Source organism: Saccostrea cucullata, unplaced genomic scaffold, assembly GCF_032062105.1.
Source record: "Saccostrea cucullata isolate Sc308-1 unplaced genomic scaffold, CSIRO_AGI_Scuc_v1 ctg3936, whole genome shotgun sequence".
Taxonomy (NCBI): Eukaryota; Metazoa; Mollusca; class Bivalvia; order Ostreida; family Ostreidae; genus Saccostrea; species Saccostrea cuccullata.
The window spans coordinates 70,773-142,861 of record NW_026919176.1 but is presented as its reverse complement, the minus strand read 5'-3'; the positions used below and the strand labels follow the sequence as shown (position 1 = coordinate 142,861).

Genomic DNA, 72,089 nt, shown 5'->3' with positions numbered 1-72,089 from the left:
GTCAATAAATTATTCATTTGAAAGCTTTGTTAAAGACCCGGCCTTTCCTGTCTGAAAATTAATTATAGCCAACCTCATTTTCCGGTACCATTATTATGTGTTAACAGCATAAAAGGTTTAAAAAACATATTTTTGAAAAATTCAGTTTCATTATTATTTCATTTAATAAGACGGTAGAGGAATTTTTCTTTGAAGTTTGCTCTTCTGCACGGGACTACAGTGGGCGGAGCTACTTTCCGTTCTGTATTAGTCTTCTATACTGTTGTATGTGTATACATCTAATAAAACTGAAATATTAAGACCCCTGAAATAAATTAGGATCAATCTCCATCTACAGCAAGGTTAGACCGTCCCCCTTATCAGTTAAGACTGACTTAAATTCAATTGCGTCTACCCGTTGTCAAAACTAATCTGACTGAAACTTACGTTGTCCGTGGAAATATATATACTGCGAATGCATGGTCCCCGTCGAGGCCTCATCTAAGAACTCTAGCGGAAGTTTAGATGCTGCACAGCTAAAAAGTGGGATTTTTTTTCTTATTTTCTCTAAATAATATTTATATTATCTTTGCTTAAATTATCAGGCAGAGTGTATTTTGTCTTTACAGTACGTTTTCTTTTGTGTTTCCTTTTCCTCTAATCTTTAATTAAAAGAAATATGAAAGTAATGTTACTTATGTATTGTTTGAGCATTTAAGTGCCTTTTTAATTGTTGGAGTTGAAAAGCTTACATCAGTATGAATTTACTATTAGCATATGAAGTTTGAAAAAATATAATTAATGTTTTTTTTTAAATTTACATAAACACATATTTTAAAAAGTGAGTTCAAGGTCAAAGAAAAATTCAAGGTCAAAAATAAGTTGATGCATTAATAGCTCTCAGCAGTATGTATCAGCATATGAAGTTTGATAAATATATCTTGAATTATTTATTCATAACTGATCTAGACATTAATTTTAGAAAAGTGAGGTCAAGGTCACAGGAAAGGTCAAGGTAAAAAAAATGAAGCACTGTAAAGCTTACATCAGTATGAATCATCTTGTGCAGTTTCATTACACAACTTGAATGGTTTCTTTAAAATAAAGCTAAACACGAATTTAAAGAAAAGTTAAGTGAACGTAAAAGGAAAAGTCAACGTCAAAAAATATCGCAGTTGGATATTTACATCAGTATGCATCAACATATGAACTTTGATAAAAATATCTAGAAAGTTTTTTTGAACCCTATGAAAAAACAGATGAAAGGGTGGAGGACGGACATGACAAAAACTATACATGTATTCCTAATCAAGATGTGGCATAAAAAACTTGAATCTACATTATATGAAGATGTTTTCATATATTAAGATTATACAAGCAAATTCAAAGAATTTCTGTGTTTTAGTGAATGGGATGCCATAATTTATGGCAGATTGTGTGTCAAATATGCACCCCTATCATATCAATTTTTGAAAATTAGGTCAAAGGGGAAAAAATCATACCAGTGCTCGGAAACATTTTGTTGCAGGTAATGTACATGTCAAATGTGAAAGTCCTATCTCTTTTGAATTAAAAGTTTTATATATATATATATATATATATATATATATATATATATATATATATATATATATATATATATATATATATATATATATATATATATATATATATATATATATAATACATACTTTTGAAAAGTAGGTTAAACTTCTAGGTCAAGGTCACAGAGTCACAAATCATGATATATTTAGAAAAGTCTTTTCACATGTAATATGCATGTATACTTTGAATGTCCTATCTTTTGTCTTTCAAAATGATCAATTGAAATGTTATTGTTTGGAAAGTAGGTAAAACTTGAAGGTTAAGGTCTCACTTGGGTTAAAAAATCATAGTATATATAGAAAGTTTTGTGGTAATGTACATGTGAAATATGAAAGCCCTATCTCTCATTTTTCAAAAATCATGACCAAGGTTGAATTTTTTGTGACAAATGCACATACTGTCAATAAGATGGACAGACTGACAGACAAATGAGATTTAATGTCCCCTCCCTTTTCCAAAAACGGGGGACAATAATGCCCTTGCTGTTCTTGAAAAGAAGATTTATGATGGAAAACATCCCCTGCATATTTCTTAACGCAAATCAATATTGTGTTTTATGTCATTTGTTTGTTTGTTGTTAAACATCTAGGAATTTTTCACTCAAATGGAGACACCACCACTTTAAAAATAATGAGGACAAGTCAGATTTGAGGTGAGAACATTAATTCCATTTTAGAGAGTTTTCAACCATGTCAGACGTAAAGAAATTTTAACTATGTTAATAGCCTATATACAAATCACCCTTTCTCAGATTTTCATTCCTTATTCTGTAGGTTGATTTGTCATTTATTTTATTTAATGCAGTCGTATTGTGAACATTTCCAGATTCATCATTAGGAGAGTGGGAATGACCTCCAGGGGTTCATAACCTTTATACCATTAAATTTACATAACATAATAACACAAGAAACAAAATTATGTATAGTGAAATGGAAAAAGTTTCCTACTATTTAGGAGTTTGTCATTACAGGGACAGGAGATTGCCCCCCCCCCCCCCCCCCCCCGAATTTGTAGGACTATAATATATACTGAAGCAAATAAAATTGACTTTGGATGCCCTGAGTGTCCCTCCACCCTAGAAAAAAGACCCAACCATTACTTCTTCTTTTTTTGCTTCTCAGGAAATTCTGGTCTGGAAGTCCCCCCCTCCCTCTCAAAAAAAAATTCTGTATTTTGTAACTGAATGTAACGTGGATAACGGGCGATAACTCTTTAGAATGTGAAATTCGTCTGTTGTAGCATTTGATGACCTTTGATCCTTTAAACTTTAGCCTAACCATTTGCATTTCAGACTATTTTACCCAAATCTATACCAAAACGTGTACTTACCAACTGTCATAGGTCCTGTCAACTTCATGAAATATAATCTAATTAAAACTCAAAATGAAATAATTCCTACTGACATACATGCAATATGATGTGTACACCACACTGCACGTGCAGTGCAATCTAAAATGATAATGGTAAAACTAGCACTTAAGTTGGGTACATGACGCAAGCCCAATGTGATGCAGGTGTTCAGATACATGTATGGTACAAGAACAAATTGAAGTTTATTATTTACAAAAGATGTTTTATCTACTTTGCCATCTAGGCCTATTTCCAAAAACAGGTAAATAGGATGTGTTTGTGTGTGTGTGTGTATGTTGATGGGAGAGGGGTGAGGGGTTGACTAAATTAATTAGGTATAAATAGTATATGGCAGCTTTTCAAGAAGTTTCTGCCTAATCAAATAAAAAAAAAGGTTTTGCACATTTGAAAAATTTATCAAAAACGCTTTACACTAATTTGAATAATATTTGATCTATATGAGAAAATAGATTTGAAAAAGTTCCAATTATGGGCCAAAAATTTATATCCCCCCCCCCCCCCCAACATTTTAGAATGGCCTGCTATATATAAAGTAAAATTAAGATATTCATTTTAAGGGGCCAATTGAGACACTAATTTACATCATTAATTGAATTCTGTTGTTTAATTTCAGACTGGTAATGAATTTATGAATATGAAATACCTATAAGATCGAGGCCCATGGTGACGGGTCACATGGTCACCTGAGCATATCATGCTCAATTTGATGAAAACATGTATTTTGTAAATTATTAAAATTTTGACTTTTCCCTTGGTAAAGCCCAATTTTAAGGAGTGTGCATTTATTGGCAAACACATTAGTGCATGTATTACTGTCTCATGACAGCATCTAGTTTATTTTGGAAATTCTTCACTATTATTTAATAACGTCTCATATGAGTGAAATTAATTCAAAAGGGGCATCTTGAACCAATGCGTTCACTTTCTTTGTTCAGTGACATTGTCTTTATTTATGAAATGAATTTGTAGTCATAAAACCTTTTAAACAATTATGAAACCCCTTTGGAATAAATTCAAATTAAGGTTAGGTAGAGAAGTTCAAAGGTGCAAATATAGTTGGTACAGGAAATGACGCCGTTCGGCGTACTATGACAAATACTTAAAATAAATATAGTTTTAACATTTTAAAAAGAAAATTTTTTACATATATATATATTTATGTAAACTAATTTTAATGTAAGAAGTGTAAAACAATTTAAGTTTGTAATTTACAAAACTTACCAAAATAAACAGGCTAAGACTATTCCTACAAATTTTTCCTTCCTATATCCCAAAGTGTTAAAATTGACAACTTCATATCAGTTCTCAAAATGATATTGGCATTTCTCAATGTCAAGACAAATGTTTCAAATTTAATGTGGTGATTACATGAGTCGAGTTTAGAAATAAAAATATTCAGAATTCTTGACAGCCACTTTAGGTAGAAAACTCAGAGAATGAAAAATCGGGTTAACTACTGGTCGATTTAAAAACATGAAGTAAAAGAGCTTCCTGAATTTATACTTCCTTATTCTGCATGAATTTTAATGTTATTTCTGAACGCTTTGTTCATACACTAAGCACACATGAAAACGTCTAATTGAAAGGTAACGTTGTCGCAAGTAAGCTTTGACATCAAGATTGAATCATAATGTTTACATTCATTTGATAAATTGGGCGTGAGGTTTATGTTCCTTTCTTTTATCGTTTAAAAATATATAGACATGATAGGCATTAAATGAGTGAAATGTGTTATTTTTACATGTTCCCTATTATGAGAATTATTCTAAGCCGTATCATCGGATAAGACCGTATTAGGCGATGGCTCGTGTCCCAGTAGGTGCTTTGCATTGAAATAGAAGTAGCATATTGGATTGAAAGATGTTTTTGATTAATCAACTCCTTTTATGTTGAGCACATGGACTTAGCTACCATTGGTCACTTAAAACTCCTGCCTAAACACTTATTTTTTTCAAGAAAAAAATTAAATCATATTTTAATGTTACATTAAAGTTCTGAAATTTAAGAAGTTCAAAAGTCATTTATAATTTAATTAGGACTCTTGATTTGTGTGTGTGTGTCTAGGGGGTTGGGGGTTTTGGGTAACAAGAAAAAAAAATGACAATTTAACCTGAGAAAAAAATTTGTTAAGAAAAAAAAAATCGACAACACCTTTCATTTGATATAAAAATGCTACAAATTAAGGGCTAGGGGGCAACCAGTATCTCAAGGAATTTAGGGGAAACAAAAAAAAAAAAGAAAAAAAAAGAAAAAAAGACGAAAGATGTTTTGATTTCATAAACAGCTCAACCCATTTTTTAAACTCACATGGTTTTTCGCACAAATGAAGGTCACATTTGTGTTATAAAAATTACCATTTTCTAACTTCAGTACGATGAAACAGCCCTGCGTTGTATTTCATTTATAAATTCAAGGACAGAAGTCCTTTAGAGTCATTATCTTAAGTTTCTAAAGTGCATGTATAAAAAATGGGAATTAATCAATAAATGGTACGATGTTTCTACTATAGGATTCTACCATAGGTTTTTACAAATTAAATAAAACGAGCTTTTATTGATACAATGTAGTTGAAAATTATTAATTTTCTTCTTAAAGGTGATTATTTTTCAAAATTTTTTGCTTATTTACAATACTCCTCTTGGTTTTGTTGAAAAGTAGCGCCGAAAAGTGATAACAATGCAGAAAGAAACCACACTTAAGGGTTTGATAATGAAGTATTGTTTAATTTTTTTAAAGTAAATTCTTTCCAAGAAAAGGAAAATTCTATTGCATTTACGGTTTGAAACGTTAAAATTTTGCATTGAGATTAATCTTTCATGATTCTAGATTTTAGAAGGTAACTCTGAAAAATACCAGCTTATTAACATACAAAGCAGTCAAACAGATGAAAAATACTATTATCATCCCGCGCTAAAGAGTCAGAATATACAGAAAATACAAGTTACACAAGGTGTACTGTGCCGTTTCTGCAAAGAGATACTGCTTTCAAAAGAACGGAGAAAAAGACAGCTACGATTGGCAAGAAACAACAAAAAATCAAATGGGAATAGTTGTTATTTTTCAGCCATGAATATATCAATATTCTATTAACTGATCTGTGTAAATTATGTTGATGTAAATGAAATAAAACTAAAATAATGTAAACAAGTGCTTTTAAAATACATTTTGTTGTCTCTCTACACAATATTACATATATGGCAATGTGACCTGAATTTGTGCGAAAAACCATGGAGCTTAAAAAGTTCGTTGAGCTGTAATTGCCAGATCTAAATTTGTCTGTGATTGTTTTTGAAAGCTATTTTTCCTCCTTGTTCTAAATTTGATAACGCTAGAAGAATAGGAAAAACTCTCCTAACTAAAGACCATTTGTAAATATTTTGTTAAAAAAAAGATGGAATACACTTTCTTAAAAAGTTTTTCTTCATGTTAAAGAGATCAGAATTTTGTTTTCCACAGATCCAGAATCAGTTTTCCAGGGGTCTCAAAATAGTGAAATTCAAAACACGATGGAATGCACTTTTTCTTTTAGTTTTTCTTCATGTTGAAGAGATCAGAGTTATGTTTTCCACAGATCCAGAATCAGTTTCCCAGGGGTCTCAAAAAAGTGAAATTCAACTGTGAAAAACCTATATGGTGGTGGGGGAGTTGGGGGAAGGGAAGAATCGTTGACTTTTAATGCTAATATACATAAGACTTTTCATACCAACTTAACACAGATTTGCATTTTCCAGAGGATCTGCATTTTCAAGGGGAGGGTCCAAGGTAACTTGTATGTACATTTAATATCTCTGCAGATACCAAGGGGGCCAAGACCCCTTCACTTGCTCTAGATCCGTGCATGCTTACAAGTAACAAATAAGATGTATCTGATAAGGAGTTAATCATTTTTACGCCCCGTAAACGAAGTTTTGGGGGTGTATAGTTTTTGTCGTGTCCGTCCGTCCGTCTCTCTGTCTGTCTATCTGTTTGTTTGTCCGCAAAAACTTTAAACTTGCCAATAACTTTTGATTTAGTGGAGCTATGACGTCATATTTCACATGTGTATTTCTTGTGAAAAGACCTTTCTTTGGGTACCCACCAAATTTTTACCTTTTGACCTTGACCTTGGAGTTGACCCACTTACAAAAATTCCAAACTTTTCCTTGGGCCATGTCTTTTGAACAGTAAATACCAGGACATTTATACTTCCCAAATGTATTTTTTGTTGAAAGACCTTTCATAGGATACCAACAACCATGACCTTTTGATTTTGACCTTGGAGATATTCCGTCCTTTAACCTTGGCCGTAACTTTTGAACAGTAAGGGGTAGGGCTTTCATACTTCATATATTTAATTTCTGTGAGAAGATTTATTCATTGGATACCAAGAACTTTGACTTTGACCTTGGAGTTTGGCCCACTTTTAAAAAGCAAACCTTGACTATAACTTTAAAAGGGTTAGGGCTAATGCATTCGTACTGTAAATATTTCAACCTTGTGACAAGACCTTTCTCTGGGTACCACTAAATCTGACTCTTTTACCTTGACCTTGGAGTTTGACCTACATTTCAAAATTGGTAACATTGACCATAACTTCTGAAGGGTTAGTACCAGGGCTTCCATATTTCACAATGTATTTTTTGTGGCAGAACCTTTCATTAGATACCAATGACCTTGACCTTTTGACATTGACCTTGGAGATATCAAGAAATACCAATATATTAAATTTGCATATAAGAAAAGTTTTACCTTTGCTATGTTGCCATACGGGGGCATCATTGTTTCACACACACACATCTTGTTTTTTCTCATTTTGTTTGGGTTCCAGTATAGATGTACGTATTCCTAGCTTTTAGTGGTGCATTACACTCATACAATATTTACACATGATATTCAGCTACTTGTATCAATACATCGATGCTAAAAGGCCAACTTACACCACAGAGTGATTAACACCTAGCTTCAGTACCAACCAAGGCACAAAAAGGAGAAACAATTTAGCTTACAATTTCAGATGGATGAAATTGTACATTATTGGAACGTCATCACAGCCGCAAAATTATTCATCAAAAATCTTGAAGGAACAGATGCCCCTAATGAGCTAATCACAGTATCATGACAAGTCTTTGTCTCTGAAGTACAAATGCTGACACATTTTCCTCAAATGGAAGCTCAAATGCGGATATGTTGGCAAGATGATCAAAACTTTAAACAACATAGACAACAATCAATTATTTAAAAAGAAAAATCTCCATGCAAATATAATAAACATTTTATGGTTACAAATGTTATGAAAAGTGAGAGAACCTTGCACAGCAGCCATAAACATCGATAATGATGAAAATGCTTACCTTGAGCGATCAACAAGGTCATTCAAGAAATTTAGGTAAATGATTTTATCAATCAAAAAAAAAATTATACCTAGTCAATTTATGATCCCTCTCCATTGCTAAATAATAAGAAGTAAAAAAAAATCAAAAATTAAACTAGCTCGTATTTACATCGTTAAAACATCTCAGCTAGCAAGGCTCGCCCAAAGTTCGATTCTGATTGATTGATTGATTGAATATTGTGTAACGTCACTATCGAGAATTTTTAACTCATATGGAGTCGTCACCGTATGCCAGTGAAGGGCTTCAAATTTAGACCTATACTCGGCACTCAGAGCCATTGAGCAGTGAGGGCTCTTTATCGTGCCAACACCTACCGTGACACGGGACCTACGTTTTTAGGGTAACATCCGAAAGACCCTTGACTTTCACCTCTAGTGCCGAGTGCTTGGCGAAGGAACGGTCACTACCTATGTTTACGTCTTAGGTATGACGCGGCGCCGCATACGAGAATCCAACTCGATCCTCCCGATCACGGAGCGAACGCTCTACCACTAGGCAACCGTAACCGGTAAATTCGTTCCTGGGTTAAGCGGTTAATATATGTTTCCCTTGTGTTGAAATGAACAATCCACACCGCCCTCTGCAAATTAACACATGTTCTAAGACTGTACCAGTAGATAGGATAGACCTATACAGAGCAAGACCCTTATAAGTTTGGAAAGCACTTTGAAACTAGAGATACAGTGAGCAATGAGCTCACTAAATGACAACCCCCTCCTCCCATAATGTCTATGTGTTGCTTTATATTGTTTACGGTAATGTGCAAAGAGGAATAACTCGTCCTATCAAATGTTATCCAGAAGCTTGTATATGTGACGTCATAGGTAAACATATAATGACAATGTCCATGTTTTGCTATGGGAAACCTAAAATACGAGTCGAATAAAAAAGTAAAATAGGAGATGCACAATGGCAATATGTAACAGAGACTCCATGAAAGTTTCATCAATCAGTGGTATAAGAGGAGTTGTGGATAAGAGTTAAAGCGTAACAGATGGACGGACGGACGGACAGACGTACAGACGGACGGACTGAAATCCCGATTACTATGTATCTTCCCACTTTTCAAGCGGGGGGTATAATAAACATATCCAAAATCGTGTTGGATTCCAAACAAAATTATATTTTAAAGGTACTTGGACACAGATTTGAAGTTAATATTTTCTCCATAATATCACGAATTATATATTCTAATAGCATTTCACACAAAAATTAATTAAAAATCTTATTTCATTTAAAAGTTATTAAAACTTCAATTTTTTTGGCGGGTTTGATTGACTCATCCTGGCAATTTCACATATTTAACTTTATTCTTAATCCTTTAGAAAAGTGGCAATCTTGTTGTGTATTAATGAGAAATATTAAAACTTTAATCCAGAAAAATAATTTTATTCAGAATAGAAATGTTAGAAAACAAAATACCTTCACAAGTATCGTCATTCCGAGCTAAGTCGTGTGTGCAAATCGATCACACTCGTGTTATGTACACAGTTTTTGTAAACAAGGCACGAGCTCTGTTTTTATTTATGTTTAGATTTCACCGGGTGCGTTCTGAATCGTCACAGTCTGCTTACCAAAACTGCACGGACTGAGAATATAGTGTGTGTTTGTTTTGCTTTCGAACATGTCTACTCTGAATTTTCTGAATTATAGTATCAATATTTTGCATTCATACACAACAAGATTGCCACTTTTCCTAAGTATTAAGAGTAAAATTAAAATTTGTGAAAGTGTAAGGATGTGTCAATCAAAACCGCAAAAAAAATTTAAGTTTTTAATAACTTTAAAATGAAATAAGAATTTTAAGTAATTTTTGTGTGAAATGCTATTAAAATATATACTTCGTAATATTATAGAGAGAAAAAAAACAGAAAATATTAACTTCAAATCTGTGTCCAAGTATCTTTAAAATCAATGATGACCAAACATTGAAGAGTTTACTAGGTTAACAAATGCATATTGAAAATTCTCCGTTTTCTTTTTTGATTGCATCTCATGTTTTTTTTTATGTCCCTAATTTAAAGAAAGGAAAATATAATGCTATCCATGCCTTATCTATAAATATACATAACATTCCTTGAGATAATTAGATCTTGAAGTTTAGTTTCATACAGATCAATATATTTTGCTCTTATACATGTACATGTTCTATTTTAGCGAAGATGCCACTATCAGTAATTTGTCTACAAAAAGCCTTCTGTACTTCTTGTATATACACCGTTTAGTCTAACATACTGTTTCCACTTGATAAAAAAATGATTTGATCCCTTTCTCATTCAAGGTCATAGAAGGTCTTTATCTATTGCTGGCTGATACCTCTGTGTGGTGCCGTTACAATACCACACATTTATATTTTGACATTGATACAGGTCATTTTATTAACTACTGTATGATTATGAAGCTATATAATTGCATTTTGAATGTGAAAAAAATATATAATTCACTATCCTTACTGGGTTTATACAAATGATCACAATGCATCTTATGAAATAAATAACTTTATTATAGATAGGATATAACATATTATTGATTAACTTCGATATAGCATATTAATCAAAAAGGGCAATGAATAATGTTAAATAATGATAATATTTTTAATGTGTATAAACATAATTTAAATAAAAAATAATCTTATCCGTCTGGGTTGTGCAGGACAGTGTTTAACTGCTGCATCTTATGAAGCATGCACACTGTATGACTTAGGTAGAACAAAACAGGTCAGTGTTTAAAACTGCTGTTTAACAGGTCAGTGTTTAACTGCTGTATAACAATCGTGATCAAACAGGTCAGTGTTTAACTGCTGTATAACAATCTTGATCAAACAAGTCAGTGTTAAACTGCTGTATAACAGGTCAGTGTTTAACTGCTGTATAACAATATTGATCTAACAGGTCAGTGTTTAACTGCTGTATAACAATCCTAATCAAACAGGTGAGTGTTTAACTGCTGTATAATGACAAAAATTATTTATGAATCATTACCCCTCCGAGTTTAGCAGGTCAGTGTTTAACTGCTGAATTTCATGAAGTACATTATATGACATAGATAGGTTATAGCAGACAAGTGTTTAGCTGGTGTTTCAATCCAAGTTTCAGGTTAGGTTTCCTCTCAGAAGTATAACGCATAACTATATGCGTTGTTTCACTATATAAACTGGGTTACATGTCCATCACTTCTTGCTTTTATTTGTAATTTTTCTACAGTGGTGAGTTTTACCCATCGATAAATTTAGTGTGCGTTGCAGAGAATATTTATTTCATTGTAAGACTTTTGAAATTTCTGTTCTTGCTTAGCTAGGAAAAATATCTAAAATATCTCATAGCAGAACCTAAATACTGCCAATTTCTGTTACCTGGAGTACCTACATTTTAACAACAAAACCTTTTATACCTCTTAATAAATAAGACCCAATCAAATTTTCGTCAGCTGTATCGTGATTTCAAGATATCTATTCGGACTACAAATATGCAAACATGATGTCTATACCATAATTGCATCAAGTAGTACTACAAAATGTATCGACAAAACTGTAATCTTCAATTTACACGTGTTTTTGACTTTTTATCAATTTCCACACGTGACGTCAAACATTTTATGGTTAGGTCATTTGAACATTTTTGAGAGCATATTAAGCAAGACACACCACTGACAATCTTTTCTTTTTTTATTTTCGGACAAACAGTCAAAATATTCCGCACATTATATTATCATGGGTTACATTTTCCATTTACCGGTAATATATAATTGTCCTCCTTTGTATAACAAATACTGTCGCATCAAATATGGTTCGGGTTACTTTCTGGCATTCTACTGTTACCTTGGTGGAAACAGAATTCCTAGCAGATATACATGTAAATATTCCACCCATTTCAGAGTGCATTTCCAAAATTACAACATACTTTAATATACAATAATATTGAATATACAAATTTGATTAAATATGCATTTTATGTCTACCATATCCTTGAATGATTAGTCTAAAAGATCAACTACGCTTGAATGATATGATGTCAGAGACTACACCTAATACATGTAGATATTATGTCCTACACAATGAATACTGATCTCAAACTTAACATTGGTTTCTTAAAAGCAAAGCAAAACATGAAGCTTATTTGGATCTCAATGATTTAAGGTTAAAAGATTCTGATTTGCATGAAAAGAGATATTTCAAAAATGTCGGAAAGAAAAAACAAAATATCGCAAATCAAAAAGTGGAATATTTTGTTTCTTAAAATTCAAGATATGAAATGCAGACATTATGTTGTACTTGATAAAATGATGGTAGAGCATAAGTTTTTGTTGTCAGCTGGAAAGTCCTTAAATCCGTTTAAATACATTCAAAAAATGATACAAGCTTAAGTTTCTCATTAACACCGCAAAATAGCTTGAGAATATGAAAAACATAAGATTCTATCATAAACACCTTGTGAAAATCAAAGAGCACGGTAAACCTTGTACATGTACCACTGCCTTGTTACTTTATGAGGTTACAAAAAAGTTATTTAATTAAACTAGTAAAGAAGGTAAATTGGCAAACATGTTGGAAAAGTACATGCATTTGTCAATCGGGATTCACCCAGGTCAGTTTGCAAAGTAACACCTTCCCCCTCAATTTTACATATATATATATATATATATATATATATATATATATATATATATATATATATATATATATATATATATATATATATATATATATATATATATATATATATATATATATATATATATATATATATATATATATATATATATATATATATATATGCCACGAGTTTTCCGCAAAAAACACGGGGCCCCGTGGACTGCAAGTCCACGCTTTAGCGTGGACCTCGAACCTTGTCAGCGTCTTTGAAGTCAGCGTTTCTGTCCACCGTGTAACACGGTGTGTCACAGTTCTGATGATAAATATTTTAAACATTTTCCTTGCCCTTAATTAATAAAATTAAATCAACTTTCTTTTGAAATATTTGTTGTACTTTTCCATAAATTAATATTGGTTATTTATCGCATACAGATGTTTAAACTTATAAGATGCCTTAAATTTAATAACAACGTACTCGTGTCAAGCAAAAAAAATGTATAATCACGTTTTAAGTTAAATCCTAGTTATATTAGTCATAAAAAGTTCAATAGACTATTATTATTATTATTATATTTCACTAAGAGGAAACACACTTTCATAAATGAATTACTTGATTGTCTCTTCTTTCGATTTTGATTTTAACCGTGTTCAATTAAATTGTTGATACAAGATCGTTTTTACCTACGTAAGCATTCATACAAAGTACATATCAGATGCGTGATTATACTAAGTGAATTAGTATTTTGTAAGAATTTAAAAAAAAAATAATAATTATATATGTACTTTGTTTAGAATAATTAAAAAAAAATACGTATCAGACTCGCACATTATTTCAGGCTACTATTTAATACCGGTACCGATACGCGGCGAATCATTGGACAGGTTTAGATAAGGATTATTGCCGTGACTAACACTGAAAATCTGTAATTATGTAAAATATGGAGATAAATATTAAATGGGGTAAACTCGAAAATCTACTGAACAGGCAGAGATGATAATCTGATAAATTTCTATAATTAAAATAGTTATTAACTTATACGCTGAATACAGAATACACCAGCCGAATTTTTGGCAAATGAAATGTACTAACTTCGGTACGAATATTACTTCATTCTGAAATACGAGTATATAGTTTGAAAAATGAAACGAAAAAAAATCAGTTTGAGAAAACATATAGCGACTTTTAAAAATGGTCCCCCCCTCCCCCCTTTCTAGAAAGCGGCTGGTTAAAACTTTATCAGAAGTCTGCAAATTTATGTTATGTTTTTTAAAATTTTAATCTACGAGATACATGCTTATTTGTGTCTGAAATAGGATAAATAAATTAACAAAGTACATGTAAGTTTATAATCGTTGTTGTACTGAAACCTGGAAAATGAATTTCACATGATATCGGTTGAGTGTGTTATACACTTCCTGTGGTCAGAGCGAAAGAATTTGAAAGGTGTGATAAACATACGGCGCCCCTGGCTCACCGGCAGAGACCCAATATATTTTTTAAACAGGTGTGAACTCGGAACTGACCATAAGATCGTTTCAAATCACAAGTGAAATTCTTTCCGCGTAAACAGACTTTCAAGGTCACCTAGCGTCATGGGACAGGTGATGCACGAGGATTTTGTGCGTACAGCATATACAGAGAACGAATTTGATTGCAGTAGGCCCTAAATGGGTTTGATATGAAAAAAAAGTTGTGTCAATTATAAATAGAATTATAGAATGATGAATTGTATATAACCTCCGTTACTTAAATAAAACGAAGGATCCAAAAAAAAAAATACAGACTATTTTAGAAGGGGGTTGTATGAGTCTCACTCTCTCTCTCACTCACTCTCTCTCTCTCTCTCTCTCTCTCTCTCTCTCTCTCTCTCTCTGGTACTGCTTTTTATACACTTTACAAGAAAAGAAAAACTTATTTGAATAAAGAAAATCTTTTTTAAATAATAACTTACACTGAAAGGATTTTAAAAACATAACGTGGTAGTGAACACTACACTATGAAAATAATATTTGCTGTTACGAGAAATACGCTTTGAAATTATTGCATTAATTTCGTGTTTCTGCTGACGATTTTCGCATCCACATTCAGAATAATTCAAGATGAAAAAAAAATACATGTATTTTAATAAGGAATATACATAATAATGCTTGGATCGTACACAAGTGCTGTACATGTTAAAACCATGAACATAAATACAGCTCGGATTTAATACAATACTACAGAATGTGTGACACGAATGCAGCTCGACGCCATTTCGTCTTCCTTTGTTACATGAATTAATGAGATTAAATTATTCATTTCAAATAAAATTCATAATTTTGATTTTGTAACGTGAATGAATAATTTCATTTAATAAAAATTTCTAGACACACAGTTAATTCAAATGAAAATCATTTAATTTTTTTTTTGTTTACCGATATCTAATCTCAATACCATGCGTGCCATTCAGAGTCCAATACCTGGCTGAATAAAAACGATTATTATATATACATAAACCAAAGTTATAAATAGTCATCAAAATTTATTAAATTTTTATCAGAAACAAACGATTTTGTTTGTAGTACTATTTACACGGTGCAGCTTGGAGGAAAATTTTCTGGACACTCGGTGTAACACGGAGGGAAATTTACTGGACACGGTGCGACACGGAGGACATTACCTGAGATTTTTCTAGACACGGTGCGGCACGGTGTGCCTACCTGTATATTTCAAATCAACACACACCGTGCTACACCGTGTACACGGTGTAAACACGGTGTAACACAGAGCGTTTCACACGGTGTTTTTTCCACCGAGCGATGCGGAAAACTCGTGGCCTGTACTGTGTATATATATATATATATATATATATATATATATATATATATATATATATATATATATATATATATATATATATACTTGTATATGTATCATAACAAAAATTGCAGTAAATATAAAAATGAAACATATTTTATGAGTTTGCACTATTTGGCTTAAAGAGATAGCAGATGCGAGATCTGAAGTTAAAAATAAATCATTAGAATCAATAAAATTTACTTGTGTATCTAAAGATCCACAAGTATGTGGTTGGAAGTAATTACAGATGCTTACCAATAGAAATTAAGATTTTATCACGGACGGTCCCACGAAATATATCATGGGAATGCAAATGTGTCTTTCTTGTTTAGGAAGATGTATTTGGTTAAAAGTAATTAAAAATGCTGACCACTATAAGTTTAACTTTTTACTCAGATAAGTCCAAGGAATAAATCATTGGGAAAGTAGTTATAAATTTGTTGGTGAAAAGAGGGATTTGGTTAGGATTAATTAAAGACGATGACTACTGGGAATTGAGCTTTGAAACCTGGACGGTTAATCTGGTATAAAATGAGCGGATGACGGACATACGCCAGACAAGAGCTGGATTGTGTCTGTCTCTGTTTCATTTTATACAGGTAAGATTATTTTGTAGACTTGCGCGTTTTTGTAAAGTTATTAAGTTTTCAGATGGTTTACTTTTAATTATCTACTAGAGTTATTTACATATTAAGATAGTTTTATTGTAACACAGTAATCTTTATTATAAGTTTTAGTATTGTGTGTAAAATTATTTATGTCATGTAATCGGATTTTTATTTAATAAAAGACAAGAGCTGGATTGTGTCTGTCTCTGTTTCATTTTATACAGGTTGTGAGCCGCTCTGGTCCAGAAAGGTCCTCTGGTAGAAAGGAACGGGATATTGAAGATAAAATAAAATAAAATACAAAATACAGAAAAAAAAACTGAATTGAGTCGGTCCGTCCCAGCTCAAGGATTAATTGAAGTATTTCACTTGGCGTCTCCTCTCACAGAAATAGCCAAGATCCCGGGTGTAAATGAACAAACTTATAATCGGCCCAACGTCATTCGGGACTCTGCCTCCTCAAACTTTGTTGGTTGAGGTTTAGCAAAAAAGCTTCATATAGGCCGGAGTCCAGGATGGGGTTGACCTGGTTATAATAAGTGGTAGAGAATCCGATTTCTTATACAAATATATGGAAAATTTGCCAGCACCAAAGACTGAAACACCATTGCAGCGTTTGAGGCGGGCAGTTTCGCGAGTGCCTTTGTTTCCCCGGAAGAAATTTGTGCAACCGGATTTAGATGACAGGGAAATACTGTTTAACCCGGATACGTATCATCCTAGTCTAATTTCTCCCGGATCAATATCTAAAACACATCCCGACGGGTCTACACTTAAAGGGGAAGATCGAGATCTCAAGGATTTGGAAACTGATTTAAGTTTAGAAGACGAGTTTTATATTCTCGACATTGGTGACATATCACCGCCGCAGTTACATAGCGACAATTCCTTTAATAACTTTGGGATAATTCCAGACGTTAACCGTAACTTCTCTACGTCGCCCCCCAGTGAAGGATTACCCAGCGATCCAACTGGTATTTGGGACGAGAGACGAAACGAGGACCAAAGACGAAACAAAGACCAGAGACCAGACGAGGACCAGAGCCGTCAAACCAACGACGAGGCTAAGAGACCAGACACTCCCTGGGAAGAACCAATACAAGTAAATAAACTAGGACTCACAAATTTTGATAACTTGGTGAGAATTCCAAGTCCAGTACAGCAGCCTACTACAAATTCAGTGCCGCAGCCCATTACAAGTCCAGTACAGCAGCCTACTACAAATTCAGTGCAGCAGCCCATTACAAGTCCAGTTCAGCAGCCTATCGCAAGTCCAGTGCACCCGCCTAAAAGACCAAAAACCTCTCGGGCTAACCGAACTTTCCCGACTACTACCACCCCATCCGTTAGTGGCCAGGGAAACGAACACTTGGATATTTCCGATAACGACAATAGTTTTGTGCCGGACCCCCTGCTTCAGGATCCCACTGCCGATTTCTCGTTCGACGAACAAAGACATTCTTTTTATAATATTTTAGGACATCCTGGCAACGAACAAAGTTTGGACGAAAACAGATTTAAGGTTTATTCGGATAGGACGAAGTCAGGTAGGACACAAAAGTTTTTAAAAATGTCTTCCACCATTAAGTTAGAAAAATTTAAAGGGGATGGTACTCAAAATGTGATTGCATGGTTGACTAATTTTTTTCAATGGGCAAAGTTTCATGATTTGCCAGATAACAAGATTGTAGATGCGTTTCCTTTTTATTTGGAGGGACACGCGAAGGTTTGGTATGATGCCTTACCCGTGCAACAAAAATCAAATCCTAGTACAATTCAAAATTTGTTTCAAGAACGGTTTCAAGAACTTGACAATTTTTTGGATTTATCTGTTTTGCAAATGAAACAAAATGTAACAGAGTCGGTAAGCGACTATTTGACGAGAATAGTCAAAACAGCGTCAATCAAAAATGTGCCGGAAAATGTTTTGTTATCAGTCGCTATGAATGGGTTAAGAAACGATCTTTAAATTTTTGTTGTTACTCAAAACCCCAAGACAATGGAGAGATTAAGACAAATCGCTTTATTAGCAGAGAAATCCCAACCATCGCAAATAAGTGCTTTAGAAACTTATGAAAATTTATTATCGGAAATAAGAAACATAAAAGAGGAAATTTTGAAACCCGAAATCAATGCTGTTGGTCAAGGGTTCCCACAGCAAGGTTACTCCCCACCCTATTATGCACAACAACAACAATTCGTGCCTATATTGCCACCACCAAGACCGCAATATTACACAATGCAACAGCAGCGTCCTCGGTACAATAAACAATATACACCACAATTTCAGCAACAGAGATATCGTGCCCCGAGACGCTATAGGGCTACTAATCTGCAAACTAAAACTGCTTACAACCCTACTAACACATTCCATCCCCGCATGAGTTTCCCCACATGTTATTTCTGCTTGGGAAGGTGTTCGGATAGAAATAGGTGTCCAGCAAGAGGTGCTGTGTAAATTTATATCATTTGCTTAACATTCAATTTTACTGATCACTTGTATATATTGGAGTCCTTGTGCATGTAATACAAGGAGTAAGAATTCCAAAGACCATGACAGCATCTCTACCAATTTATCAGGCCTCCTAAATCCTGGATCAAGGCTTTTACTTTCAGAAATGAAAAAAAGAAAAAAGTGTGGTAAGTTTAAAAAAACTAATGTTTTTTTTTTTGAGTCAGAATTAGTTGAATGATAGATAGCGTCTATATGCTCCATCTAGTTTAGGGAAACCTCTTTCTAACTGCCACTTTCACACAAGAAGGCACTGGAACTCTCCTTCCTGTTTCAAGAAGACCATGCTGCCACAAAACAAAATCACATTTTATGTATAGGATAATAATCCATTATACTTCCTGCGTACTTGTGTTTTATTTGAATGGACAGCAAGGATTTTTTGCAATTGGTACATGTACAACCTCTTCTCTTGCATGGCAGGTTTAACATTTGCCTTTTTTCACAGGGAAAGTACAATTAAATGTTAAATTTCATAATGCATGTGCTTTATTTCTCATAGGATCTTTTTACTTTTAAAATTTATATATAGTACTTTTATTTTCATTAATATATTACATTTTTAATAACTTTCAATTTGTCAACACCATTGAAATATATATGTATATATGTATTCCTTGTTTAAATTTTGGTAACATATGAAAAATCTTATGTTTTCAATGGCTTGGAATTATTTATACATGTATATGTATATGAAATCAATTTGTAAACAAATGTGCATGAAAATTTTATTTTGTTTCTGTTTTCAACTTTTGGAATTGAATTGTGAATAATTTTTATGAACCGACAGTATCACAATTTAGTTAATTTTAGTGGACAATTTTCAATTTTTGTTAGTTACATGTACCTAACACTTTAATAATAATCTATTTACAATTTACATGGAATTGTTTATGTATCGATAAAAAAAATTGCTTTGAAACATTGTGAGCATCATTTATGGCTGAGAATATTTTTCATCGCCAAACAAGACACATTGTTTGATTCTTTGATACTTTTCTACTTCTGTAAAAAAGATAGAGAGAAAAGAAAAGAATGAATAAAATACATTTTATTCATTAAGTTGTTTTTTTAATTACTGGAATAAAACTATATTCTAACATTCAGGAAAAATTCCTATGAAGACTTGACTCATCAAAGATCTTTAGGAGCAGGGTTAATTGCACATATAATTTTCCAAACTACCTACTGAATATGTGCAAATAATTACTTTTCCTTTCAAAATGGTAATTCTTCCTAAACAGTCATAACTTCTATGAATGAGGCATATGTGTGATAAAAAATTAAGAAATGTTATCATTTGTTTTTGGTTCTTAGCACACCTGTAAATTCCAGAGTTGAAATAAAGAAAGGAATAGTTATAGTATCAAAATTATTAATTGAAAAAATATTAAACCTTTGTAAAATCATTTAAATGGCTGCATTTTTAGCCATCAATGAGAATGTAAACCCCTAAATACCCCCCCCCCCCTTTTCAGGTCTACAGGCCTAACCCCTTTATGTTTTAACTGTTCATATGCAATCCAGGAATGCTTTTTTAAATATGGGGAATTCTACCTCGTTTCCTTGTGAAGTTTATTTGCAAGTACGTTTTTCATGCAAATATTGGATTTCTTCTTTCATTTTACAAATAATTATTGCTCCCCGATCAATGCTTTGAAACGCTTGACTGTAAACAAACGTTTCATTGACCTAGAGTTTGCATGCATGACCATGCGGTGTCGGTCACGTTCGGAAGTGAGCACTCTTATTTGTTGTGCTTGTGTGTTTTGTGTATATATTTACTGCAACTCTCTTATATTGGATGCTATAATGATGTGTTCTGGTCTTTTTGCAACTTTACTTATTGCAAAATTCGTGATAGGTTTGTTACCGCTATTTACAGTCAGCGGCACTTCGAGGTACACGGTGTACTTGGTCACTGGACAAATGCATTGGCGCGTGACAATGATTTGGGTGTATACATAGCTAGAAAGTAACAATAGAACACGAACTAATATGGCGTCTATCGATGAAATATGGCGGCTATTTGTTTACACTCTCGGCTATTTTATGATGTCAGTAGAGCTTTAAGTAAACAAAAATTCCGATTTGCAGGCAATGGCGGTATACATGACGATTGTATATGTAATAAACGGAATTTTATATTCTGTAAAAGTACTTACATGTTTTTCCACGGGGTCATACAAAATTTCTATTCAATCTGCGAGTATGAGATTACGCGGATATCTTGCATTGTCATTATATGTCCTTAATGAATCTTAAGTACGCTGTGCCAAATTTCTTTGAAAAAACTGTGTTTGCATACATAGAGTAGGCCTTAAACTAATTTTTCAAGTTGCGCGTATGGTAAAAACATTGCATATATAGATTCATAGGTACATGAAATTATCAAAAAAGATAATAACTTATGCGTACATTTAATTACATCATTAAAAAGTTTAATAATTTATAACTGACTTTTCCGATATTGTGTTTTAAGGATAGGCAACTCAGGTGTGAAAAATGACCAACTTAGTGCCGATTTATGAGTTATCGTTTATAGGAATGACATATAGGCTGCTTCAGAATTGGTATTGTTATGTACACAAAAGGGTTCCTTACATTGTTTCGTACACAAAAGTGTTGACCATGAAAAAGAGAATGCCTTCACTCTACCTGAAATAACAGAGTCAAATGAATGGGTAACAGACTATATTCAATATTTTTAACTCTCTTTGACGATTATTATGAAGAAGGAAATTTAATGTCATGTTTTTTGTGTGCACGCTTTTTCGCTTCCTATATAAAATATATATATTTTTACAAGTAAATGCAGTAATTGATCATCTTACTTATTTTACTAAGCACGAAGGGGAACGACCGAGTATAAAAAATTAAGTAGATTAGAACTAAGAAGGAGGGTAGATTTCACTTTTTATTTTAATTAAAACTTTTAATTATATGTAGCGAAAAGGTGTCCGCAACTATACAGTAAATATGTTTAACATTGGTGCTAAATTTTAAAACCACTGGATTCTACTGAGAGCAAATAACCACTTGGGAAATGCTAAAAACTGCCTTGCGTGTAAACAATCATCGTCGGAAACCCACGGTCGGTCTCGCTTCTCTTACCTATCCTCTTTTACTAATTGTTTAATATCATCTGTTTTTTTTGAATGATACATTTCAATATGATCAATCAATTTAACATTTTCTTTAAACATAATTCTAAACATAGTGTACAATTTACTACAAGTTCTGATAGAAGGGCAAAAATCAGATACCTGTCACAGAGCTCTCTTTTTTCTTTTAACATCAGAATTAGAAAGAAGAATGTATTCTCTAGTGGAGTGTTGTATTTTACACACTGTAAAAATAATTTAATATTGTTCCTGTCTGGGTTCTCTATAATTTCTAAACAGTCTGTCATACAAAATTTTCTCTGTAAGGCTTTCCTGGCAGCTGAATTTGCTGTGGCAGTCATCAAAATTACAGGACATTCCACAAGGCTTCGCAATTCCCCTAATCGACCATACCAACGTCTGAAAGGGTCTTCCTCGCTCGCAGACTCTCCCCTAAAAATGAGAGGAATAATTAAAACCCTGTTTGAATTGCTCAAATTTTGATAGATTGTAACAATCATTGCATCATTTTCCCCCTTCAGAAAAAAAAAATTACCAATGTAACACTGTGTGGGCTTCATCTACAGCTATTAATCTAATGGTTGAATTGTTTGTCACCCAATCTCTCCACTTTCCATTTAGCACACTTTCAGGTGAGGTGAAAATGAATTGCATTTCATTTCTTAATATGGAATCGTCGCTTTCACCACCTTTATCACGAAGGAATAGTTAAATTAATAATATACTAATACATTACATTGGAAAATGTTTGTTTTGATATTATTTAATTTTAATAATTAAAAATGTCAGAAAAAAAAACAACGTTGACATGTTTCCTGTCATATGAAAATCAGTATTGAGTAACCAAAAACAGTTTTTGTTTATCATCTAATGACGAGAAATTATTTTACTTTTAATTGATTGAAAAATTCCTTTTCTTTAATATATCTTTTTTACATGTTATCATAAAAAGAGTTTCATCATCTACACTGCATATATAGTTTATGTAGATAAATAGGTCATACAGGAGAGGTCTGCTTACCAATAAATGCTGAAAGAAATCCTAAACTATTCAATGAATTGCACTGTTCATGCATAATGGAAAGGTGAGGTGTGACGACCAAAACTGAGATCGGATTGTTGTCGTCAAAACTAGCGTTATATGCCGTGTGAAAGCCCTGGTAGCAAATACTTTTCCCACCTCCGGTTTTGATAGACAGAAAAACGTCTCTTTTCTTCAACAGCGCTGCCAAAGACTCTCTTTGAAAGTCTTTTAGATCGTTTATTTGAAAAACTTCTTTCACTTTCGCCTCGAACGTCTCCATATTGTTTGCAAATCCTTCCCGACATACGGGTTGCAACAATGATTTTGATTGGGTAATTAAAGCTACACATCGCAATACAGTTTCGTATTGCGACCAATGAAAATGCGTTATTGAGACACACCTCCAAGCGAAATTTTCGGCCTAGTGTCCCACGGGAGGTAAGAGAAGCGAGACCGACCGTGGGTTTCCGACGATGGTAAACAATTAGATATCCCGAGTCTGCTCTCAACATGTTTCAGCAGTGAGTTATCGTCATAAAACCGACCACTAGCGGCAGTTGAAAGGCATACATAGAGAAAATTAATCACACGCGGAAAAAGTAAATCTACAGTAAGTTAAAAATATAAGATAGCCCTATTATCAGGTTACTTTTCTGTTGCACAAAATGTCATGTCTGAAGATACCAAAGGAACGTACAGAATAATTGGACAATGTATTCAAGATCACATAAATATAGCCAGAGAAACAATGATTAGTTTTACTATGATTTTAAAATAGTGATATTATTTTCATGTACCTAACAGAGATATGAGTCAGCTTCCACTGTAATATATGGTCAAACGACGGAAACCTTTAATTACTGGGATATGCAAATGCCTGAAAATCATTTTCAATTTATTTGGTCGAAATAATGAAGGCTTTGATATACTTTGAATGATTTTCTACCTGTAATTGAGATACACAATTTACAGTCAGTATTTGCACAAGAGATCTAGATTTACGCATCTACTTTTAGGTTTACCTTAAAGTACTTGTATTAAAGTGAAAATAAATTATATTTTTTATATTTCCTGCTTAGTTTTGATTTCAATTCACAAGCCTCTAACTAAATATATAATGTCTAGGTGATATTATTTCCAATAATGACATTAAACGTCATAACAAAAGAATCCCCAACATATCTAAACGTAATTTGTTTTATGTTTTGGATAATGAATCGTGTTTTTTCCTTCTTTTCCGGAGAATACGACTCGTAGATGGTTTTACAGTTCAAAAATTCTTTAATAATAATTAGTAGGAGACCGCTAACAACTACTATGTTCGCCCCCCCCCCCGACATAAAATTGGGGATTAGACTTTAGGTTAATCACCTCCTTCCATAAAAACAACTGATTACGGAAACCGTTACAACAATTTGTACCACTGAAGGAAGGGCAAACGCGACATTCGAGATTCCGGATGAGGATTACCTTCATTGGGAATTCGAGAGAATGACGGCAATTAGGAAAAGCCGAGAGGACCCTAACGGCCTGAAAGGAACGTAGATGCCATCCATAACAAGACCTAAAAACAACACCAAGATCAGATGTTGAAATTAAGAACAATGTTCCAGATTGAAAAAACGGCGAAAATTGTCAGAGAATTTAACAGATATAAGTTGGAAATAATGGGACTGAGCGAAGTGAGATGAACAGGTTTTGGTGAACTTAAGACAACCTCCGGAGAGACTATCTTGTACTCCTAAGCTGAAGAGCATCATAGAGAAGTAGGACTTATACTTAACAGGAAAAGCCGAAAAAGCTTGAGCAAATGTAATCCTGTTAATGACAGAATCATCAGCGCACGCTTTTTCTCCCGCTTTGCTAAGCTAACAATAATACAATTATGCAGCCCAACAAACGATAATAATAATAATAATAATAATAATACTTTATTTATAGCAGGTAACCCGATTAGTGCAAGCACTAGCTTCCTCGGATAACACATATACAATGTATATACATAATAAATACAAATCACAATAAGGAGACAATGCAGACGAATCGGATAAAGACACCTTCTATGAACACCTTCAAAGAGAGATTGCAAAAGTGGCAAAACATGACATACTGATGGTAATAGGTGATGCAAATGCAAAAGTGGGAAAGTCGAATGATGGATGAAAAAGAGTCATGGGACAAAAGGGCATTGAGACTATGAATGAAAACGGCATGAGGTTCGCAGAAATGTGCGCTCTTAGTAACTTAATCATCTGTGGAACACTCTTTAAGCACCTCAACATACATGGGAGTCACCTAATGGAAGAGATAGGAATCAAATTGACCACGTAATGGTGAACGGCAGATACAAGAAGTCTGTATGTGATGTAAAAGTTCTGCGTGGTGCAGATGTCAATTCAGTTCACCATCTAGTACTGGCTAAAGTAAAGATGAAGCTCTGCAGAAACCTAAAACCAAAGGAAAGCAACAGGAAGATGTATGGTGTCAACAAATTGAAAGATCCAAAAATAAGCAAAGGATTCCAAATTGAACCAAGGAATAGGTTTCAGCAACTGGTCGATGACGAAAACACAATTAATGAAAAATGGACTCTTGTAAAAGAATCTTATAATGAAACAACAGACAGAAAAGATCCTGGGCCAGAAAAAAAGGAAGCACAAAGACTGGCTAACTGCAGAAACTTACAGAGCCATAGATATAAGGAGAAAACTAAAGGAAGAAATAGAAGATCAAATTTGGAGAGAGTAAAGGAAATTAAGAGAGAAGAATATAAGACCAAAGACAAAGCAGTGAAAAGAAGCGCAAGAGGTGATAAAAGGAAAAATTTGGAAGATGTAGCTAACCAAGCAGAGAATGCAGCAAATACAAACCGTTTGAATAAAGTTTACCAACTGACCAAGCAGCTTTGTGGGAGAAGAAGAAACAGGACAAGTGGCATAAGGTCCAAGAATGGTGATCTAATCTTTGAGGATGGAAAAATATTGGAGAGATGGAAAGAGCATTTTGGAGAGGTCCCAAACGTCCCAACAGAAACAATGGATTTACGCGAAGGATGCATCATCCACGAGAATGAAATTAAAGAAATTGACACAACACCAATTAGAGAGGAGGAGGTTGAAAAAGCAATCCAAAAAGTGAAGAGGGGAAAGAGTCCTGGCATAGATAACATCAATGCGGAGCTATTAAAGGAGAGCGTATCATATTCAACAGCAGAGCTAACATAGTTGTTCAACAGAATCATCAGTGAGCAAGAAATACCAACAGACTAGAAGAGATCGCTCATTGTCAAAATACCTAAGAAGGGAGATCTAACAATATGTGACAACTATAGAGAAATATCACTACTATCAGTGCCATCAAAAGTATTTTGCAGAATAGTGATTGGTAGAATTAGAGATGGATTAGAGGACAGACTGAGACCAGATCAGGCTGCATATAGAAGAGGAAGAGGAACATCAGAACAGATTTACATTTTCTAAGAAATATTTTAGAACAATCTATACAGTGGCAAGCATTACAGTGACTGTACAAAAGTTTAATAGATTTTTTAAAAGCCTTTGACAGCATAATTAGAGAGAAACTGTGGACCATACTAAGGCAGTATGGAATTCCGGGCGCGTGCGTGGATATCATCAAAAAAATATACGATGGAAGCACTAGTTGTGTCATAGAGAATGGAAAACAACAGACTGGTTCAAAGTACAGACAGGAGTGAAACAAGGTTATGCTATGTCTGGGTTCCTGTTCATCATTGTGGTAGACTGGATAATGAGAAATACCAACAATAAGAAGAGAGACATACGTTGGAAATTTATGTCCACTTTAGAAGACCTGGACTATGCAGACGACCTTGCACTTATTTCCAGCAAACACAGCGACATGCAAGAGAAGACCAGGAGATTACATGCTGTCCTGGATTATACAGGCATAAAAATTAATGTCGAAAAAACAAAAAGCATGAAAATAAATGGGAAGGAGAAGGATGCAATCATGTTGAATGATAAAGAAATAGAAGAGGTCGAAACATTTCTCAACCTGGGTGCCACAATGGACAAGACTAGAGGAACTGAGGCAGATATTGGGAGAAGGCTAGGCTTAGCCAGGACCGCCTTTGCATTCCTTGCCCAGGTATGGAAGTCAGCATAATACAGCGCAAAGACCAAACTTAAGATTTTCAACACGAACGTTCTACCTGTGTTGCTGTATTGTGCTGAACTATGGAGAACAACAAAAAACGAAGCCGAAAAGCTTGATACTTTCCACCGAAAATGCCTTAGGAGGATCCTCAAAATACACTGGCCTGGAAAGATAAATAACCAACAACTATATGAAAGAACAAGATTCATACCTCAATCAAGCACCATCAAAAGAAAAAGATGGAGATGGATAGGCCACATCCTCCAAAGGGAAGAGAACTTACACGTTACAACAGCTCTCACATGGGCGCCTGTGGGAAAGAGACGAAGAGGACGGCCAAAGAACACCTAGCGAGGCTCTGTTGAGAGAGGAAGGGAAGATCTGGGTTAGAAGGAGGTGCAAGTTGTTGCCAGTGACCTCCGTAAGTGGCGTTCGTTGTTGAACGGCCTCATGCGTCCTCCGGGGCACGGAGAGGATAAGTAAGTAAGTAACTGATTTAAAACATTTAGGAAGTTTCGGGTGGTAATTATGAAGGTTTTAAGTAAAATAAAGACATACAGTGAAAGGAAACAAAAATCTCGTTAACTAAGACCAGATTGGGCCATTTCAACTTCACTTGCACATGTTGTGTCGACATGCACCGCATTTTAATCAAGCCTTTTTTCTGTTTTTCGTTATCAATTAACGATGGAGAACATATGGAAGTAGAAATATTAAAAATACAATCGAAAAACATATGGAACTCGAACTTCATGCTTTTTAACAAAAACGGTAACGGACTAATTACAGGCAAATTTGTAAGCAACTAGTAAATTGATTTTAAGGTTTTGAACTTTTTGAAATAATTAAAGAGGGGACTTAAAATTTTGACAAGTATATTTGATTATCATGTCTCCAGTGTTCTGTAGAATCCCTCTACTAAGCGATCTCTTTGGATTGAATTGTGTTGTTCCTTTTCTCTATATGCAACATTTTTTACGAGGCTTGAAACAACGTCGACTCGAACTGTCTGCCTTTGTCAGAATGAACCTTTTGTACATGTAGGATTCCACACCTTGAAATATTCATTAACAAACACTTTTGCAATTATTATTGTCTCTTGATTTTTGACTGGACATGCTTCTATCTATCGGTTGAAGTAATCCGAAATGGTAACGACGTACCTGTTACTCTTCTCAGGCCGTGATGAAGGACCAATGTTGTCATGAGCAATGGTCATGTAATTTTATCGGTTGTTAAAGCAGTCTGATACACTGAGAATTATTATTCTGGTAAAATTTGAAATACATGTATTACAAGGGTTTTCAAATTCGAAAATGAAAAGGAAGATATTGAATTTCCTTATTAAACAAAAAAACATGATTTACATTTTTTTCCATTCGAAAATTAAATCTGATCCTACAAATCGTTTTCTGTATTATAACCTATGATAACACAGAGATTTATTTGTCTTCTTTCTATTGGGCTACATGTACCCCTACACTATAAAATACACAAACCAATGTGCATAATTTTCGCTTCTTCACATAGTGAAGAGATAGTCAAAGATAAAGAAGATAAATGAGGCGAACAACCCCTACGTGCCTAAATTCTATACTTCAAACCAGGAAGTCAGTTATGTTAAGAAAGTTAATGGTAAAATCTGTCCTAGTATCTTCTTAACATGTATTGCATGCAATCCACTCCTTCAAAAATAATTCTTTAGTTGTTATGAAATTGTAACCAAAAATAGTCTATCATTATGTCGTATTTTGATAGACAGTTTTCATACACATTGCTAGATATTGTCAAAAAATGCACGACTCTCTCTGTGTTTTCGTACCAAAATACCGTTTAGCGGATTTTCTTGGCGGGTGTAAAATTTGGCGTTTTGCCGACTCAAAGGTATGCCAATAATTTTGGCGTGATTTATTTTAGCGGATGCAAGGTTTCAGCTGTTTTCTGATGGACACTAAGAAGAGTACTACCTATCGCCCGCGTGGAGCAGTGGTTAGAGCGTCTACTCTAGGGTCGCGAAGTAAAATGATCCTTACATCGGAAGTTCGAGTCCCACTACGAGGTCCCCTGTCGCAGAAGGTTCTGGGACGAAAAAGATGCCTCCCTGCTCAGAGGTCCCGAGTGTCAAGTTTAAGACAAAAATTAGCAGCTCTCCACTGGCAAGTGGAGGCTTCTCCATAATAATGACAAATTCTCGATAGTGACGATAAATAATATACAATCAATCAATCGTACTAAAATGACTTTATCAACCCAAATGAATTCCTTTTTCTCAAATATTATGGAATGCAGGAATAGAAATAGAATATTGGAGCTGTTGTTATCTGTCAGTTGACAAGACGAAAAAAAAATCAATAAAATTTTGCTAGATAAATCTTTATTTATTGACAAAATCCATGAAGAGCTTTAGTTTTACAAAAAGAAAACTCTTGTGTGTTTGACATACAAGCAAAACTTCTTTTAAACTCCTTAGAATAACGGGATTCATATCCAAAGTTGACCTCAAAGTTGCACATTTCTTGCTGGTCTGTTAATCTAGAATGAAGAAAAGTCTATAAGTTAATGTACAGATACGTTTCACACACAAAAAACTCTTTTTTTCAACATCGCTTTTAATTAAAATTAGTACATGCACGTATATTAAGGAAAAAAATCAAATGATTAATAAATGGATCTTTCAGTGTCTAGAATATTGTCTTAGTATAAAATATGCACGAAAATCTGCTTGAGGTAAATTCTCCCTTGAATTAAACGTCACCTTTCCGCGAGGCTTTACGTGAAATTCTTTTTTTTTAACCAAATAATTCAGGTTAGGAGGTACCCGCTCGGTTTTACACTTAGCGACAAAATAATGCATCCCGTGGCGAGAGAAATAAAATCCCTGAAGAAATAAGTTTGTATTATCACAGACTCCCAGTTCGTCATTTGTTTTGTTGAATCACTCTATCTATTCGAGATTGCAAAGAATTTAATAGTAGGGGTACAGTGAGTCGATAACGAATTTTTTGCAATAAACAGTGGATATAACATTTTAAGTTCATTAAAGTGTCATATTAAAATATTTTTATAAAAAATCTAGAGAAAAAAAAAAATGTTGATGTTATTATACACGTAATGGACTCTTCCGAGAAGCACTGACTTTTGCAGTTGGCGACTTTCTTTGAGAAATGCGTTATGTACGGAGGTACAGAATTGATAATGGATAAGAAATCGTTAATAAAGGTCATAGTTATAAATGGATTAAGAGCACTAACATTATTAATCAACACAAATGATTATTGGAGGTCGAATACATTTACATAAAATTAATTTTGAGAGAATGCATCTCCATTTCTTTCAATTTTCAAAGAAATTAAGAAAAAGAAAAATAAACATTCCATGAAGAAAACTTGGCAGGAGTTTGTCAAGGATGGAAGGGAAGGAATAAATAGTAGATGTGTTTCAGCTCCTTTCTTTTACAGTGTAGTAATTAAAAATGAACCGTTATTGTCATTTAATCAACAGAAACGCTAAAAAATCCTATCGCAAAAGAGACTCAGTATGTTTTTCTGGTGTAAGAGTGAGCCGTCGATTGTTAAAGTCTTCTTGCAAAAGTTCAATATGCATGTACGTATAATTAAAATGAGATATTACTGTGAAATCAAAAATTTTCGTAGAGGCTTAATTTTCGATGTTTTCGAGGAATGACGATACCCACAAATTCATGTCCAACATGAAATGAAAATGTCACATACATTAGTACTCATTTATTCTTGATCCAAGAAATCAAATCCCCTTGAACAAAGAGATGTTTCTCAAAACACGAAAATTTGACCCCAAGAAAATATGTGACTTTACAGTGTACATGTACATGCTTCTGACAGGACAGAGCTTATAATTACGGCAGAGAGGGGATTTCGAGTGAAAAAAATAATTAAGGAAAAGAGGGTGCATGAAATTTCTTATATTTGTTGTGTGGAAATCAAGGTAATCTAAAACAGTGTATCCATAGTAAACCAAACATTGTAATTAAAAAACAAAACGCATGCCAATACAGTAACATAGCATGTGTTCAATTTTAAGAACATATTCTTATCTAAGAATATCGTAACTAATGTGTTGATTTTAATTGCAGAAAAGGAATTTTCTACAATGATTAGAGTCAATGAAAGTCGTTTATTTAACAAAATCCAGTATAATTCATCAAAGTCCAGAGGAGTAAATATCGGAATGTGAAACAGTAGAAATATTACGACTATGCCTCATTGACTTAGTTTGCTAATTTGTTGGATTAGGTTACGGTTTGCAATGCGTCCATTTGCATCCATCCGGAGTGATCTATTCTGTGCTTACAGAAGACTATATGGAGTATTGCCTGTGAATTGCTTTCAATAAGACGCTCGATTCAGGTTTTACTGCTTCTTATATACACTCATTTATAAGACTCACATTTTTTTTCAGTTTCATCTTGTTTCTCAATACACAAACTTTCTCACCTCTGTTGCAGAGGCAACTGATTTTTCACCGAATTTATTTTCAGCCCGTACTTGTAGACGAGATACGTAAGTTCTGGATCTTGTAATGTTGGGATCTTGTTGAGAATAGCTGCCGCTACTTACAATAACCTATTTCCTTTTATTTCTGGTTATTAGATGTTATACAGGAAGTGCTTGGGTCGAAAGTTAAGTATCAATTGAAGAGTGATTGAAACATGTTCAAGCGTTCAGATAAGAAAATACCTCTTATTAATCTTGTGACGCATTTAAAATCTATAGCTTACTTCATGCATATGCAATGAATAATGCAATTAAACGCGCTTTTGCATGAAACATAATGGTAATTGCAATAAACTCAGATACGAGATTCATGAAAACGATATGCGTTCTTTGATTTTGAATCAGTTTTCACATAACTATATCTATTAAAACAAGCTTTAATGAAATAATTCTTTAGGTGTGTGGCACCCAATGATTGTTAAATGCTTGTCTGACATTTGTCATTGAAACAATTATTAAAGCTGTGGCCTTTATCATCCAAGAAACATGTTTTGTTATTTTTTCGGAAAATATTCTATTAATGTCGTTTAAAGCAATTGCTCATTAAACGCATTTAATTGATTTCCGAAAACACAGGGGGTAGGTCTTTTGACACGTTCCCCCGATTGCCGCGAGTATAAAAGAGGGGCGCACGTGGCGTTTTCCTCCTCTTGTTCTATAGCGTTCCCAGCGATTCTGCACTTTGATAATTGTTTCCCACCCACCACTCCCATTAATGAGAAATTAAATCTTAGTTGTTGAAAGATTGCTACCTTAAACATGTTAAGAATTTGAGATGCTGTTGTTTCTGCTGTTTATTTGTATTTTTCAGGTTACAATTAACTATGGATGTTTTATGTTTATGTGCGCAAGATTGTGATCTACAGGCAATGGGACTGAGGAATGACGATATGTTGCTGTCGCAGCTTTAAATGTCATTTGTCATCATTATATTAATTATTGTTTATGTATGATTATCTATTTTACGTGATTGGTAGAGATTTTTGTGGCTCGCTAAGGCTACCCTAGGAGCCAATACAAGCTTGCTATGGAGTGCACTAGGAGCTTGTGTGAGGGATCTGTTCGGTATAACAGTAACCTCGTACCCCGTTCGGTATAACGGGTGGTTATTTTTGCCCTACTCGGTATAGTGGGCTTACCTGTTCGGTATAACAGGTAGTAGCCTCGCTAAGGAATCCCCTAGGAGGCAATTACATATCCCAGCTGACTCGCTAAGGGGTACCCTAGGAGTCGATTTATAAATATTGTTACGCCTTGCTATGGATTACCCTAGAAGGCGAGGTGCCATAACGCCCGTTATCGATTTTGGTGTGTGGCACCCAATGATTGTTAAATGCTTGTCTGACATTTGTCATTGAAACAATTATTAAAGCTGTGGCCTTTATCATCCAAGAAACATGTTTTGTTATTTTTTCGGAAAATATTCTATTAAAACAAGTTTTAATGAAATAATTCTTTAAGACGTGTTATCACGCACTTGTAAAAAGAACTCTTGTTGTCATATTACTTAAAAATAGTCAGTAACTTAAATACAACAACGAAACCTCCATCATACTCTCTCTCACACTCTTTTCCATTCACCTGCTGTTTATCGAAAATGAAAATTCACTTTCAATTTTATTCATAATAAATAAAATAGGTGAATGAATTCTAAAAATTGTATACGGATCCGATACCATCTCGTACCGATAATAATTTCTAGTCTTAGATGAGTATAGATGAATTCAAGTGCAGGCATTTTGGAGTTTATTTAAGGAATCACTGTCTAGATCGTATAGTATATAATAGATAATAGAAAGTAGTTATTACATTGAAAATAAGTCCATTTACTGTAAAATGACTGGTAAATTTTCAATCTTATATGAGTCTAAGCAGTAAAAAAATCGCCATTTTTTTTTTACTGTCACAGTTAGGAAAAGAGGAAAATTGCAATGACTAACGACGATTTAAAAAAAACAGTTTCATATCCCCAGCTTGTCTCTAGATCTAGAAGTGAAATATTTCGGTTCTTTAATTCTGTAACCGCTAGAACGCTTTAGGTTCTCTACAGTACAGATTCCAGGAAGAAAGTTGGTTATTGAAGAAATCATACTCTGCTATACCCTTACTGTGCGTTTAGCATAAATAAGTTACTTACCCAAAAGGTACTGGCTTATCTTCCTTGTTAATATAAAGGCATCTGGCTGCCTAAAATATTTCAAAACACATTTACAACAGAGTCAACAAAAAAATTCAATTTACATCTTATGCTAAATTTAAATTTCAAGGGAAATATATTGTTCAAGACTGCTTTTTAGCCGAGGAGATATTGCAGTGTTTTTAATTTAAATATTTAAACATGAAAATAAACTGTTAGCAAACAGAAGTATTATTATAAGTGAAATAAAAGAATTTTTCTACAATTTTCTAGTGAAAATCAATTTCCTTAACAATCAATGCTTGTCTTTCGTTTTTTGTCTGATTACTTGGGAAGCTAACTCATTTTCCTTAGGCGGTTATTCGATAGGAATTTTCAAATTTTAGTCGAATATTCAAAACATTTTCTAAAAATTAAATTTAATTATTTATGCATATTAAACCTTTGCAGGCAGATAATTTTTTCTGAGATCTGATGACCAGTAGTCCGATATATTTGACCTTTTTCAGGCTGTTTTACGATTTTTATATTTTACGTGCCAGGAAAACGTCAGAACACCGGCGCCATTAGGAAAATTGGAAATTTCGCCATCTCCAATCAAGAGTTCATTTTAATACTTGCGAACCGAACTAAACGCCGAAATAAGAATAATCATAAGCACAATGCCTTTAGTACCGATATCGATAAAACAAAAATATCACTCCACTTTCGTCACAGGACATGCAAGATTTAAATTGCACAAAGTATAGACAAATCTCGACAGTGTGATAAAAATCTTTCCAACAGATTGTATATTTTATAAATGAACCAAAAAAAAAAAAACGATATTGTGAAGTACTAAAAGTATTGTAGTTTCAAAAACTTGTGACTTAACAATTTAATTCGGTTCGCAAGTATCTTAAATCAACATGAGAATGCCGCCTCAGGACTAATGAGTTAATATTCTTTTTTATCTTTGCTAACTTATAGTCCAAATCTCTTAATGTACTAATGAATAAGACACTTTGTTATCGACAATTCAATTCATGGCATTAGGCCTTTTATTTAATGTCGCTGAACTTAGAAATCTATTTTTGCCATCCTGTGAAAGAGTATGTACATGTATATTTCCCAAAATTTACCAGTCTTCCATAGAATAATCATTTACACTATGCGTGGGAAAATAACCAAAGTAGATTGAAATTCAGCTCGCCCCTGTGTTAGAGTGGTTAGAGAATGTTATTGAGTTGCTGGATGTCATGTACATGGTATAATCCAGCGTTAAACTATTATTTTTAACAGAAAATACTTACAATAATGTCTCCAGGGTAAATGACCAGAGGCCCTCCGGGTATGCTACTCCAGTCCTTAAAATTATCAAATTATGAATTGTTACTGTTTCAAGCCTTTTGTTGTCAAAAAATAGGTAAGACAGATATTGTACAGATTTTTAATATTCGTTTATTTTGCTCAATTGTTTAATTACAAATGTGTTTTATAGTATTAAAGTGTGTATTACTATGAAAGTACACATTTAGTAATTAAACAACCCAGCAAAATAAACAAATAACCTCAATTCAGAGTATTAAGACCGCGGAAAATTAACTTGCAAGATTGGAAATATGCAGCTTACGTCATTTCTATCTGTTACAATCGAAACATTGCATGATAGACAATGAAATAGGCGGGTACAATTCGACACGGACGGCACTGAAAGCACTGGATTTAAATTCTAGTTTGAAATTCATTTTCAATCCACCTAAGCTAGTTAAAAGCCATGTTATAACTAACTGACCCGGAAGACAAATAATTTCAATTTCAGTATAGTTTAAAAATAATGTATAAATAGAATTTTCTGTCCAGGATTTTAAAGAAATACGTATGAAGGGATAAATATTTTGATTTCTGTTTGGTATAATTTATGTCTGCATGCGTTGGGAAATTGCTTAAATCTTGGAAATAAGTAAGAAAATGTCAAACATTTTTCATTGGAGACAAAACAAAAAAAGCTCTTGTCATCCGAAATATTTGTTGGTACAAAGCATGATTTGACTCGACAATTTTTGACAGCTCACCCCCCCCCCTTCCTTCTAGAATCAAACGGACGTCTGCTGTAAAAAAAAAAAATATTATATATCTTCTATGTCTTTTACCAGTATCCTAAACATTATGATATAGGCTATTTTTCTCGTAGCAATATAAATTTCAAGCAACATGTATTTCGGAATTGAAATTATTTGTCTTTTAGATCATACATTTACACTTTGCTTTTGTAAACAGCTCGGTAGATTGAAAATAAATTTCAAATTCGAATTTCAATCCAAGGTTTTCTCGGCCGTCCGCGTCGAATTGTACCCGCCCATTTCATTGTCTATTATGTAATGGTTTGATTATAACAGATAGAAATGGCGTAAGCTGCATTTTTCCAATCTTGCCAGTTAATGTCCCGCGGTCTTATGAAGCTCGAGGGCAATTCACATTGACAATGGCAACATTTCAATGTTTAACTTGAAGGAAAAATAATTTTACGAAACTGGCAAAACACATCAGCAGTTTACATTTAAAATATTTTACATATTTCACCAACACTTTTAGAATCTATTAAGTTAGAAGGATGCATATTATTAGATCTAAAGAGAATTTTAAGTTCCTTTAAAAAATCGTATTAATAAAACTGAAAATCATAGAATGATCACCAAACTGAATTGAACTACGACAAACTCATTAAGATTATCAATTACTTGATAAATCAGAGGGGCTAAGTCCGTTTGACTTCGGTAGGAAGTGTACAGGACTGGTCAAAAAGTGCTATGCACCTTGTAATAAATGTATGATTAAAAATGAAATGTCTGTTTTCGTGCATTTACCCTCGTTCGGTTTTTGGTTAGTTCACCACCAATAAAACGCCAAGTATTATTTCTTATCAAGAATCCCTCAGCCATAAATCCTGAAAATAAAGTTACAATAATTCCCATCTCCACAATAACTAAATGTAATTCAGACATTATTTTATCTTTTTTATGTCAAATGATTTTTACCATAGTGATGAGTATGTGAATAAAATTTATAGGCGGTGACTGGAGGTTTCTTCCACTCACAAGCACTTTCAGCAAAATATCCTAAAATGTTTATAAAATGATTTAAAATTAATTATTATGACGAAATTCAATTTCATGTGGAAAGAAAACTGAGCAAAGAATTATACCTGTATTTGAATTTTGTGGAATGAATCCAGAACTAAGAATCATGTACGTCTGGTAATTAAGAGAAGAGGGATTACTGAAAAAAATCAAGAAAATATATTGCATTTGTAACTCCAAACATACTCTACAAATCTTTTAAAATCAATAATAGAGTAAACGATTGAAATGATTTTATTTTGTTTTGACGTGAAAGAAATTCTGGAGAAAAAAAAAAACGTTAGAAGACAAAAACAAATAGATAATAAGTGTCAAAAGTTTTGAGATCACTAAATAGAATTTGAACGAAAATCCCCCTTTTATTATACATTCCTTGCATGATCGTGAAAATAACATAACGATAATATGTAAGGCCCCCTCCCTCCCCCCCAAAAAAAATTATAATATCGCCAAAGAACTTCGCCATACGGAAATAAGATTTTTCTCACTGTAAAAAAATCTGTGTTTCTCGAACATTTATGCAATCTTATTTCAAAGAGCTTGGTTTACTTTTTGCAGAAAATAGCCCTATGTATATATACAAATTTATTGACTAGCATTTTTTTTCCATTTTAAACATTAAAATAAAGTAGAGACTTTGTGTTTGAATTTCCTACTAAAAATATTCTCCTAAAGGTCCAGAGCTTGGAAAACAGGCTTTAAGGAATTGCAATGTTCTTGAATTTTAAGGAAAACAGGTTTATTTAAGTACTTTCAGAAAAAAAAAATAGTATGAGCGCACCCTCAGATTTAAAAAAAAAATATCAAACATGATTTGTAATCCTCGGTAACAGGTCTATCATTTCATAGTTGCATATTTTAGATCAGAGGTTACGCTTTATATCTAATATCTATGTATAGCTTTGAAATTGACCGCTTTTTGTAGAATTTTTCAGAATTGGAGGACAATTACGTATTTCGTGACGTCATAATGTATAGACTAGCCAGAAAATTACGCCATTTTTGCAAGATAAGCAATCACCAAAAGTCAAAGTGATATTTAATGCATTGTAAATTAAAACGAAGCAGTTTCAGTTTTTCAGAAATTCACAGGACCAAAAAGGCAGTAATTGAATATTGCTCTTATACAGAAAAAGCAGATTGTTAAAAAAATAAGTTTAAGCAAACCATCAAATTCGGCACTGCTCCAAAACTCTCTTTCAATTTAAAAGTAAATCTACTGAAACACTTAAATGAAGTCCCTTAAACATTTCAAATTCCCATTTCTTTTTTTTTCTTTAAGGAACCTTCTTTAAAAGTATGTCGTTAATCTAGTCATTGCTGTAGAGAAGAAATATTAATTTCAAGGTTTGTCACTCTCTGGAATTTCCTTCAAAAAACTATGAGTATTGCTTGAAAATACGAGGTCTCTGAAAAGATTGAATATGATAAAAATGATGACAACGACAGGAAAATATAAAGTTTTTTGCCCTGTCACTAATCAGATAAAGCGTTGCATAAGATAATTATACTGGGGTTAAACAATATACATTGTTGCATGATCGTGAGGGAAATACTAAGAAACATTCAGCAAAAAAAAATATTCACCAAGGGCTTCGCCTAAGTTGATCATGTTATTTCTTGCTGAATGAATCTTAATGTTTCATTATTATGCAATAAATTAATTTTTATAGCGGAACAAGCAACTTAAAACTTAAAAACTTGAAAAAAAAATAAACCCCAACAAATTTGTCACTGCTCTCAAATGTACTTTCAATAAAAACATTTCAGGACACATAATACAAACAAATAAATGGATATCTGAGTTGGTATACAATTTTTGGCCTAATTTCTTTGAAAATGATGCAAATGATAAATAACTAGAATATAATGAAATCGTAAACATTCTATGATGTTCAAAATTATGCCTTTCCGAAACCAACCTTATTAATCTATACAAATAATTATCACTTCAAATCCCATTTTTCTGATAATTTGAATAAATAAGTAAAAACTACATGGTGAAACGTGTTCTTTTTACTATTTAAACAGAGACTTTTTTCTAATTTTTAGACGAACGTTTGTTTGTATTTTGTATCATCTGTCCTTAAGCTATATATGGCGTATCTTAGTTAAAAATGAAAATACGAGATTTAGTGTAATTTTATATTAAATTTTGTTATTTGCGTTCAAATTAAAATTTTCATCGAATTTGAACTTAAATGTCCCCATCTTTCTATGATACATGTAAAATTGACTTTTAACTGTGTCTAACATTTAAATGCCAAATCGGTAAAAAAAATAATCGGTTATTTTTCTAAATGTCTGATATATATGAAATCTGATTGATTTGAATTGTGTAATTTTCAGGAAAATCCTATCTTTACATGTATATAAAGTAACAAAACAAATAGAAAGATTATTTTAGAAATTTAGTTAGTCTGAACCTGTTAAAATTAGCCATATGTGACTTTAATCAAGTTACTTATGACACTCTAGGACACATTACACTCTGATAAAACAATCAGCTATTCTGTGAACCTAACTATTGTGAAGTTTACTACTCTCGGGAGTCTTCATTCAACGAACGATTTCTATTGCAGAAAAAAAATGTACCAGCTTTCCAAAGAGGTTGAATATGATGGAAGGCATGAGATGATAGGGAAAGATTAGGTTTGAATTGTGGTATTAACCTAAAATATATATCTAGTCACAGCATACTATTCTAGAAGAGAATTGCATGATACAGAAACCTCACAGTTCAGAGTTTGAACTTGAACTTGGAGCAACAATGCTTAATCTTCGCATCAAATAAAATTTTGAATAAACATTGACTTTAATATATGTCCCTCTCATAAATGGTTTAATTTTTAATTACTTGAGGAAAAATAAAAATATTGGATATTTTACTCACACATTCTGGTGTGGAAAAAGAGTTACATTTACTATGGGTTCATGGTAATCTAAAAAAGAGATAAAATGTCCGATTGATAGTCATTTACAAGAAATGCATCAATTACATGTATTTCATTCTTGGTTATTTCTTAATGAGATACAACGTACGTTGTTATCAATAATCTGTGTTGTATCGAAACAGGATGTAAAGAAGAATATTCTAAATTTAAGATATTTTGTACATCCTAATCAAAAACTTACCAATAGTCACCATTTTAATTATTACCTTTTACTTCGCCACGAAAGTGAATTTGAGTAACAAGGTGCACAAGTCTTGTCTTCTTACCATACCTCACAGTTACACCTGAGATAGATAAGATATTGTTCTGAAATTGTTCGACGGTGACTTACAAATTCATGAATCAAAGAACATTCTAAGTTCACAAAGCAACATTTAAACCTTTAAAATAATTTAGAGAAAATGTATAATCAATGTTTAAACAACGGACATGATGTATTAGGTTGGAAAACATAAAAAAAACGGCAAGTAGAATTCCTATATTGATCAACAAAAATAATCACCGTAAGCCAAAGGTCGTATGGTTGTTAAAAGGGGTTACCTTAGATATGTAGCTATTTTTCTCTTTTATTTTACGTATCATCTACTTCTATGTCTGCTTGACTTACAACTTTGCAGATGATATTCACACAGTCGTGTTATTTGGCTGCATTATCATCATCTTAAAATGCGTGAATTGCTTAACTTTTCAAATCTATGATGATTTCATTGCACTGTTGTATTGAAGGCATAGTGACAACTGTTTAATGTTAGTTTCTTTGTGTTTATCATGTGCCTGAACTGCAACAGATCCTACATTTACCTCTTGAATCTATGTTAAATTTTTGATACATTACACTGTGTTTTTATGAAAAATTTGATGTAAATTAATCATGAAAAATAAATAAATAAATAAAAGCCTAGGCTAGCTTTTACAACTGTGAATATCGACTATAAATTAAGATTTGCATATGAAATATATTTTATTGATAAACAGTTGTTTTCCCTTGCAATTCACAAAAAGAAAAATAATAATGGAGGCGAGTTGTCTTGAGTGGGGGCGAGTTGTCCCAAATTTTGGGCGAGTTGTCTTAGGTAGTGTTGGGGGCGACTTCTCTTGGGGGCGAGTTGCCCTGATTCCGTTTAGAGTTTAAAGCTTTACTTGAAATCTTACACTTTTTGTTATCTTCATCTTTTTAAAAAAAAACTTTTAAATTTCTTTCGGAAGTGATTTTATGGACATCGTACAACAAATGTCGTAGATCCTGCCACGCAGATACTTACTCAGTGTGTTTTAATACATGTACAAAAATAAAATAAAACAGAAAATTCACTACTCTAAACCAACGGTGACTTCATTGAGCGATTCACCGGTGGTAAGGCCTAACTAGTTTGCGACGATTTTTTTTTCGAAACCAAGACTTTTTAGATGTGTTGTTTATAGCCACAGAGACTTTACGAACCGGTTCGCGGTGAGAAATTCTAGCAATGACAAGGCACTCACGAACCTCGCGAAAATTTTTTCGTACGCGAATAAATATTTGTTTACTGTATTTTGGAAGGTTAAAAAATTACATTTCTGCAAGCCCTATGACTTCGTATAACGTGCAAACTTTGAAAGTTCAACCCAAGTGACGATATTTCACGCCAGCTATTTCCTCAAGAAATTTTTAATCAGTTTCTACTGTTGAAAGTTGCATCAATTTTGTAATGCAGACAAACATATCCAGATTTGTTGCCAGATTGGCAATCTACACAAAAATAGAATGGTAAATTATACAATTCAGAAACCGGGATAATCTTTCGAAATGGAAAGAATAGTCTAAAAATACTATTTCTGGTCTTTAGGATTGATCATAAACGCCGCGGAGAGAGAATAGATAAGGTTGATTAAAATGAAGCTATAAAGAAGGATTTCAATCCAATGATATGTTTACTCAGACGTCCGCAGAAAAAAAACAACGAACATCGCAGAAAAAACACGATGTGTTTGTGAATTACTGATGCCCCCCCCCCCCCCCCCCGTTCCCGTTTGCATATGGCAACATAGCAAAGTATAAATTTTCTCAAATGCAAATAAAACATGTTTATTCAGAAAGTAAGGCCTTCTCACAAGAAATACAAATGTGAAATATAAAACCGTAGCACCACTTTTCAAAAGTTATGGCCAAGGTTAACTTTTTTTTAAGGTAAGTTAAACTCCGAGGTCAAGGTCAAAGGGTCAAGGTTGTTGGTTTCTAGAGAAAGCACAAAGATTACATATAGGAAATATGAAAGCGCTAGTCCAAAAAATTAGTGCCAAGTTAAAGTTTTTTAAAAGTAGGTCAAACTAAAAATCAAGGTCAAAGGAACAAAGTTGTTGGTTACCAATGAAAGGTCTTAACACAAGGATTACATATATAAAGTATAAAAGCCCTAGCATTTACTGTTCAAAATTTTATGACCAAGGTTAACTTTTTTTAAAAAAGAGGTCAAACTACAAGTCAACGTCAAAGGGTCAAAGTTGTTGATATCCAATGAAAGGACTTCTCACATGGATTAAAAATGTAAAGTATGAAAGCCATAGCCTTTACTGATCAAAAGTTATGGCCAATGTTAAAGTTTTTTAAAAGTTAATCAATCTCCAAGGTCAAGGTAAAAAGGTCGAAGTTGGTGTTATCCAATGAAAGAGTCTTGTCCAAAATGAATATACATGTACATATGTGAAGGACAAAAGTCCTAGCACCAACTGTTCCCAAGTTATGGCCAAAATAAAAGTTTTTGTATGTTGGTGTATAAAGTGTGTCAAACTCAAAGGTGAACGTCAAAGGTCAAATTTGGTGGTACCCAAAGAAAGGTCTTTTTACAAGGAAGAAACCTGTGAAATATGAAGCCATAGTCCCTCCCAGTTTAAAGTTATGGACAAGGTTAAAGTTTTTGCGGAAAATCAGAGAACAAAAGACTATATATACCTCCAAAACTTCTTTTTATAAGATAAGCTTATAAACAATAACATTCTGAAAGTCTAAAATGCTATAAATAAAATAAGATGTGCGTCACACTTGTATTAATTGAATTTGACTTTATTTTTATTTATTTATTTTTTTTTTGCCGTCCGAAACACTAATAATCAAATCAATATACTCCTTAAAGTATTTCGAATGACATTCTTTCGCATGTAAAGAAAAGTGTGAATTATTTCACCGAGTAACTGATTTTATGTTTGTACTTGATTATCAAATATGTATTTCATTAGGCGAGCCCAACAAGTCAATGTCAGATTGGATATTATCTTGCCATTGGAGGAACAAAACATTCATATTTCAAGGAGAGTTTATTTTTTTCAAACTATGAAAGCTCCCCTTGCCTTTCAAAATCAAATAGCCCCCCAAAAGACATTTCTTTTAAAAGCTTCTGAATAACATTTTGTTCTGCAATCATTTCTATGTATTCAGAAACTAAAATTTGTTTTCTGGATGAACAATGAAGACTTTGTGTATGAGAAAAGCCTAGGTAGATTGAAATTGTTTCTAATACTTCGCAAATATTGTCATTTTCAATCATAAAACTCGAACGTCAAAGAAAAAAAAAATAAATTGAAATATATTTTGAAAAGAATTTCGATCCAATACTTTCCCAGACGTCTGCTTCAAATTGTACATAAACGCGCAGCTTGTAATTCTTTAATAGTAAATAGAGAATTTTTGAAGCATTGGATAATAAATTTTTTAAACAAAAATTTAGATTTTTTTTTCTAATTTCGCAGAAATTTGTCGTATGCACCAATCAAAAGACTACTACTCCTATTATTACTACTTCCACTTAATTGAACAGGACGTAGACTGCTAACTTTGAATGATAACTGAATAAACATTAAACAAAATGTTTTTCAGAAGCTACACTTTTATTTGTTATCTATAGAGGATTGCTTGAATACAGTATGTTAGAGTCTTTAATACAACAAAGTAATCTGAATTGTTACAAGAATATTAATTGCACTTATTTGAGAAAAAAGTAAAAAGAAATATATATATAAATTAACATCTTACCACTTGGAAATTCAAAATGCCCTGTATCTAAAGTTTTCGAATTCCATCCAGCAACGTTTACAGCATATCCATCACACACATGGCCTTGCAAATGACCACAGGTCCTGTAAAGTTTTTTTTAGAATGGTATAATATATATTTTACATACTTTTCTATTGCAACTTAACATGCTTAAGAAAAATGGAAAAAAGTAGACTTCTATTTTTCATCAATGTTACTCTATATTATACCATTCCGTCCAACTGGTCAATACAATAACTCACGGTGGGTGTGATCCGTCAATAGGGGGTACCTACCTTTGGAATTTCCAACAGTCCCCACACATTTGTACAGTTTATTGATATTTTGAGAGCGAACACTTCATTATCTTCGACTTTAACATTAAATTTTTTTTATTGCTGAATCATTTCTATAGAAAAGAAATCAGCAGCTTAAAAAATAAAAGAAAATGGGGAAAATGTTTTAAAACTTTTCTTTGTCCAAGAAGTAAATGTATACATTTGTCAAATTGCTAATACATCTCATGCTTATTTAGGAAATTTTGGGTTGTTTTAAATATTACTCAAATCACTTTCAGACACACGTATTTTATTCAATGTTAACATTCAATATTTTATAATATTAAATTATATTAATGATTCAAAATATGCTCAGAATTTTCAACATCTATATTAAGCATAAATCACTTTTTCCATTACTTTTGATTGATTGAGGCTATGGATCACATTTCACAAGTCTATTCCTTTTGATAAGAGCTCTCTCTGGGTAAGATCAAGTTTGACTTTTGACCCTGACCTTGGAGTTTGACCCAGTTTTGTTAAAATTTTACACAACTTTTATCTTACATGTACCATAACTTTTGAAAGTTGGTGCTACGGAGTTCATTCTGTACTTCATATTCATAATCCTTATGTCAAGACCTTCCATTGGATACCAACAACTTTGAAACTTCGACCTTTACGTAGGAGTTTGACTTTCTTTTTAAAAACAATAACTCTGGCCAAGACTTTTGAACAGGTAAAGCTAGGGCCCTCGTACTTCATGTATGAAATTCTTGTGACAATACTTTCGATTCGATAACTTTGCCCTTTTGAGATCGACCTTGGCGTTTGACCTACTTTTGAAAAACGTTAATCTTAGCCATAACTTTTGAGCAGATGGTTCAAGGACTTTCATATTTCACAAATGTATAATTTTGTGGGAAGACCTTACTTTAGGTGCCAAAGTTTTGATTTTCATTTGTAAAGTTTAACATCCGCTATAAGCACTTTTTACTGAATACGAACTGACACTACTGGTGTATTGGATTTGCCCCAATACATTTCTGCTCTTAATTTCTAAATTCCTTACATTGCAAAAAACTTTTGTTTTCTTTTTGTAAATATTAAGGATGTTTTACTTTATTAAAGTGCAAAATTGTATATACATCAAACATTTTCAATTTTTTTAAATTAAATAAATTTAGTTTCTAATCACGCGTTTATTATATTTTAGTATGAAATGAATAAGCAAATTGTAATTGATAATATTAGAGATTCTATTTAAGAAAATTTAACATCAGTTCTGTTTCCTTTAAAGAATATGCCGATATTAAATGTTAAAAAGATAAATCCCTTCAAGAAATTTTTAAACAAGATGGTCAAGAAAGCAAAAACAAAGTCATAAAAGAATTATCATGTTTTCTTAAAATTCACTCAATTCTTATCCAATACTTAAATATTTTCAGAAATTATACCCTTGACAGCTGTTCTATAGTGTTTTAAAAAGCGGATGGATGAAAAAACCAAATAACATGAGTAAAAAATATTCCTAACTCTATAAGAAATATGAACAATATCAATAATTACCAAACAGAGGAATTTGTCAGCGGATTTTCACAGAATGAAAATGTAACATGGTGTACTTTACTTCTGTCAACATCAACACGAATGCTCTCTACAAAACAAGTCGTTTTTGATTAAATATTTTATTTGTAAAATAATGTCAAGTTTAATGTTTTGTACACATACTATTTCAAAACCATTGTCTTACTCAAATGTTCTAGTTCAACATGATCCAGACTGTAATCATAACAAGAGTACTGGTCCGACTGTAAAATTAAAATGTTGATAAACCATGTTAATTAACATATTTTTTCATTATCGTAATTGTTTTGTAATAAATCGCTTTAAACACGAAAACCCTTACTGTCTGCGTTTCTATAACTGGCACCGAGAATGATGTAGAAGCTCGATTCATTGCCCATATATGGCAAAATAAAGTGGCAAATACAATTATAGAGAAAGCCATGTCTTTTCCTTTGTCTTCGCTTTCATTTCCTTGTGTTATCGAGGAAATGTTTATATATATATAGTGAAATATACGGGTCATCAAGTTTATCTTTGAAACTACATGACGTCAAAATTTGAAAGAATTACATGTCAAGGAAAGGTTTTTACGGAAAAAATATTTGAATAGAAGATTTTGGATAACAAATTAATAAATGACCTAGGACTTTGGCAATTCGTCAGCATTAACATTAAAAAAACATAAGTAATTATACTCCTTTGCAATAAGGTTTGATATTTTGTTTGCTGATTTTTTTAATCATTAAATTTTTTTTTTATTAATTAATCAAAAAAAATTATCTATTAATTTGTTTGCTTTTGTTTGGTATAAAAAGAATGTATTCGAAAAGTATTGAGACAATATCAGTCTTCATAATATGTAAATGCAATTTTAGTCCATCCTCGTACGTAATATTCTAACATGGTGATATCTGTACATTTCTGTGAAATTCCATTTCAATTGATTGAGCATATATCATGTAAATAAATTCTACAAATACCATATCTATCACCATGGAGCATTTTTGACAGCATGATTACGTTGAAACAAATTATAAAGAGAATCTCAAAAAATACACTCCTTTTACGTTTGTATACAGCCTGGTCTCGTGCCCATTTTTTAAAACCTTATCTATTCTACTTGACATTGAGTTTGCCAGTGGCATGATTTTCTTTGATTTGTTTTACTTATCGCTTAGATCTACTTTCACAGGGTCTGCAAAGGTGATCAAATCATCGTACTTCATATCTCATTTCCTTTTATAATTTGTTCTGCATAAATCTTACAACTTCAAATTCTACGGTCTCTACAACTAATAAAATAATCTTAACAATCAATACGCATATTTACCTGTATACAAAAATATTTTACAATATAATTTTTACATATACAATGTCAATTTTTTTTGATTTCCTCCTTTTTTCAGGGTTTATTTATTATTTTTCCACAGCAGAACAAACACATATCGCTATTCTCTGCTCCTTATTAAAACGTCATTGTTTTAGGTATTTTCAATGAGGATTACCTTTTTTACTGAAACAGGCAAATTTAAACTCGAAGTATTGCATGTAGAATGATTTATAAATGGTAAAAAAGAAATGAGTTTAGCATCAAACACTACATACTGTGAGTGAAAAATAAATTAAATTTTATTAATAACAAAATGCATGCATTAGCGATAAGAAATATTTAGATTCTGATACTTTTATTTGATTTTTTAAAATTTTGCTTTCAAATTTACACTTATAAGTGGTAATAAATCTGTTGTTGCTTGGTAAATCTATTAGAAATAAATACGTTAATACGCTTATTAGTAAAAAAAAATCGAGTTAAAAGCAGAGGCACGACAGGAAGGTCATTCATTGAAACGTTGGACATCTTTTCAAGGTTAATGATAATCTTATTGCTAAATACGATGGTTGATCCAAAGTACATGTACATCTAAGGCGGAAATAAAGCAATGTACTGACCACATGCCAATTCTCATGTGATTGGTTATATAAATTAGGAAATTGAGAATTCATGAGCAGGAGAATTTGGATAAAATTTATAGAATTAGTCTCCATCCATCTCTGGTAACTTTTCTTTTTTTTTTTTTAAATCAAATTTTTGTGCGCTATTGTGAATTTAGCGTGATAATATAGGTATTATTTCAAATCTATAAATCAATTTCAATACTAATATTTATGAGAATATTAATTACATATTGAATTGTTGTACCTAAGTTTCTCATGAACTTAAAAAAATAAAATTCTTATCTTTTATTCACAATACTAAATAAGTTGACACGTTGATCACATTTAACAGGAACTACTAATTTTCATTGTATTCAAAAACTTAACGAATCAATAAAAAATTCGAGTAAAATAAAATAATTGTAATAATATATAGTATCAATTGTATTAAATTTACAATTTATATTCTGCGTACGGCCAGGGCACATGTACATTTGGACATGCACTTTTCCTATACATTAAACATTTAAAAATTACTGTTGCCAATTAAGTGATGCTTACTTACATTTCAAAAGATAAAAAACTTTTTTTTGAAAATAATAAAAATATGAAATAATGAAAATAATATGAAATCAGAAAGGGTTTAGTGGATGTTATTACCATATTAAAAAAAATAATGTGACTGAAAATATTAGGATATCCAAACTCTCTTTTTTCTTTAATTTTTTAAAAATGTCGTTTATTTTTATGTGTTTGAATATATGATTTATTTTTTATTTTTATTTGTTAAAATCATCATAAGAAAAATTTTTATAACACAAAAAGGAAAGTTTTTGACTGATAAACGATAGAGAAAAAAACTTTTTATCGAATCCCTTCTAAATCTGTTCTAAAATGGTAACTTTATCTAAAAGTGGTATATTTTAAAACATATTTAATATTGTTTAAAAGTGGTTTATTCTCATGTCCAAAATAAGTCTTCTTTGCAAGACTGGTTTATGTTTATCATACCTTACAAACATTATAACTAAATAGTCCTTTATTGTGATTATTCATTTTATAACTACATTATTGTGTATAGGAACCCATACATGAACAATTTTCATGTTGTTTAAGAAGTTTTATGAAAGAGTTTCCAATATATTTCTTGGAAATTGTACTACATTTAGACATCTCCGTTGATTAAACTCCTGGCCGCATGCAAAAAGTTAAGAACAATAGTTTAAATTCTCAAATAATTTTTGTGCGTTTTGGTAATGCGGTAAATATTACACAAAAATACTTCAATATTGTCTTTTTGTACAGCTGTTTGTTAGCATTGAATTAATACACGAAGAAATAATCTTTAAAAAATAAGAATATTTGTCAAATTGAGATTGTTTTTTATTTTAAGTTGAAAAAAAGGAATATCTTATTTATTTCAGAGACGAAGAAATGAATTCTTTATGTTTCACAGCTGTGAGCATTATACTCGCACTAGCTACAGGTAAAAAAAGTATAATATATTATAGTTATACCTTATGTTCAATATTTACAAATCGTACATTAAAAAATCCAGACATTATTTTGGTTTTAGCTCAGCAAAAGTTGGAAAATAAACGTGATTCAGAAGATGTGGATGGTCATGTTCTCGGCGGAATAAATGGTCTAAATGTTGTTTATATGGACAAGCTTGGTAAATTGTGTTTGTTTCTTGCAACCATTTTTTTCTATAAATTGCCATAATGATTATTTATTTAAATACGTTTTGGATTACTCTAGTCATACAAGTGATAGAGAGAATAAAATGATAAATGTTAATATCGAAATCCCCCAGCAAAGCGCAATGTGTGATAACCACCATAGAAATATTATTGTGTCAGGCCAAATCTCTCTCAGACTTTATCGTAATAGGTGAAACATTCTCTTTACCTTATCAGGAAATTTCAACTTCCTTATATTACTGAAGTGCAGTTTAAGGAGAAATTGTCGTTTTCTTACGAAATGCAGAATCAATCCGATAGTATAGACTAAGACAGAAATAACACAGAATCGAATGTCATATATATTCTCCTTAAGAGTAAATATCGAAATCCCCTCTTCCAGGAAAGCTAATTGTGATAAAAAGTGATGAACTAAGATAAATTGGAATTAAACTATGCCCCCCCCCCACTCCTAGAAATTTGTTTTTGTTTTTTAGCTCAACAAAAGCTTGAACTTAAACGTGATTCAGAAGATGTGGATGGTCATGTTCCCGGCGGAATAAATGGTCTAAATGTTGCTTATATGGACAAACTTGGTAAGATTTTGTTTGTTTATTGCTACCAATTTTTTTTTCTTTTAATCAGGATAACCATTATTGTATTGATCGTGTCTTGTGATAATTCTAATCTTAAAAATGTCAGAGAGAAAACAATTTCATATTTTCCTCAAGGGTAAATATCGATACCCCCTCCCCTCCTCAACAAAAGCGAATTGTGATAATAATATCAAATGTGATGAACTGAGATGAATAGGATCGAAAATACGCTTCCTCCTATTAATGAAAAAAATCTTGTTTATTTAGCTCAGCAAAATCTTGAACCTAAACGTAATTCAGAAGACGTGGACGATCATGTTCTCGGCGGAATAAATGGTCTAAATGTTGCTTATATGGACAAGCTTGGTAAATGGTGTTTGTTTATTGCTGCAATTTTTTTTTCTTTTAATCATGATGATGGTTATTCCTTTGAACATGTCTTGTGATTATCCTTGTCTAACAAATTTCAGAGAAAAATACAATTTTATGCATTCCTCGAGAGTAGATATCAATTTCCCCCTCCCCTTGTAAAGCGAATTATGCTAAAAACGAAAAATGTAATGGACTGATATGAATGAAACACACCCATCCCCCATTCTTAGTGCACAAGGTCTTGTTTTTTAGCTCAGCAAAAGCTTGAACTTAAACGAAATTCAGAAGACGTCGATGGTAATGTTCTCGACGAAATAAATGGTCTAAATGTTGTTTATATGGACAAGCTCGATAACATGTGTTTGTTTATTACTACCAGTTTTTTCTTTCATTACGATTAAGATTATTCTATTGAGCACGTTTTTTAATTATTCTTGACAAACGAGTGTCAGAGAATACGATATCATATTCTCCTCGAGAGTAAATACCAATATGTCCCCTGCCCCTGCAAAGCGATATTGTGATAATAACGAAAAATGTAATCGACTTATATGAAACGGAATGAAAATACAACCCTCTTCTTAGTAGAAAAAATTTTATTTTTAGCTCAGCAAGAGCTTGAACTTAAACGTGATTCAGAAGATGTGAATGGTCATGTTCTCGGCGGAATAAATGGTCTAAATGTTGCTTATATGGACAAGCTTGGTAAGACTACAAAATTTTGTTTGTTTATTGCTACCATTTTTTCTATTACTCTCCATAATTATTATTTCATTAAAGCGTCTTGTGATAATTTCTGTCAGACAAGTGACAGGGAGAATAAAATGTGTTATTCCTGGAGAGTAAATATCGCATTCCATCTGCAAAGCGAAATGTGAAGTTAGTGCAAAATTTCTTAATTGGTTTTTTTAGCTCAAATTTATGTTTTTTATAACTACTTTTTTATCTTTTATTCATCATAATGATTATCAGCAATACGGCCCAATTTTACAGAGCAAAAACCCCAGAATTTATTTCACTTCTACTCTTCACACTAAAAGTCTACTCTGTTCCTTTCATCTTGGAAAGTGTTTGATCTAGCGTTCTTAAAATTATCAAGACTCATTGTTTTGATTTAAGCTCAGCAAAAGGATCAACGTGATTCAGAAGATGTGGATGGTCATGTTCTTGGCGGAATAAATGGTCTAAATGTTGCTTATATGGACAGGCTTGGTAAGATTACAAAAATTTGGTTGGTTTATTGCTTGGTAAGATTTTGTTTGTTTATTGCTGCCAGTTTTGTCTCTAAATCATTTGATGATTGTACTTTGAACATGATTACTTTTGTCTAAAAAGTTCCAGAGAGAATACTATTTCATGCTCTTTCCTCGAGAGTAAATATCAATACCCTCTCCCACTGCAAAGTGAATAGAGCTAATAACGAAAAATGTAATGGACAGAAATAAATAGGAATGAAGACACATCCCCCATTCTTAGTGCAAAAATTTCTGTTTTTTAGCTCAGCAAAAGGATCAACTTAAACGTGATTCAGAAGATGTGGATGGTCATGTTCTTGGCGGAATAAATGGTCTAAATGTTGCTTATATGGACAAGCTTGGTAAGATTACAAAATTATGTTGGTTTATTGCTCCCAATTTTCTTCGATTTTTTAACAATAATGAATAATTTATAAAATACGTCTTGTGATTATTCTAGTCACATAAGTGTCAGCGAGAATAAAATCTCATATTTCTTGAGAGTAAATATTGAAGTTCTAGTCCCCAAGTAAAGCGAAATGTGATAACAACGTAAAATAATGAATTGCAAAAAATGGGATTGAAAATAAACACCCATCCTCTAGTACAATAACCCCATTGACGATTTGAGTTTTACTCCTGACACTAGAATTCTTCTCGAAAACATTTAAAAAAGTGATTGTTCATGCGTTCATTAAATCATCAAGACTAATATTATTCTTGTTTTTAGCTCAACAAGAGCTTGAACTTAAACGCGATTCAGAAGATGTGGATGGTCATGTTCTCGGCGGAATAAATGGTCTAAATGTTGCTTATATGGACAAACTTGGTAAGATTTTGTTTGTTTATTGCTACCAATTTTTTTTTCTTTTAATCAGAATAACCATTATTGTATTGATTATGTCTTGTGATAATTCTAATCTTAAAAATGTCAGAGAGAAAACAATTTCATATTTTCCTCAAGGGTAAATATCGATACCCCCTCCCCTCCTCAACAAAAGCGAATTGTGATAATAATATCAAATGTGATGAACTGAGATGAATAGGATCGAAAATACGCTTCCTCCTATTAATGAAAAAAAATCTTGTTTATTTAGCTCAGCAAAATCTTGAACCTAAACGTAATTCAGAAGTCGTGGACGATCATGTTCTCGGCGGAATAAATGGTCTAAATGTTGCTTATATGGACAAGCTTGGTAAATGGTGTTTGTTTATTGCTGCAAGTTTTTTTTTTCTTTTAATCATGATGATGGTTATTCCTTTGAACATGTCTTGTGATTATCCTTGTCTAACAAATTTCAGAGAAAAATACAATTTTATACATTCCTCGAGAGTAGATATCAATTTCCCCCTCCCCTTGTAAAGCGAATTATGCTAAAAACGAAAAATGTAATGGACTGATATGAATGAAATACACCCATCCCCCATTCTTAGTGCAAAAGGTCTTGTTTTTTAGCTCAGCAAAAGCTTGAACTTAAACGAAATTCAGAAGACGTCGATGGTAATGTTCTCGACGAAATAAATGGTCTAAATGTTGTTTATATGGACAAGCTCGATAACATGTGTTTGTTTATTACTACCAGTTTTTTCTTTCATTACGATTAAGATTATTCTATTGAGCACGCTTTTTAATTATTCTTGACAAACGAGTGTCAGAGAATACGATATCATATTCTCCTCGAGAGTAAATACCAATATGTCCCCTGCCCCTGCAAAGCGATATTGTGATAATAACGAAAAATGTAATCGACTTATATGAAACGGAATGAAAATACAACCCTCTTCTTAGTAGAAAAAAATTTATTTTTAGCTCAGCAAGAGCTTGAACGTAAACGTGATTCAGAAGATGTGAATGGTCATGTTCTCGGCGGAATAAATGGTCTAAATGTTGCTTATATGGACAAGCTTGGTAAAACTACAAAATTTTGTTTGTTTATTGCTACCATTTTTTCTATTACTCTCCATAATTATTATTTTTATTAAAGCGTCTTGTGATAATTTCTGTCAGACAAGTGACAGGGAGAATAAAATGTGTTATTCCTGGAGAGTAAATATCGCATTCCATCTGCAAAGCGAAATGTGAAGTTAGTGCAAAATTTCTTAATTGGTTTTTTTAGCTCAAATTTATGTTTTTTATAACTACTTTTTTATCTTTTATTCATCATAATGATTATCAGCAATACGGCCCAATTTTACAGAGCAAAAACCCCAGAATTTATTTCACTTCTACTCTTCACACTAAAAGTCTACTCTGTTCCTTTCATCTTGGAAAGTGTTTGATCTAGCGTTCTTAAAATTATCAAGACTCATTGTTTTGATTTAAGCTCAGCAAAAGGATCAACGTGATTCAGAAGATGTGGATGGTCATGTTCTTGGCGGAATAAATGGTCTAAATGTTGCTTATATGGACAGGCTTGGTAAGATTACAAAAATTTGGTTGGTTTATTGCTTGGTAAGATTTTGTTTGTTTATTGCTGCCAGTTTTGTCTCTAAATCATTTGATGATTGTACTTTGAACATGATTACTTTTGTCTAAAAAGTTCCAGAGAGAATACTATTTCATGCTCTTTCCTCGAGAGTAAATATCAATACCCTCTCCCACTGCAAAGTGAATAGAGCTAATAACGAAAAATGTAATGGACAGAAATAAATAGGAATGAAGACACATCCCCCATTCTTAGTGCAAAAATTTCTGTTTTTTAGCTCAGCAAAAGGATCAACTTAAACGTGATTCAGAAGATGTGGATGGTCATGTTCTTGGCGGAATAAATGGTCTAAATGTTGCTTATATGGACAAGCTTGGTAAGATTACAAAATTATGTTGGTTTATTGCTCCCAATTTTCTTCGATTTTTTAACAATAATGAATAATTTATAAAATACGTCTTGTGATTATTCTAGTCACATAAGTGTCAGCGAGAATAAAATCTCATATTTCTTGAGAGTAAATATTGAAGTTCTAGTCCCCAAGTAAAGCGAAATGTGATAACAACGTAAAATAATGAATTGCAAAAAATGGGATTGAAAATAAACACCCATCCTCTAGTACAATAACCCCATTGACGATTTGAGTTTTACTCCTGACACTAGAATTCTTCTCGAAAACATTTAAAAAAGTGATTGTTCATGCGTTCATTAAATCATCAAGACTAATATTATTCTTGTTTTTAGCTCAACAAGAGCTTGAACTTAAACGCGATTCAGAAGATGTGGATGGTCATGTTCTCGGCGGAATAAATGGTCTAAATGTTGCTTATATGGACAAACTTGGTAAGATTTTGTTTGTCTTGTTTATTGCTAAATATCGATTTTTTTTGATAATAATATCAAATGTGATGAACTTTTAATCAGAAAAAAAATCTTGTTTATTTACTCATCTATTGTATCATGATTATGTTGTTGTGATAATTGTATTAAAAATGTCAGAGAGAAATTTCATATTTTCCTCAAGGGTAAATATGTAATCGATCAACGTCAACAAAAGGTCGTTCTTGGCGGAATTGTCTAAATGTTGCTTATATGGACAATAATATCTTGGTAAATGTGATGAACATGATTACTGAGAAAGTGAATAGGATTCCTCGAGAGTAAATATCGCCCTTCCCACTGCAAAGTGAATAAATGAAAAAAAATCTTGTTTATTTAGCTCAGCAAAATCTTGAAGCAAAAATTTAATTTTAGCTCAGGATAAACTTAAACGTGATTCAGAAGATGTGGATGGTCATGTTCTCGGCGGAATAAATGGTCTAAATGTTGCTTATATGGACAAGCTTGGTAAGATTAAAAAAAAATTGTTTGTTTATTGCTACCATTTTTTCTATTACTCTCCATAATTATTATTTCATTAAAGCGTCTTGTGATTATTGAGTAAAAAATCGCTAATGCTCGTGAATTATAACCCATCCATTTGTTGATAACTTATCAATCGTCTTACTTAAGAAGTTACTACATAAAAATGTCCATTGCTGTTTGTGAAAGAAGTGTATCCTTGGAATTAAAAGAAATAGTTTTGTTAAAACATACAGACATTAAACCTTCTGAGTTTTGGTTTGAAAAGATTTTATGAAATATTTTTTAATATGCAATGTTTCAAATACCTCCTAAAATTGTTGTATAGTGTGTACTTTAAACAATTATATTTAACAAATTTTCTGTTTTTATATGTAGAAAATAAAATTCAATCGCACAAAATTTCACTTTCCGATAGGATCTTGTTTATTGTTATCCCGAAAGAATTTTGAAACTTTCACATTTGGAAAAATTTATTGTTTACACTGAATTAAAAACAACAACAACAACAACAACAACAACCCCCAAATATCTTGACTACTCGAGATTTATGTTTGAAATGAAATCTTTCTTTTTCGAATGAATTTCACAGGTTTTAAAAACGATTTTTTACACGAAGTAACTATTTTAGATATGATAGATAAATCGATATTGAACTGAAGTTGTTTGCTTTTAAAGTCTTCTTGACATTCAATCACGAGGGAATGTGAAACAAACAATAGACTCGTAAAATTTATGGATATTACTGAATATTATTAAATTAATTTATTTGTATTTTAAAAATTATTGAAAGAGGCAATTTAAGGAGTAAAATATTTTTCTCGAAATACATTTACTCAATTACGAGGGGTTATCAAAAAGTTCGTGGACTAGCGCCATAAAATTAAAACCGCTCAAGGTACATCTATGAATTTTGAAATATCTAGTAAGCATCGTCTTTTCTATCCAAAGAATAAACCACAAATCAATAATTTTATTTTTTAATAAATTAGTAATGTTTTTGTAAGCAATGGTATGTCCAAGCGGCGCAACCTCGAAAACGACGTTTTTTCGACCTATGTGTAACTAAGAAAAACTCATTTGATATGATTATTTGACATCCAAAAGTCCCGTTAATTCAGGTATGTGTCGGGACACAATTGTTCTATAAAATATGAAATTTTCTCTTCATTCTGGAAATTCTATGTTTTATCGTAAATTTTACACGGAATGTCTAAACAAATGAGGCCTTGAAAATGACATCAAAAGGGGGGAGGGGTTTCCGTTTCCAACATAATACAAAGTTTTGCCCCTGAAAAAAATTGTATAGACCTAAAATATGTTACAGAGAAATAATATGCATTCAGAGTACTTGTCTTTTAATGTCAAAATAGATTCAGAGAGTAAAGGAATACACAATTAATGTCGATTTGCAGTCAAGGTGTGAAAAATCAATCCCGTCAAAAATGACGTTGATCATGTGTTGTAGATATTGAACTCCCAAAAGCAAAATATGCCGGCACAATCAAGCGCGGATCTCTCCCAATGTATTAATCCATCTGGAATATCATATTCATTGAAGGCCACTGTTAATGACATTTTAAAGTCATAAAAGCAAGGCAGGTTTAAGTCCTTTCTCAGCTCCAGGGAATCTCATCCAAAAAGTGTATGAGGTAGAAGAAGATGACAGTGAAAAAACAATGACGTTATCGGACGTCATGAAAATAAACGACGACAGCGCCGGGTGATCATATAATGACGTTTTCATTTTATAATAATTTGGCAAATAATGAACGTATCAGGCTAAAATTTTCTACATTTCTCTATTTTGTGTTGTTTTATGTTCCATATAAATTTTGAAAGCACAGACTATATAGTACTAATTTTATAGCCTCAGTCCACGAACTTTTTGATAACCCCTCGTATATACATTCATTACCATAGTAACGTTACAATGTATGATTCAAATTCAAAACCTAGTTCATTCTGAAAATTTTTGATGTTCGACGTTGTAAAATGTTGACCCTCGACGTCGAAAGTACAAGACGTCATTATTTACCTATTAAAGTGCCACTAATATATGTTAGGAAAAAACGATAAAGTTGACGTAGGGCAATAAAAAGTTAGCTTTGACAACCTCTAAGAACTGGGTACCTTAAGACCTATGAACAACTCCAAATATGTAGAAATTGCCGTCAGGACCTCTTTTGATAGAGGCAATCACATTGCTATGGTATGTTTTCAGATAATTTGATAAGGGACAATCTACCTACGTTACCTAATATAAATGGAATGAGTATGGAAAAAATGGATCATTTATGTAAAATTACGAAAGTTAACGCGTAACGTTGCTTATTGTAACGTGTTTTATTCTTAACCTATTACAATTCATAAAAAATCAAAATGTATACAAATTGCTAACAATGCTTTTTATCACGAGTACAGTCTTATTGTTACGGAATGCTTTCAGATAATTTGAAAAGGAACGATCTACCTACGTTACCAAATATAAATGGAATGAGTATAGAACAATTGGATCATTTAGGTAAGATTTGGAAACTTTAATTTGTGTGTAACATTGCTCATTTTAACGAGTTTTATTCTTAACCTATTAAAAGCATGAAAAAACTCAATATGAGGAAAAGGACCTTTTATCATGGGGGCAATCGCATTGTTATGGCACGTTTTGAGCTAATTTGAGAAGGAACGATCTACCTACGTTACCTAATATAAATGACTGATTGATTGATTGTATACTGTTTACTGTTTATACCTCTCCAGAATATTTCACTGATATGGAGACGTCACCATTGCCGGTGAAGGGCTGCAAATTTAGGCCTTTGCTCGGCACTTACGGCCTTTGAGCAGGGAGGGATCTTTATCGTGCCACACCTGCTGTGACACGGGGCCTCGGTTTATTCGGTCTCATCCGAAGGACCACCCCATTTAGTCGCCTTTTACGACAAGCAAGAGGGTACTGAGGACCTTTTCTAACCCGGATCCCCAAGGGACCCTAATATAAATGGAATGAATATGGGAAAAAATGATCATTTAGATACGATAACGAAACTTTACGCGTAACACTGCTCATTCTGCGAGATTTATTCTTAACCTATTACAATTCATGAAAAAGCTCAAAATGTGTAAAAACTACCACCAGGACTATATATCACTTGCGCAATCACATTAACGTCCCTCCCGTAGTTGAAGAAGTTTTTTTACAGTCTTTGGAATATACACTTACTCTCTTTTGTGATTGCATACTGAGAAAATTTCAATTAATTCATTGATTGAAATGTCGTTCAAGACAAGGAAGATCATTTTTTATTATGGTCTTAATTTTGTACGACTTAGTTATTCTTCAAGATTTTCAATCATAATATAAAAATATGACAAAACAAACAATGGAAATTGGTAGTCATTAACGTCTAAATAATATATTTGTTAGCATCAACATCAAAAAGTTTCTATATTTTCATTGTAAACAGAATTGATCATTATAGCATGCAAGCTTTACAGCTTGTATTTATCCTTTTTGCCTGTACTGTTTGAAGAAGCCGAGGTTTGTCGAATGATTTCGGCAGCAGAGTCGACATTAAACGCCCCTCTCGAGAATTTTTCACTCATATGAAGACGCCACCATTTGCCGGTGGAGAGCTGCAAATTTTGTCCTCTGTTCGGCACTCAAGGCCATTGAGCAGGGAGGGATCTTTTTCTGGACAGCATCTACTGCGACACGGGACCTTGGTTTATATGGTCTCATCCGAAGGACTGGTCTCAACGTCCCACAGTGGGATTCGAACTCTCGACATAATGATTACCTCCCTATTTCCCGACTCTAAAGCAGACGCTCTTACCACTGCGCCATGCGGGCGACAAAATAATTATTATGGTCGTATAGGTGTAGGTCAGTTTATTGTTTAAAAAATTTTTTGCTTAAGACGGTAAGATTTTATAAAAAGATAATGATATTAGAAATATTCTTTCCATAATAAAATAAATAAATAAATAAATAAATAAATAAAAAAACTCAAAATGTGAAAAAATTGCTAAGAGGAACTTTTATCATGGGGAAAATCACATTGTTATGCTATGTTTTCAGACAATTTGAAAAGGCTCTTAAAAAACTTTGAACCAGTTGGTATAAATGGAATGAGTATTTACAACAAAAGGTGAAAAAAGCAACAATAAATTATTTGATTGACTAATTATTATGTTTAGACACGCATGTACATATTGAACATCTCATTTTGCACTTCTACTAAAGGAAAGTGTTAAATAACTTCAATTTACTTGTTAATTTTGATTTTCCTCATTCATGAGAATTTTCTTCATAAAAAATAAAATATGTCTTAAATTTAATGAGAGTTAACCTGGGATATTTCTGTAAATAAATTAATATAGTTGAAAGTCTAATACTGAATGTCTAATAAAAAATGGTGAAAGGATAAAAAGAATAACTCATGTTTATATGTGGAACCTTTGTGGCAACGCACTTTGAAAAAATTACGCACTTTGAAAAAAAATTTCAAAGTGCGTTAAAATTGGGACAAAATCAACGCATTTTGAAAAATTTTTTCAAAGTGCCTTAAATTTGGGACCCACTCAACGCACTTTGAAATTTTTTTTCAAAGTGCGTTAAGAGTCTACATCAATATATTTTACCATGGAGACACTTAACGCACTTTGAAAAAAAAATCATATTTTAGGCATTGAAAGATTTTATTTGTTATTTATCTTTCAAAAAACTAAGCCTAACCCTAACCTAAAAATGAATTGATTTACTCCCGTCGAAAAGAGGAGAAGAGGGATATAAGATCCCTCAGTCCAAATCTTTATCTTTCCAATACATAGGTGTCGGTAACAAACGGGGGAGGGGAGCAATAAACCTAAAAAGGGTACGCTGCATTTTCAATGCTTATACGATGTATATATCTTTCCAATTTAAGTGGGGGGCTTAGCCCCCCATCCCCTGCCCTGGCCCCTCAAAGCATTCATATAATTATGTATTTACCTAACTGGTATGACGTTGAAAACTTTCAATAATAAATGAGTTAATTAAAACAGATGAAAACTAGAAATTTTAAAGTACAGTGAAACGTATGAGAGAGAAAGAATTTTCATAGTTTTGAACAATCAAATTGGCCCCTTTTTGTTATGATAAATGCTAAGTTGCGTGAATCTGTCCTCTGTTAGTGCCCCCTATACGTCTTTACATCTACTTATCAAAGACTAGAATTAAAAAGGGTGGGCGAATTAATGAACTTATACAATCGTCACTCTTTTTTTCAAGACCCTTTAATTTTCCCTTTATTTTATCAAAACCTTAAATATTTGAAACGTTAATATCTCAGGTCCTACAGTGACTTTATCATAAAAAAGTTATCAAACCAGGATCTGTTATTTATCATACCGATTATTTGAAGGAATATTGATCAACCTTTTCATTTTTTTCAAAGTGCGTTAATATGGTCGATATTAAGGCACTGTGAAAAAATATTCTTTTTTTCAAAGTGCGTTAGCTTGGTCCCAAATTTTTTCAAAGTGCGTAATTTTTCAAAGTGCGTTGTAACATTTTTCAATAAAAAAGATAGAAAAAATAAGTATGTCTTCCGCTTTTTTAGAACTCGATACCAAGGCACACAGTAGGCTTCGTTCTTTGTATAACCGTAAATCGTAAGTAATATCATACTCTTAGTACATGTATAATCATGTTATTCAAACAAAGTTGGGGAACATATTGCTTCTCCTTATCCTTCTTCTTATTTCTCTGCCTCAGCAATCAAAGAATCGGGCATGCATAATCTTTAACCTGCCGTCCGTCTCTCTCTTTCTTTCTGTCTGTTTATCTCTTTGTCTCTTTGTCCGTAAAACTTTATCCTTGGCCATAGCTTGTGAATGGATATGACCATTAGGACGGGTATCGCCAAAAATTTCGTATCGCGATATATCACGATTTTTTTCCCACAATATCACGATAATTTCATGATATCTCATGATATTTATAAGAGCGGTTTTTACAATAATTTTATATGAAAAGTCATCATTTTTCTAAAAAAATATGCTAGAAAAACAAAATTTTACTTTCCTAAATTTTTTATGTATATCAAAATCAGTTATGTTTGGACGGTGAGATGCCGTTCTTTTCACTTTTTACAATATTTTTTATACTTTCTGTAATTGTAATTTGAAAGATTTAACAAATAAGTGAATAATTTCTGGACTTTATAATATGTACCTAAAGACCGTTATTGAGGTCTCCGTAATACGATACGTATCACGCAACAAAAAATCGCGATATACCGGTATACCGATAAAATTGCACATCCCTAGCAATGGCTTTCATATTTTCATGGAGGAATTCTTTTTGACAAAATCTTTCTTTGGATACAATCTCTCGAATTTTGAGTTTGACCCACTTTTACCAAAATATTCCGAACGTTAACCTTAGATAGTTGGTGCCAGGGCTTTTATTTTCCACAAGGGATTTTTCTATGACCTTTCAATGGAAATTAAAATTGACCTTTTGACCTCAACCATTTAGTTCAAGCCACTTCTAAAAAAAATTCAATCTTGGCAATACCTTGTGAATCGTTAGTACTAGGACATTCATTGTTCAAAGATGTAATCCTTATGACAAGATCTTCTTTAGATACAAAAAATGTTGACCTTTTTACCTTCACCTTAGAGTTTGACTTGCATTCGAGAAAAGTCAATGATACTTTTGATATTCTTTATTAATTAACTTGTTTGTCAAAAATTTGCCTCGTTTTAGTTCCTCTACAGCATGTTTTTGTATATCAAATCAATTGAAATTTTATTTTATTCCATGTTTTATGAGACAAAATCCCCATGTATTACATAAGTATATGCAAGGGACCATCATGTTTATAAGAAAGCTTTGTTGTTGGTAACCATTACCTTCTCTTTCACATTAAATTACTAAATATGATACAGAATATCCGACTTTGTAGTATTGTTTATTTTAAGCATTTAGGGATATATCATGTCGGCATGTGAATTGAAATAACTATTGTTCATTGATATTGTGTCGTCAATTAATCTAGATGTCGAATGAAATATGGTGTCAATGTTTCGAAGTGAAAGTTTAATTATCTATAGGTTCCAGGTAGACAAATATATTTTATCTGGCGACCACCAAATAATTTTTTGGTGGGCGCCAAAAAATTTTTTGGCGGATGTTAGATAGAAGATCTGGAGGCTGTCAGATAAAATATTTTTTTCGGCTTTCGTACTATTGTTACATGTACCTTGTCATACCAATTTACGATAATTCAAGGTTATACAAGTTAAATGTTTTTTTTTTCTTTTACAGTGTGTATGTATAATCATATTTCTTTTGAAAAATAGGAAGGAACATAGAGAACGCAAAGTGTTGTCGTAGAAGACCTAGGACCATACAATGGCGCCTTATAAAGCCAATTAGATGACACTTCTCTGAGAAATCTGATAAAATATATATGCATATAACACATGTTTTCTCGTGTTTTTTTCTCTGTTTCGGCTAACATTCAATTTTGATTAATATAGCTAAGAAAAAAATAGTTTACGCTACATCATGTTACAAATATCGACGAATTTATGATTACCATCTCCTTCCATATACATGTATTTCCATCCCTTAAATAAATCAAACTCTATGCCCTTGAATGTCCGTCTGGTACATAATACTCTGATATTTCATAGTAGAAAAGGATTGTTCGCGAGAAAGGTAAACAATTTCATTAACTAAGCAAGAATTAAATAACTAGGTTGCATTAAAGTTAATGGGGATGATTGTGTTTTTTAACAGAAATTCGAATAATATGAATATCAAAAAACTGTGGTGGAAAGATGCATACAAACATTTCAAATAGAATGACAATTGAAAATAATTTTTTTACCGGATGAAATTTTTAAAACTGTTTTATCTTTATTAATCAACAATAGAGAGAAATAACTCTTACCAAATTTCAAGGTCGTAATTGAGGACAATTCCCACTCTTACAAGCTAATAGTAATCAAAGGAATAGTGTCTATATGTACTGAGTATTCAACACCTGTTACAATTTCATTGAATCTGTTGCTATTGGGGATTGAATACCTTAAACAATAATGAAGCTGAATCTGTAATCTGCCCTCAGAGTTTATTGATTAAATGAAGTTGTAACCTATTTGTATTCGAAAAAATTCACATATTTGTTATATTTGTTTGTGTTCCAATTATAAGTTTATAAATATTACATGCAGGGTATAATATTTGGAACGAAATTTAAAAAGTCCAAATATTAGATGCTTTAATAAAACAATAATACCCGCTCCTAAGTGTTTGCCTCTAAATTTGCACCTCTATCTGAATAATGAAGAATTGATATACTTATTTCATACTGTTCTTACCTACACAAAATAACACAAAATAGCCGGTAAATGCATGCATGCAACTGACTCGAGCGGACGGGGGATAGACAGGTGAGCATGTGACCAGCAGGTCTCTTGAGTTAGTACACTGAATTTAAAAGATAAATTTCTTGAATTGACCCGTCTGACGAAGAGTTCTCTTTAAGAAGGATCTATTGGTAATGTTTTTTTTTTCTGTAAAATGAAAATAGTTTATGTCTGAAAATTGATGAATCTGTGTCGATGCAAAATAGAAAATAGACCTTAAGAGTGACAATTTTAAATGTCAATACAGATTTTGAAAAAAAAAAAAAAATATATATATATATATATATATATATATATATATATATATATATATATATATATATATATATATATATATATATATATATATATATATATATATATATATATATATATATATATATATATATATATATATATATATATATCTGTATATAATTTATTAAAGTTTTTAAACATTATAAAGGTTACTAAATTGAAATAACTCAAAATAATTAAAATGTATATTGCATAAAATTTAATACCTGCAATATATGTGTATTCTTTAATTGACTTTTTTTTATACACAATCCACTGCTTGGTTTTCTGTTTCTCTGTTACTGCTGGTAAACCTACTGCACAGCAACCTAGTTCCTAAAATTGCACAGTCGTGTAATACCATATAAAATGTATGAAATTACTGTATTTTTTATTTTGTCCTTGATTTATATTCAAATCACTGCATTGACTTTACATGAGACTTGAAAACTTTATTCTTGCTTCTGAATAAAATTTTTTCCAAAAATAATATGCCAAATATGAAGACAAACTTTTATCAAAAATTAATGCAGAAAATATTGCAATAAATGAGAGGTTTTCTTTTCTTAAAAATGTAGAGAAATCTATTCAAGCTAGTGATGGGGAATCGGAAAAAAATCAGAATCGATTATCGGTAATAATCGACGGGGCATAATCGATTAATAATCGATTATAATCGACATTTTGAACTTTAATAAAATTAATATAGAAAAGTTGAAACTTATTCAGATTTCTGTCAAACTTTTACAAAAAAAACATTTACTTACATAAAATATTCAAAAATGCTAATTGAAATTTCTTTTATAAAAAGTGGAAAATAATATTTTGTTTACTTTAAATAATATAGGACTATATAAGACTATTGAAACAGAATGGAAATTTATTTTATTTTTTTTATAAAGTCCATGCAGTGGGTATTTTACTGATATTAGTCCCACCTTTCATTTAATACATGTATATTTTTCTTAAAATAAGTTTTAATTAGTTAAAATAATAAAATTGCAAGTCTTAAAAGTAATTATCCAGAAGTTAGACTTGTATTTATGATAATAATTACGTTTAAAGATTGACTAGACTAATTATGTTTTCCTTTGTATAGTAAAACCTTGCAATATTAGCGTTTCCTGGTATTAGTCTAACCCCATATTTAATCATGGCGGTAAAAGTATCAACAAGACACGAAATCCTTCCATGTTTTCAACGTTCATCACTACTTTTATACTCTTTGCACTTGGCTTTGGTAATAAAATTAAAGTATGACAATTTTATTTTTTGTTAGCGATGTCGGCGACATTTATTTTATAATTATCGATTAGTAGCATCGAAGAGCTTCTAACGACCGACAATCGATTGTCGCCGACAATCGTTCCATCACTAATTCAAGCATTACTGGTAAAACATACTCTGTACTAAAGCTGCATTCTTTAGAATTGTCTTGCTTATCCTTATGCAAGATCAATAAATTTGGAACCAACGGTAAACTGATCCCATGATACCCAAAAATGAAGGACCAGAAGTTGCAGCAGGATTGCAACAGCATTTCTCTCTCCATAAAATTGTGTAGACATCCATTTTCCTACATGACCCTCCTGCAATAAAAATGAAATTGTAAATGTGGAATTCTGTTAAGTAATACATGAAAAACTGTATATTTATATTTTTTATTATTTCTTATACTAGTATTCAATTATGCTTCTCTCTTTGTAAGGCCTAAAATTTCTTTTTTTTCAAAGCTTCTAAAAGACATTATTGATAAATTTATTTTCATTCTGTCTCCTTATAATTTTGATGGTTTATAATGTAGCATGTCATTTTTTCTTTACTATTCATTAACAAATCCTTTTTTAAAATCATGAATTACACTACCTATTAATTATTTCTTTAAAGTAGTTTAATTCATTATAGCAATGCAATGAATATGTTAATGAAATGTAGTATTGAATTTATCCTCAAAACATCTTACTCTGAATGTTCTTTTCATTATTAAACATGTTAAACTTTAGAAATGAGCTTCAAACTGGTATGAAATACATGTACTTACATATGTACTGTGCAGGTAAATTAATACTTTACTCCTGCAGCTATTTTCTCTGCCTCAACAACGAAGAGCAGAGTATTGGTCCACCTCACTCTTTGAAACATGCTCCTTTTAAGCAGGTCCAATATTTCCCTCTCTCCAACAATAAATCATCTATCTGAAAGGGTATCCACCTCCATCTTGTCATATTCATCAGTATTCCTTGAAAGAAAATATACAAGAGAAAATATTCAAATTGTTTAAGTTTTAAATCTTTTATGTTACATGCTACAGTAGCAATCTGTAAATCAAGACAAACAAAAAAAACCCACTGTAATTTACATGAATATTTAAGGGTAACAAATCACTGCATCCAGTTCTTTAGAGTTTGAGACATTTTAATCATATCAAAAGACAGTAAAATTTTGAAATTATACCACTGTGTAGTAAATTGCATACTAATGTAGTAATAACATAAATTTAGGGAATCACTTTTTAGCTTGTTGGGTATGCCAGGACATCAACAATATTAGAAATGTGCATATAATTTGCATACAATGTTGTCTAGACTAATAGATTTAAATCACATGGATCCTCTGTCTCAATTTCAAAAGTCCCTGTCCACTGAGGTTAGACACAAATGAGGCCTTCTAAGCTGCTGATCTTTAAGTTAGCGAAATTTTCATTCCAGTAGAATTAATTATCAAGAAATCAACTCACATAACTCTCAAAGAAATATCACAGAGAAAACAAATAGAAATGGAAATAGAGTCACAATGTTTGTGACATTCTATACCATCATTTTATATGATTTTTATTGTGAGGTAAACATGAATGTAACATATCTTTCCTACCTTTGTTTTACTCTATTTACAGCAGATGCTGTTTTTATAGTTATAAAAACTACTCAATTTGTTAATTACTAATTCTTCATTACAGTGTGTCGCCCACTTCGCGAAGTGGTTAGAGCATCTGCTCTAGATTCGTGAACTAAGGAGTCAATCCATACGTGGTGGGTTCAAATCCCACTGTAGGACGTGGATACCAGTCCTTTGGATGAGACCGTATAAACTGAGGTCCTGTATCGCAGTAGGCGCTGCATGAAAAAGATCCCTCCCTGCTCAAAAGACCTAGGACAAAATTTGCAACTCTCCACCAGCAAGTGGTGGCGTCTCCATATGAGTGAAAATTTTCGAGACAGACGTTAAAAAATATACAATCAATCAAACATTAAATCAATCAATCAGCGTTTGCCATTCACAAACCTTGATATATCTTTCCACATCTTATATTCATCGCCCCCCCCCCCCCAGCCGGCCGCCTCTTCTTCATCACTTTCACCATTGTCGTCAACCTTATAACCAGAAGATCCAAACATAGCATCTCGTTCATGATCTCATTTATTTGATTAGTATCCTCTGAGTTTAAAAGATAATGACAGAATGATATTACTGCAATATTCATATAAGACAAATCAAATAATTAATTATTCTGATTTCTTCAATTAAAAAAAAAAACTGACAAACAAATCCAAAAACTAATTTTGTGACAATGGTAAAATAGATTGGGTTGGGCCATAACTGAATGCAATACAGCATGTGTAAATATTATTATATGCAGCTGGTCAAGTCTGCAATGCACCTATCTCACTTGCATTAAAGGAAATAAATGAGTTAATCAGAAAAGATAAATGAATATTACTTGCTTGAAGATTAGCAGTGCACAGATGCTTTAACAGTTTAATACTTTTTGCATTCTAGTTAGTACTTACATGTTCATGATGTTGTGCTCCAGGTGCTCGCTTTCTTCATCGTCACAATAACTGGCATTGTCCGAAATATCGATGTTCGTACTGCTGACACTCTAAAGCAATATAAAACGATTTAATTTTACAATTCGCCAACAATTGTACTTATCTATTGTCACTTTTATTCGTGAACAGCTATAATAATTGTTCCCCTGTGTTTACACATGTGCTTTTTGATCTACTTTCATTTTCACTCCAGTCTTTCCTTTGCGCATGGGCAAGACATAACACGGTCAAATCGTGCTGAGTGCAGACGTGTCGTCGTTCGGTCAGCTGAGGTCCTGTCACATTGCAACGTTTTTACGAAGTAAATATATTTTTTGGTTCGTAATTTATTTTTAGGTGGTTTTGCATTTATGCTCGTTTATCTTACCTTCGGCTTCGTCTTGGATATTTACAACCAGGAACTTCAGCTTTTTAGTGCACGTGGACTGCAGCTGCACAAGTACATGTACCAACTTCTTTGACTATATAACTGCGTGTTATCAGCGTTGCTCAACACCAAAGATGCTTTCAAAAGCATTTATTTTATCTCAGAATTTGAGATACTTCTGCCTTTTTATTTTATTGAATAAAAATTTTACAAATAGGCCTTGGCGAATATCCTGTTCGAATGAAACCGACTGACTAAATCATTCGTGCGTGACCACACAATTGGGTGATACCTGGTTAGCAGATAGTAGGGTTATCGAAAACTAATATGGCCGACTCCGATTTGGCATTTAAAAGACTTCAGTAGAGCTTTAATAGTATCAGTTTAAACCCCATGCAGGTTTATTTTAGAAAGATTATGAGAACCTTGCTAAAAGAAGCATTTAGTCAATTCTGTGGTTGTTAATTAAAATAATCTTGTTAGAAATTATACATATCACTGAGTCACAGGCATATTTCACATAAACAGTTAAGCCTATTGTTTCTTACCAATTATTTGACTATGTCCTGATCAGTATGTATGACTGATGGAGGTGTTATCGGGAATGTTTTCCCCTAGCTTGGCATATGATCTTACCTATTTATATTCGGGGGTCGATGTGTATGCTTTGTTATTTATATTGCTTTTAGCTTTTTAGAGATAGACTACTCTGCGTCTTCACCATGTCATTAACATTACATAGGCTATAATTGAATTTCCGTTTATGTAATATGAGTTCATAAGCTTGTTCCAAGCGTTTTAAAAGATTTGCAACATTAATCAATCAATTCCCTGAACGTAAAAGTAATCTCTGGAAGCATTCAGTAAATACAATAAAGGCCAACTACTTTTGTCTGTATACGAAAGGTTCAATTAAAATCATTGATTGATGCTTTGAGCATCGAATACCGCAGAAAACATTACCGTTATTTAATTTATATCATTGCTACTGTCATTAAATATTTGACAAGAATTAACAATCAAACCATTTTTAAATTACCATTCGAGCATGCAAATCCTAAGTGGTTTGCTACCTAATCTAAGTGATTACTAATGGATGGATCCTTTTACATAAATCCACAGTAAGTATCTGAAACGTAGCGGGATAATCCGGGGCAAAAATTATGCACGGAAAGTAGAATTTGCAATATTAAAATGGAGATACGTTTTTTGCTTGTACTGACCACACTTTCTTACAAATTTCGGGGCGTATATGGTCTTTCTCGATTAGATTTATATCAGTACATACAAAACCACTCACATCCTTTGGTTCCGCCGACAGAACATGGCAGCGATATACTGAACATCACCTTCAGTTTCTATGTATTCTCCATCAACAGTGTGGAAGAGAAATCTCAAATTCTTTCTCTGTCAATGGGAACAGTGATAAATTGGATTGACAAACGTCTAAAATGGAATGCACCTGAGTATAACAACATTACAGACGTAACGCTACCTTCAAAGGAAGTTTGGTTTCCGAGATCTATTTATATCCATAACGAGGTTTTGTCCGGTTATTGTCCTCCTGAGGATCCAACTTCAATTGTATCATCTGAAGGCGTAGTTAGTATGCCATTTTCTTACAGTGTATCAATATCTTGTAAGATAAGCTTGAAATATTATCCTTTTGACAAACAGGTATGCAGAGTTTTGTATTTGAATCGTTTTCCGGGCATTGTTAAAATTCGTTTACAACTTAAAGGAGATAAATATATTTTGAGATATTTTACTGAACACATAGAATGGTCACTTACAAACGCTACAGCAGCAATAGAAGATCTCCTTGTTATGGGAGAAGACGAAAAACAGGCATTGCTAATCATTCATCTTGCAAGAAAACCATTGTTTGCAGTGTGTTCACATTTACTACCTGTATGGATTTTATCTGCATTAAACGTAGTTTGCTTCCTGATTCCTGCCAAATCAGGAGAGAAAATGAGTACCTGCATGGCTATCTTCCTAACTTTTGCTGTCTTTCTGACGATGATGAAGGACTTTATGCCACAGACATCTGATGAAGTCTCGTACTTTCTCGTGTATTTATTCACGCAGTTAACAGTCAGTGGAATGGTTGTGATACTGGAAGCCATTGTTTTACATGTTTATTATCAAACGGAGGATTCCAGTGGAAGTGTAAGCGAAATGTTGACAAAGCTTGAGAAGTCTTATATTAGCAAGAAGGAAATAAAAGTCAATAGAACAATTTATTTTTGTTCCAGCCGCAAATTAGATAAAATATTTGGGATGTTAGTTATTATTATTAATCTTTCGTCTCTTGCTGCATATTTGGTGTTTTCAGTGCTGCAAATTTAGAAATTATCTTTCTGTTGAAAAATGTGATGAAAAAATGATGAACATAATTTGAAAGGATAGACTATTCTGTCTTTAAAAAATGGTGTTATATTTGAAATTAGGGATATTGGCAGTGGACAGTGTTTTTGTTCTACTTTCTATTCACAACATAAATAAAAATTAACAGTCATGGGAACTGTTCACTATAAGATATTTCAGCATGTTTTGTTATGATATATGTATATTTGCTTTTTTTATAAGCCTAAACCATCCACTCATCAAATCGCAATCTGTTCAAATACTAAAGAGAAATGTGCTTTGTAAGAGATAACATATGGAAACCACTGTATTGAGAACTATTTAATTGGATCACAGTTAGTTAATGAAGGATGTTTTTATCCACGTACACGTAACTATAAACTCTTTTCAATTCAGATTGTTTTACGTGTATTTGATTGTTCATGATATCGACTTATTTCCTTTTTTGCAATTATTTTGAAAATGCTAATGGTGTTTCCATTGTGTTATACGAAATTTCAGTTCTCAAAAAATCAAATAATTGATTTCAATGCACACACTTATCCCTACAATAAAGATTTGAACTACAACATTACATGGAAATGACAGAAACATTTCTCAGTTCATGTCTTTCAAAAGAAGGAATCTTAATTCTCATGAATCAAGTAGGCTTTTAAAAAATATTGCTATTTATATTTTTCTGCCCTCGTGGCATTATTGTAACGTCTATCACCGTCGGTTGTAAATGTTTTCAAACTTTTACCATAATTTGCAAAACCAATTTTAATTACCGATAGTTTTGGTACGTGGTATGGGTTATTGTAGCGGAGAAAATTTGTGAAACTTATGGTATTTGCTCGCCGTAGGGAGGAGGGTGTAAGACCCATCTAGAGTAAATCAATATTTAAAAATTTTCAGATTTCCTCCCGAGGTTATAGTATTCAAACCCAAGGCATAGTTTTATCTAGCAAGTATAAGTAGTGAAATGATTCATTATTATAGGAAGAGGTCAGTTATTGAATGGATTTTTGAAATCTACCTTGACAGAAGAATTTCATTTCTCTTCGATTATTTACATTAATTTTATAGATTTATCACTTTGATTTGATTGTGCTTGAAAAAAAATCACTCATGTTGAGAAGATAGGCAACACTTGCCGATTAAAGGCTACAAATTTAGATTTATACTAGGCAATCAGACAAATTTAGACCTTAACACAGCAGTCACGCAAATTTAGACCTAAAGTGTATACTCGGCAATCAGGCAAAATTAGACAACTTTTATCCCCTTGTTGCTCCTGGAAATTATTAATTACAAGATGTTGCCATCAGTGTTGTTAATTAATGGAAAATATTAACAATTATTTTGATTCTGGAATAACGGCCGGTAGCTTAATTTTTTTCGGTGTATAGTTTGTAGAAAAAAATAGCCCAAGGAAAATTTAGTCCGGTAATTAGGGTAATGCTTTGATAAGCAT

The 72,089-nt window shown here is 32.5% G+C and overlaps 6 protein-coding genes and 1 long non-coding RNA gene across 9 annotated transcripts; 4 read left to right on the top strand and 3 right to left on the bottom strand.

Annotated features, from left to right (window-relative positions):
• Positions 1-16,640: 16,640 nt before the first annotated feature.
• On the top strand, positions 16,641-18,799 carry LOC134281576 (uncharacterized). Its single transcript, XM_062764015.1, has one exon. The coding sequence runs from the start codon at positions 16,937-16,939 to the stop codon at positions 18,332-18,334; it is 1,398 nt and encodes a 465-aa protein (XP_062619999.1). The 5' UTR covers positions 16,641-16,936; the 3' UTR covers positions 18,335-18,799.
• Positions 18,800-21,531: 2,732 nt separating this feature from the next.
• On the bottom strand, positions 21,532-23,473 carry LOC134281616 (ATP-dependent DNA helicase RecQ-like). Its single transcript, XM_062764053.1, has 4 exons — positions 23,024-23,473; positions 22,538-22,691; positions 22,144-22,434; positions 21,532-21,535 (listed from the first exon to the last, which is right to left on the bottom strand). The coding sequence occupies exons 1-4, from the start codon at positions 23,304-23,306 to the stop codon at positions 21,532-21,534; spliced, it is 732 nt and encodes a 243-aa protein (XP_062620037.1). The 5' UTR covers positions 23,307-23,473.
• A 1,883-nt stretch (positions 23,474-25,356) lies between these two features.
• Positions 25,357-26,250, top strand: LOC134281605 (uncharacterized). Its single transcript, XM_062764046.1, has one exon. The coding sequence runs from the start codon at positions 25,357-25,359 to the stop codon at positions 26,248-26,250; it is 894 nt and encodes a 297-aa protein (XP_062620030.1).
• Positions 26,251-26,755: 505 nt separating this feature from the next.
• On the top strand, positions 26,756-27,528 carry LOC134281594 (uncharacterized). Its single transcript, XM_062764037.1, has 2 exons — positions 26,756-27,154; positions 27,361-27,528. The coding sequence occupies exons 1-2, from the start codon at positions 26,756-26,758 to the stop codon at positions 27,526-27,528; spliced, it is 567 nt and encodes a 188-aa protein (XP_062620021.1).
• Positions 27,529-29,520: 1,992 nt separating this feature from the next.
• On the bottom strand, positions 29,521-46,228 carry LOC134281565 (probable peptidylglycine alpha-hydroxylating monooxygenase 1). The gene is made up of 12 exons (XM_062764004.1): positions 46,099-46,228; positions 45,943-46,000; positions 45,759-45,846; positions 43,912-44,015; positions 40,112-40,189; positions 39,845-39,893; positions 37,017-37,090; positions 36,850-36,930; positions 36,679-36,758; positions 35,125-35,178; positions 33,833-33,882; positions 29,521-29,695 (listed from the first exon to the last, which is right to left on the bottom strand). The coding sequence occupies exons 1-12, from the start codon at positions 46,198-46,200 to the stop codon at positions 29,542-29,544; spliced, it is 972 nt and encodes a 323-aa protein (XP_062619988.1). The 5' UTR covers positions 46,201-46,228; the 3' UTR covers positions 29,521-29,541.
• Positions 46,229-47,740: 1,512 nt separating this feature from the next.
• LOC134281535 (uncharacterized) lies at positions 47,741-62,833 on the top strand. Of its 3 annotated transcripts, XM_062763987.1 has the most exons (19): positions 47,741-47,813; positions 49,118-49,179; positions 49,270-49,368; positions 49,873-49,971; positions 50,239-50,337; positions 50,596-50,694; positions 50,950-51,048; positions 51,463-51,555; positions 51,842-51,940; positions 52,309-52,407; positions 52,676-52,774; positions 53,389-53,487; positions 53,903-53,995; positions 54,282-54,380; positions 54,749-54,847; positions 57,591-57,665; positions 57,816-57,890; positions 60,970-61,021; positions 62,717-62,833. In XM_062763987.1, the coding sequence occupies exons 2-19, from the start codon at positions 49,128-49,130 to the stop codon at positions 62,748-62,750; spliced, it is 1,563 nt and encodes a 520-aa protein (XP_062619971.1). In that variant the 5' UTR covers positions 47,741-47,813; positions 49,118-49,127; the 3' UTR covers positions 62,751-62,833. The 3 variants fall into 3 exon arrangements, with proteins under 3 accessions (XP_062619971.1, XP_062619972.1, XP_062619978.1); XM_062763988.1 differs by lacking the exon at positions 50,596-50,694; XM_062763994.1 differs by lacking the exons at positions 50,239-50,337; positions 50,596-50,694.
• Positions 62,834-65,509: 2,676 nt separating this feature from the next.
• On the bottom strand, positions 65,510-68,176 carry LOC134281527 (uncharacterized). Its single transcript, XR_009995106.1, has 4 exons — positions 67,855-68,176; positions 67,349-67,499; positions 66,108-66,305; positions 65,510-65,655 (listed from the first exon to the last, which is right to left on the bottom strand). It is a non-coding gene; the product is annotated as an uncharacterized LOC134281527 (long non-coding RNA).
• Between the last annotated feature and the right edge of the window lie 3,913 nt (positions 68,177-72,089).

Coding starts and splice junctions, on each gene's coding strand:
- LOC134281576 (XM_062764015.1), top strand. CDS start 16,937: ATGGAAAATTTGCCAGCACCAAAGACTGAAACACCATTGCAGCGTTTG.
- LOC134281616 (XM_062764053.1), bottom strand. CDS start 23,306: ATGGAGACGTTCGAGGCGAAAGTGAAAGAAGTTTTTCAAATAAACGAT. Junction 22,692..23,023: donor ATTTCTTTCAGCATTTATTG/GTAAGCAGACCT, acceptor TTCGTGATAAAG/GTGGTGAAAGCGACGATTCC. Junction 22,435..22,537: donor GCCCACACAGTGTTACATTG/GTAATTTTTTTT, acceptor TCTCATTTTTAG/GGGAGAGTCTGCGAGCGAGG.
- LOC134281605 (XM_062764046.1), top strand. CDS start 25,357: ATGGTGAACGGCAGATACAAGAAGTCTGTATGTGATGTAAAAGTTCTG.
- LOC134281594 (XM_062764037.1), top strand. CDS start 26,756: ATGTCTGGGTTCCTGTTCATCATTGTGGTAGACTGGATAATGAGAAAT. Junction 27,155..27,360: donor CCTTTGCATTCCTTGCCCAG/GTATGGAAGTCA, acceptor ACTATATGAAAG/AACAAGATTCATACCTCAAT.
- LOC134281565 (XM_062764004.1), bottom strand. CDS start 46,200: ATGGCTTTCTCTATAATTGTATTTGCCACTTTATTTTGCCATATATGG. Junction 35,179..36,678: donor TAACCAAAAACCGAACGAGG/GTAAATGCACGA, acceptor GATAATTTTAAG/GACTGGAGTAGCATACCCGG. Junction 33,883..35,124: donor TTTACCCTGGAGACATTATT/GTAAGTATTTTC, acceptor GAAATATTTTAG/GCAGCCAGATGCCTTTATAT.
- LOC134281535 (XM_062763987.1), top strand. CDS start 49,128: ATGAATTCTTTATGTTTCACAGCTGTGAGCATTATACTCGCACTAGCT. Junction 51,941..52,308: donor TGCTTATATGGACAAGCTTG/GTAAGATTACAA, acceptor TCTTGTTTTTAG/CTCAACAAGAGCTTGAACTT. Junction 52,408..52,675: donor TGCTTATATGGACAAACTTG/GTAAGATTTTGT, acceptor TTGTTTATTTAG/CTCAGCAAAATCTTGAACCT.